General features: G+C 43.9%; 1 protein-coding gene across 1 annotated transcript; it reads left to right on the top strand.

Moving 5' to 3' along the window:
- Positions 1 to 50,707: 50,707 nt before the first annotated feature.
- LOC147961232 (uncharacterized) lies at positions 50,708 to 51,535 on the top strand. Its single transcript, XM_087533724.1, has one exon. The coding sequence runs from the start codon at positions 50,708 to 50,710 to the stop codon at positions 51,533 to 51,535; it is 828 nt and encodes a 275-aa protein (XP_087389850.1).
- The last annotated feature ends 20,554 nt before the right edge of the window (positions 51,536 to 72,089 follow it).

Below are 72,089 nucleotides of genomic sequence, written 5' to 3'. Positions count from 1 at the left end.
GGAGAGATAGAGTTTGAGATAGATAGCATAGAGAGGTTAGGGTCCGATCACATTCACTTAGTTCAAAAGATTCAACAAGAAGACATAGCTATAAGTGAATGCTGTAGAGGACAGAACACTAGTATATATATATAATCAACATAGTGAAGATAATCATGAAGACATGTTGAGATTGAAGCCAAACCAAATGTGAAGACATAGCAAGGTAACGCCATGAGTGAAACACTTCAAAATAGAACATTTGGTGGTGGCGTTACCCACCGTATAGGAAGTATTAGACCCAGACACGGCGCACAATTATCGTGGCGCTCCGAAGTCAAATTCCACATTAATGTATTCACACTTAGAATGTATGTCTTCATTGATTGAAGATATACTTTACTTCATGTGTTGCACATCTAAGTCATCAATATGCATAAGGGTTAGGATGTGTGCCTGATCACAGGACATTTGAGGATTCCAGGATATTTAGCTCACACCGTAACTTGCAAAATCTCTTCTCATCCAAGGGCTTGGTGAAGATATCTGCCAATTGCTCTTCAGTGTTGACGTGTATGATATCAATATCTTCCTTCACAACATGATCTCTGAGAAAGTGATGACGAATTTCAATGTGCTTTGTCTTCAAGTGCTGAACTGGGTTGTTAGCAATCTTGATGGTGCTTTCGTTGTCGCAGTAGAGTGGTACTTGCTTTAGATGAATGCCATAGTCCTTGAGCGTTTGCTTCATCCACAGAAGCTGAGCGCAGCAAGATCCAGCAGCAATGTATTCAGATTCAGCAGTGGAGAGAGATACACAGTTCTGCTTCTTTGAAGACCAACATACAAGTGATCGTCCCAGAAAGTGACATGTGCCTGATGTAGACTTGCGATCAACTTTGTCACCAGCATAATCAGCATCCAAGAATCCAACCAGATCAAACTTTGAGCCCTTTGGATACCATAATCCTAGAGTTGGGGTGTGAGCCAAATATCGAAGAATTCGCTTCACAGCTAAGTGATGCGACTCCTTTGGTGCCGCTTGGAATCGAGCACACATGCAAACACTAAGCATAATATCTGGCCTAGATGCACATAGATAAAGTAAAGAACCAATCATGGAGCGGTATACCTTTTGATCGAACACTTTACCATTTTTGTCAGGACCCAGATGATGCTTGGCTGGCATTGGCATCATGAAGCCTTTGCAGTCTTGCATACCGAACTTCTTCAGGCAATCTTTGAGATACTTCTCTTGAGATATGAAGATGCTGTTGCGTTGCTGTCGTATTTGAAGACCGAGAAAAAACTTCAGCTCTCCCATCATAGACATTTGATATTGCTCTTGCATCATATATCCAAACTCTTCACTGTACTTCTGATTGGTGCAGCCGGAGATAATGTCATCCACATATATTTGGCACACAAACAGTTCACCATCATATGTCTTCATGAAGAGAGTGGGGTCGAGAGAACCAGGTATGAAGCCTTTGCTCTTCAGGAAGTATTTGAGTGTGTCATACCGGGCCCGAGGGGCTTGTTTGAGGCCATACAGTGCCTTGTTGAGCTTGTATACCATGTCAGGAAAGCCAGGAGGTTGTGCAACATACACTTCTTCTTCAATCTTTCCATTGAGGAAGGCGCTCTTCACATCCATTTGATAAAGAAGTATGTTGTGATGATTTGCATAGGCCAGCAGTATGCGTATGGCTTCAAGTCTAGCCACAGGAGCAAATGTTTCATCGAAGTCAATGCCTTCCACTTGAGTATATCCTTGAGCAACGAGACGAGCTTTGTTTCTGACAACTTGACCATGCTCATCTTGCTTGTTGCGGTATATCCATTTGGTGCCTATTATGTTGTGCTTCCGAGGATCGGGACGCTTGACCAGTTCCCATACATTATTCAGCTCAAACTGTTGAAGCTCGTCTTGCATAGCTTGAATCCATTCAGGTTCCATGAAGACTTCTTCAACTTTCTTGGGTTCTGTTATTGAGACGAATGCGAAGTGCCCACAGAAATTTGCTAGCTGAGTTGCCCTTGAACGAGTGAGTGGACCGGGTGCATTGATGCTATCAATTATTCTTTCAATCTGCACTTCATTGGCAACGCGAGCATGTACAGGGCGAAGATTTTGCTCTTGCTGATCATTGTCGTTGTTAGAAGGAATGTCTTCAGGCTGAGCATTGTCTTCATGTTGATCAGGTGCTGAGATGATAAGTTCTTCTTCAGGATGAGCTTCAGAAGGTATAATTTCTCTAGTTCCCATTAGCTTGATTGATTCACTGGATGGAACTTCATCTAGCACATTTGGCAGTTGCTCTCTTTGTGAACCGTTGGTCTCATCGAACCGCACATCCACTGTTTCAACCACTTTGTAATGAAAGAGATTGAATACTCTGTAGGAGTGCGAATCCTTTCCATATCCAAGCATAAAACCCTCATGTGCTTTTGGTGCAAACTTTGAGGTGTGATGTGGGTCCTTGATCCAGCACCTGGCGCCAAAATACTCTGAAGTAACTGACATTTGGCTTCTTGCCAGTAAGGAGCTCATAAGATGTCTTGTTCAGAAGCTTGTGAAGATAAACACGATTGATTGTATGGCATGCAGTATCAATGGCTTCAGGCCAGAATTTTCTTGGAGTCTTGTATTCATCTAGCATCATTCTGGCCATCTCAATGAGTGTTCTGTTCTTGCGTTTGACGACCCCATTCTGCTGTGGCGTGTACGGGGCTGAGAATTCATGTGTGATGCCCAAGGTATCAAGATATGTATCAAGGCCAGTGTTCTTGAATTCAGTGCCATTGTCACTTCTGATATGCTTTATCTTGGCGCCATAGTTGTTCATTGCTCGATTGGCGAAGCGTCTGAAGACATCCTGCACTTCAGTCTTGTAAAGGATTATGTGCACCCAAGTATATCTACAATAATCATCAACAATGACAAAGCCATAGAGACAAGCAGTAGTAGTAAGAGTTGAGTAATGAGTGGGACCGAAAAGATCCATGTGAAGCAGTTCGAAGGGTCGAGTAGTGGTCATGATTGTCTTCGAGGGATGTTTGGCCCTCGTCATCTTTCCTGCCTCACAGGCACCGCATAAGTGATCTTTCTTGAACTTGACGCCCTCGATGCCTATGACATGCTTCTTCTTTGCCAGGGTGTGGAGGTTCCTCATGCCAGCATGCCCAAGCCTCCGATGCCAGAGCCAGCATTCTGAAGCTTTTGCTAGAAGACATATGGCAAGCTATGGTCCTGCTGAGAAATCTACCACGTACAAATCATCTTTTCGATACCCTTCAAATACTAGAGAATTGTCAGATTCCATTAGAACAAGGCAACAATATTTTCCAAATATTACGATCATGTTTAAATCGCAAAGCATTGAGACATACATTAAGTTGAAGCCAAGGGATTCAACAAGCATGACTTTATCCATGTGTTGATCCCTTGAGATTGCAACTCTACCTAGACCCAATACCTTACTTTTACCAGTGTCAGCAAATGTGATGTGGCTCTTGTCGGATGGACGTAAGGTTGAGTCCATAAGAAGGCTTCTTTTGCCAGTCATGTGATTTGTACACCCACTATCAATATTCCATTCTGAAGACGCTGGTGTCGTACCCTACAGTGCAGTTAGGGGGATAGGCTGCACGAAGAGCATTGTGAAGCAAAAACATTTGACGAACCAGTGGGTTATGAAAGCTTAGATCCAGATTAGGACTAATAGGGAGAGTAGCAAGCGATTCAGGAATGAAGTACATAGTAAGACCATTCGGGCATTTGATCTTGCGCCCTACAAGATGTTTAAGGTCCCCAACAATAGCGTCAGACGATTTTGGTTTTCTGCTGGAGACCTTTCCCTGCAAAAGAGAGTTAAGCTTTCTTAGCCACCCACATCTTCAAGGGTGTCTTACAAGCAATAAGTCTAAGTGCAGCATCTGAGAACTTTGGCTTTGGAGCCCTAGCAAACAGTCTTGCAGACGGACAATAGTACTCATAAGAATAAGCAGAATAGTTCTTGGTCTTATGAACATGGCGGTTTGATGAACCGCTCTCATATTCATATGCCTGAGTATGGTTTCCCTGCAAAACATTTGCGTTAGGGCGACCCAGGTGAGTCCTCTGTCTGTATGAAGCCTTTGGACTGTATGAAGCCTTTGGTCTGAGGTTTGTCTTCTTCACGTGAGGTGTCATGATGACATTCACAGGAAGATTCTCCAGACACCTTTTCGGAACCCAGATTTTCTTCATAGGCGGTCCATTCCTGCAGTTAGTACCAATGTACCTGGCAAACACTTGACCATTCTGATTCTTAAACAGTTTATAGTTTGCATCAAAGGATTCATCAATGACAATGGGGTTAACACAAGTGAACCCAGATAGAGTGGATGGATATGCTGAAAATTCCTTTGCAGCAACCCATGTGGTTTTGGGGTACTGCTCAGGTTTCCAGTAAGAGCCATCAGCATTCATTTTCCTTACGAACCCAACACCCTCTTTCCTCGGGTTTCGGTTCAAAATCTGCTTTTTGAGGACATCACATAGTGTCTGATGCCCTTTAAGACTTTTGTACATCCCTGTTTCAAGCAATGTCTTCAACCTAGCATTCTCATCAGCAATAGCAGTGGAATCCTCAGCAGAGGGGTTAGTTCCCACATCAACAGTTGAAGATATTGCAACAGTAGCAGCAGTAGAACATTCAGCAACAGTAGTAGCATTATCACGCTCAATGCATTTAAGACATGGTGGTTCAAATCCTTCCTGAGCGGAGCTGATCTGTTCGGCGCGAAGTGACTCGTTTTCCTTTTGAAGATCTTCATGAGCCGCTCTCAATTTCTCAAGATCTTGCTTCCTTTGAAGGTAATTATAGAAAGCTTTTCATGAGTTGTTGAGAGAGTTTCATGACGACTTTCAAGTTCCTCATACTTAACGTGAAGATTTTTGATGTCTTCAATTAAGGATTCAGATCGAGTCATTTCAGCACCTAACAGATCATCGCTTCTGTCTAATAGTTTTTGAATATGTTCCATAGCTTTCTGTTGTTCAGTTGCAATTTTAGCAAGTGTTTTGTAGCTGGGTTTTGAACCACAATCAGAGTCATCATCACTAGATGTTTGATAGTGAGTAGTGCGTGTGTTTACCTTGGCACTGCGTGCCATGGAGCAGTAGGTAGAAGCGGAGCAGTCCTTGTCATTTGCATCGGTGTCGGTGACGAAGTCATTGTCTTCAGTGTTGAAGATGGACTTGGCAACGTATGCTGTAGCCAGACTTGCGACGCCTGAATCAGACTCCTCGTCAGACTCCACCTCCGCCTCCTTAGAAGCGGACTCCTCCTCTGAATCCATTTCCTTGCCAACAAACGCACGTGCCTTGCCAGATGAGCTCTTCTTGTGTGATGAAGACTTTGAGGAAGACTTGGAAGAAGACTTTGAGTATTTCTTCTTCTTCTTGTCGCCAGAGTCATATTCCTTGCTCTTCTTCTTCTCTTTGTTCTCATTGTCCCACTGTGGACACTCAGAGATGAAGTGGCCAGGTTTCTTGCACTTGTGACATGTTTTCTTCTTGTAGTCATGAGAAGAAGCTTCATCATTCCTTGAGCTTGATCGGGAAGACTTTCTGAAACCTTTCTTCTTGGTGAATTTTTGGAACTTCTTCACAAGCATAGCAAGTTCCCTTCCAATGTCTTCAGGATCATCCGAACTGCTGTCAGATTCTTCTTCAGATGAGGAGACAGCTTTTGCCTTCAAGGCACGAGTTCGCCCATAGTTTGGACCGTAGATATCTCTTTTCTCAAAAAGCTGAAACTCATGTGTGTTGAGCCTCTCAAGTATGTCAGACGGATCGAGTGTCTTGAAATCAGGACGTTCTTGAATCATCAGGGCTAGGGTGTCAAACGAACTATCAAGTGATCTCAGTAGTGTCTTGACGACTTCATGTTTGGTGATCTCAATAGCGCCAAGGGCTTGAAGCTCATTTGTGATGTCAGTGAGTCGGTCAAATGTGAGCTGGACATTCTCATTGTCATTTTGCTTGAAGCGGTTGAAGAGGTTGCGAAGGACACTGATTCTCTGATCTCTCTGGGTTGAGACGCCTTCATTGACCTTGGAGAGCCAGTCCCAGACCAGCTTAGATGTTTCCAAAGCACTCACACGGCCATACTGTCCTTTGGTCAGATGACCACAGATGATATTCTTGGTAGTAGAGTCCAGTTGAACGAACTTCTTGACATCAGCAGCAGTGACACCTTCTCCAGCCTTGGGAACGCCGTTCTTGACGACATACCATAGGTCGATGTCAATGGCTTCAAGATGCATGCGCATCTTATTCTTCCAGTAGGGATATTCAGTTCCATCGAAGACGGGCCATGCAGCGGAGACTTTAATTATCCCTGCAGTCGACATAGCTAAAACTCCAGGTGGTTAAACCGAATCACACAGAACAAGGGAGCACCTTGCTCTGATACCAATTGAAAGTGCGTTATATCGACTAGAGGGGGGGGCTGAATAGGCGATTTTTATGGTAGTCTTCAAAACGTGGAAGTTATGAAGACAAACGATAGAAATAAACCTATTACCCTGCAGCGGAAGGTAGACTACACTAGGCAAGCCATAGTCAAGTATTCAATAGAGTGAAAGCACAATGACTAATAGCAGCAATGTAGTAAGGATCAGGTAGGAAGATATTGTGAAGCCACACAGAACACGCAGTCACTTAGTGAAGACAAAAGATAGTGCGAACATACAATGACTTCACAAGGAGTAACAGTAAGTAAAGGGAAGGGAAGATGAAACCAGTGACTCGCTGAAGACAATGATTTGTTGGACCAGTTCCAGTTGCTGTGACAACTGTACGTCTGGTTAGGGCGGCTAGGTATTTAAACCTTAGGACACACAGTCCCGGACACCCAGTCCTGAACACGCAGCTCAGGACACCCAGTCCTCACTGTATTCCCCTTGAGCTAAGGTCACACAGACCTCGCCCAATCACTCTGGTAAGTCTTCAAGGTAGACTCCCAAACCTTCACAGACTTCGTTCATCGGCAATCCACAATGTCTCTTGGATGCTCAGAACGCAACGCCTAACCGGCTGGAGGATGCACAGTCCTCAAGTGTAATAAGTCTTCAGATCACACAGACAAGAAGACTTAAGTGATGCCTAATTCTCTTTGGCTCTGGGTGGTTAGTGAAGGAAATATGCCCTAGAGGCAATAATAAAGTTATTATTTATTTCCTTATAATCATGATAAATGTTTATTATTCATGCTAGAATTGTATTAACCGGAAACATAATACATGTGTGAATACATAGACAAACAAAGTGTCACTAGTATGCCTCTACTTGACTAGCTCGTTAATCAAAGATGGTTATGTTTCCTGACCATGAACAACGAGTTGTTATTTGATTAACGAGGTCACATCATTAGTTGAATGATCTGATTGACATGACCCATTCCATTAGCTTAGCACCCGATCGTTTAGTATGTTGCTATTGCTTTCTTCATGACTTATACATGTTCCTATGACTATGAGATTATGCAACTCCCGTTTACCGGAGGAACACTTTGGGTGCTACCAAACGTCACAACGTAACTGGGTGATTATAAAGGAGCATTACAGGTGTCTCCAAAGGTAGATGTTGGGTTGGCGTATTTCGAGATTAGGATTTGTCACTCTGATTGTCGGAGAGGTATCTCTGGGCCCTCTCGGTAATACACATCACATAAGCCTTGCAAGCATTACAACTAATATGTTAGTTGTGAGATGATGTATTACGGAACGAGTAAAGAGACTTGCCGGTAACGAGATTGAACTAGGTATTGGATACCGACGATCGAATCTCGGGCAAGTAACATACCGATGACAAAGGGAACAACGTATGTTGTTATGCGGTCTGACCGATAAAGATCTTCGTAGAATATGTGGGAACCAATATGAGCATCCAGGTTCCGCTATTGGTTATTGACCGGAGACGTGTCTCGGTCATGTCTACATTGTTCTCGAACCCGTAGGGTCCGCACGCTTAAGGTTACGATGACAGTTACATTATGAGTTTATGCATTTTGATGTACCGAAGGTTGTTCGGAGTCCCAGATGTGATCACGGACATGACGAGGAGTCTCGAAATGGTCGAGACGTAAAGATTGATATATTGGAAGCCTATGTTTGGACATCGGAAGTGTTCCGGGTGAAATCGGGATTTTACCGGGTTACCGGGAGGTTACCGGAACCCCCCGGGAGCCATATGGGCCTTCATGGGCCTTAGTGGAAAGGAGAAAGGGGCAGCCCAAGGTGGCTGCGCCACTTCCCCCTCCCCTAGTCCTATTAGGACTAGGAGAAGGTGGCCGGCCCCCCTCTCTCTCTTTCCCCCCTTGGGGAATCCTAGTTGGAATAGGATTGGGGGGGAGTCCTACTCCCGGAAGGAGTAGGACTCCTCCTGCGCCCTCTCCCTGGCCGGCGCCCCCCTCCCCCCTTGGCTCCTTTATATACTGAGGTAGAGGCACTCTAGAACACACAAGTTGATCCACGTGATCTATTCCTTAGCCGTGTGCGGTGCCCCCTGCCACCATATTCCTCGATAATACTGTAGCGGAGTTTAGGCGAAGCCCTGCTGCTGTAGTACATCAAGATCGTCACCACGCCGTCGTGCTGACGGAACTCTTCCCCGACACTTTGCTGGATCGGAGTCCGGGGATCGTCATCGAGCTGAACGTGTTCTCGAACTCGGAGGTGCCATAGTTTCGGTGCTTGATCGGTTGGATCGTGAAGACGTTCGACTACTTCCTCTATGTCGTGTCATCGCTTCCGCAGTCGGTCTGCATTGGGTACATAGACAACACTCTCCCCCTCGTTGCTATGCATCACATGATCTTGCGTGTGCGTAGGAAATTTTTTGAAATTACTACGAAACCCAACAGTTAGGGCTTTATCCTCGCAAGGAATTCTCTCTCAAAGGCTTTGAGGTGGGTTGCTCTCAAACGACAAAAGCCGTACTCTGAATCTGAGCAGCCAACCGTTTATGGTTGTAGGGGGTGGGCTATTTATAGCCACTTGGCAACCCGACCTGATTTGTCCGAAATGACCCTGGGTCACTAAGGAACTGGCACGTGTTCCAACGGTCAGATTTCAAACTCACACGGCAACTTTACTTGGGCTTCAAGCAAAGCTGACTTGCCCGACTCTGGACAAGATTCGCTCTCAAAGTCTTCACTCGAAGACATAGGTTTTGTTTAAGCATCACTTCAGTCATTCTGACTGGTTCTCTTGGACCCCACTTAACAGTACGGTGGTTCCTATGACTCAACACAGAAGAAAGAGAACTACGAAAGATCTAAGTCTTCGAGCTTCATAGGCTTCATGTGGTGTCTTCTCTTGTCATAGTCTTCAATGTGAATATCTTCATATACCACCTTTGACTTCAATGTCTTCATACATTTTTAGGGGTCATCTCTGGTAGGAAAACCGAATCAATGAGGGACTTCTACCTGTGTTATCCTGCAATTCTCACAAACACATTAGTCCCTCAACTAGGTTTCTCATCAATACTCCAAAACCAACTAGGGGTGGCACTAGATGCACTTACAAGTGTGGAAGGGGGATTCCTACAGGCAGTCGGCTCTGATACCAACTTGTGACGCCCCCGATTCAATCGTACACTAATCATACACGCAAATGTGTACGATCAAGATCAGGGACTCACGGTAAGATATCACAACACAACTCTACAAATAAAAGTAAGTCATACAAGCATCATATTACAAGCCAGGGGCCTCGAGGGCTCGAATACAAGAGCTCGATCATAGGCGAGTCAGTGAAAGCAACAATATCTGAGTACAGACATAAGTTAAACAAGTCCGCCTTAAGAAGGCTAGCACAAACTGGGATACAGATCGAAAGAGGCGCAGGCCTCCTGCCTGGGATCCTCCTAAACTACTCCTGGTCGTCGTCAGCGGGTTGCATGTAGTAGTGGGCACCTCCTGAGTAGTAGTAGTCGTCGTCGACGGTGGCGTCTGGCTCCTGGGCTCCAACGTCTGGTCGCAACAATCGAGTATAGAAAGGGGGAAAAGGGGGAGCAAAGCAAACGTGATTACTCATCCAAAGTACTCGCAAGCAAGGAGCTACATTACATATGTATGCATTGGTATCAAATGGAATAAGGGTATCATATGTGGACCGAACTGCAGAATGCCGGAATAAGAGGGGGATAGCTAGTCCTTTCAAAGACTACGCTTCTGGTAACCTCCATCTTGCAGCAGGAGAAGAGAATAGATGGTAAGTTCACCAAGTAGCCTCGCATAGCATAAACCTAACCGATGATCCTCCCCTCGTCGCCGTGTGAGAGAGCGATCACCGGTTGTATCTGGCACTTGGAAGGGCGTGTTTTATTAAGTATCCGGTTCTAGTTGTCATAAGGTCAAGGTACAACTCCAAGTCGTCCTGTTACCGAAGATCACGGCTATTCGAATAGATTAACTTCCCTGCAGGGGTGCACCACATAACCCAACACGCTCGATCCCGGAAGGAGTAGGACTCCTCCTGCGCCCTCTCCCTGGCCGGCGCCCCCCTCCCCCCTTGGCTCCTTTATATACTGAGGTAGAGGCACTCTAGAACACACAAGTTGATCCACGTGATCTATTCCTTAGCCGTGTGCGGTGCCCCCTGCCACCATATTCCTCGATAATACTGTAGCGGAGTTTAGGCGAAGCCCTGCTGCTGTAGTACATCAAGATCGTCACCACGCCGTCGTGCTGACGGAACTCTTCCCCGACACTTTGCTGGATCGGAGTCCGGGGATCGTCATCGAGCTGAACGTGTGCTCGAACTCGGAGGTGCCGTAGTTTCGGTGCTTGATCGGTTGGATCGTGAAGACGTTCGACTACTTCCTCTACGTCGTGTCATCGCTTCCGCAGTCGGTCTGCATTGGGTACATAGACAACACTCTCCCCCTCGTTGCTATGCATCACATGATCTTGCGTGTGCGTTGGAAATTTTTTGAAATTACTACGAAACCCAACAGTGGCATCCGAGCCTAGGTTATTTATGTTGATGTTATATGCACGAGTAGAACACAAGTGAGTTGTGGACGATACAAGTCATACTGCCTACCAGCATGTCATAGTTTGGTTCGGCGGTATTGGTGGACGAGACGACCCGGACCAACCTTACGCGTACGCTTACGCGAGACCGGTTCCCTCGACGTGCTTTGCACAGAGATGGCTTGCGGGCGACTGGCTCTCCAACTTTAGTTGATCCAAGTATGGCTACGCCCGGTCCTTGCGAAGGTTAAAACGGAGTCTATTTGACAAACTATCATTGTGGTTTTGATGCGTAGGTGAGATTGGTTCTTACTTAAGCCCGTAGCAGCCACGTAAAACTTGCAACAACAAAGTAGAGGACGTCTAGCTTGTTTTTGCAGGGCATGTTGTGATGTGATATGGTCAAGGCATGATGCTGAATTTTATTGTATGAGATGATCATGTTTTGTAACCGAGTTATCGGCAACTGGCAGGAGCCATATGGTTGTCGCTTTATTGTATGCAATGCAATCGCGATGTAATGCTTTACTTTATTACTAAACGGTAGTGATAGTCATGGAAGCATAAGATTGGCGAGACAACAACGATGCTACGATGGAGATCAAGGTGTCGTGCCGGTGACGATGGTGATCATGACGGTGCTTCGGAGATGGAGATCACAAGCACAAGATGATGATGGCCGTATCATATCACTTATATTGATTGCATGTGATGTTTATCTTTTTATGCATCTTATATTGCTTTGATTGACGGTAGCATTATAAGATGATCTCTCACTAAATTATCAAGAAGTGTTCTCCCTGAGTATGCACCATTGCCAAAGTTCGTCGTGCCCAGACACCACGTGATGATCGGGTGTGATAAGCTCTACGTCCATCTACAACGGGTGCAAGCCAGTTTTGCACACGCAGAATACTCAGGTTAAACTTGACGAGCCTAGCATATGCAGATATGGCCTCGGAACACGGAGACCGAAAGGTCGAGCGTGAATCATATAGTAGATATGATCAACATAAACGATGTTCACCATTGAAAGCTACTCCATCTCACGTGATGATCGGTTATGGTTTAGTTGATTTGGATCACGTAATCACTTAGAAGATTAGAGGGATGTCTATCTAAGTGGGAGTTCCTAAGTAATATGATTAATTGAACTTAAATTTATCATGAACTTAGTACCTGATAGTATCTTGCTTGTTTATGTTGATTGTAGATAGATGGCTCGTGCTGTTGTTCCGTTGAATTTTAATGCGTTCCTTGAGAAAGCAAAGTTGAAAGATGATGGTAGCAATTACACGGACTGGGTCCGTAACTTGAGGATTATCCTCATTGCTGCATAGAAGAATTACGTCCTGGAAGCACCGCTGGGTGCCAGGCCTGCTGCTGGAGCAACACCAGATGTTATGAACGTCTGGCAGAGCAAAGCTGATGACTACTCGATAGTTCAGTGTGCCATGCTTTACGGCTTAGAATCGGGACTTCAACGACGTTTTGAACGTCATGGAGCATATGAGATGTTCCAGGAGTTGAAGTTAATATTTCAAGCAAATGCCCGAATTGAGAGATATGAAGTCTCCAATAAATTCTATAGCTGCAAGATGGAGGAGAACAGTTCTGTTAGTGAGCATATACTCAAAATGTCTGGGTATAATAATCACTTGATTCAATTGGGAGTTAATCTTCCGGACGATTGCGTCATTGACAGAATTCTCCAATCACCGCCACCAAGCTACAAGAGCTTCGTGATGAACTATAATATGCAAGGGATGAACAAGACTATTCCCGAGCTCTTCGCAATGCTGAAAGCTGCGGAGGTAGAAATCAAAAAGGAGCATCAAGTGTTTATGGTTAACAAAACCACTAGTTTCAAGAAAAAGGGCAAAGGGAAGAAGAAGGGGAACTTCAAGAAGAACGGCAAACAAGTTGCTGCTCAGGAGAAGAAACCCAAGTCTGGACCTAAGCCTGAAACTGAGTGCTTCTACTGCAAGCAGACTGGTCACTGGAAGCGGAACTGCCCCAAGTATTTGGCGGATAAGAAGGATGGCAAGGTGAACAAAGGTATATGTGATATACATGTTATTGATGTGTACCTCACTAGAGCTCGCAGTAGCACCTGGGTATTTGATACTGGTTCTGTTGCTAATATTTGCAACTCGAAACAGGGACTACGGAATAAGCGGGCACTGGCAAAGGACGAGGTGACGATGCGCGTGGGAAACGGTTCCAAAGTCGATGTGATCGCGGTCGGCACGCTACCTCTACATCTACCTTCGGGATTAATATTAGACCTAAATAATTGTTATTTGGTGCCAGCGTTGAGCATGAACATTATATCTGGATCTTGTTTAATGCGAGACGGTTATTCATTTAAATCAGAGAATAATGGTTGTTCTATTTATATGAGTAATATCTTTTATGGTCATGCACCCTTTAAGAGTGGTCTATTCTTATTGAATCTCGATAGTAGTAATACACATATTCATAATGTTGAAGCCAAAAGATGCAGAGTTGATAATGAAAGTGCAACTTATTTGTGGCACTGTCGTTTAGGTCATATCGGTATAAAGCGCATGAAGAAACTCCATACTGATGGACTTTTGGAACCACTTGATTATGAATCACTTGGTACTTGCGAACCGTGCCTCATGGGCAAGATGACTAAAACACCGTTCTCCGGTACTATGGAGAGAGCAACAGATTTGTTGGAAATCATACATACCGATGTATGTGGTCCGATGAATATTGAGGCTCGTGGCGGATATCGTTATTTTATCACCTTCACAGATGATTTAAGCAGATATGGGTATATCTACTTAATGAAACATAAGTCTGAAACATTTGAAAAGTTCAATGAATTTCAGAGTGAAGTTGAAAATCATCGTAACAAGAAAATAAAGTTTCTACGATCTGATCGTGGAGGAGAATATTTGAGTTACGAGTTTGGTGTACATTTGAAAAACTGTGGAATAGTTTCGCAACTCACGCCACCCGGAACACCACAGCGTAATGGTGTGTCTGAACATCGTAATCGTACTTTACTAGATATGGTGCGATCTATGATGTCTCTTACTGATTTACCGCTATCATTTTGGGGTTATGCTTTAGAGACGGCCGCATTCACGTTAAATAGGGCACCATCAAAATCCGTTGAGACGACGCCTTATGAACTGTGGTTTGGCAAGAAACCAAAGTTGTCGTTTCTTAAAGTTTGGGGCTGCGATGCTTATGTGAAAAAGCTTCAACCTGATAAGCTCGAACCCAAATCGGTGAAATGTGTCTTCATAGGATACCCAAAGGAAACTGTTGGGTACACCTTCTATCACAGATCCGAAGGCAAAACATTCGTTGCCAAGAATGGATCCTTTCTACAGAAGGAGTTTCTCTCGAAAGAAGTGAGTGGGAGGAAAGTAGAACTTGATGAGGTAACTGTACCTGCTCCCTTACTGGAAAGTAGTACATCACAGAAAACTATTTCAGTGACACCTACACCAGTTAGTGAGGAAGCCAATGATAATGATCATGAAACTTCAGATCAAGATGCTACTGAACCTCGTAGATCAACCAGAGTAAGATCCGCACCAGAGTGGTACGGTAATCCTATTCTGCAAGTCATGCTACTAGATCATGATGAACCTACGAACTATGAAGAAGCGATGGTGAGCCCAGATTCTGCAAAGTGGCTTGAAGCCATGAAATCTGAGATGGGATCCATGTATGATAACAAAGTATGGACTTTGGTTGACTTGCCCGATGATCGGCAAGCAATTGAAAATAAATGGATCTTCAAGAAGAAGACTGACGCTGATGGTAATGTTACTGTCTACAAAGCTCGACTTGTCGCAAAAGGTTTTCGGCAAGTTCAAGGGATTGACTACGATGAGACCTTCTCACCCGTAGCGATGCTTAAGTCCGTCCGAATCATGTTAGTGATTGCCGCATTTTATGATTATGAAATTTGGCAGATGGATGTCAAAACTGCATTCCTGAATAGATTTCTAGAAGAAGAGTTGTATATAATGCAACCGGAGGGTTTTGTCGATCCAAAGGGAGCTAACAAAGTGTGCAAGCTCCAGCGATCCATTTATGGACTGGTGCAAGCCTCTCGGAGTTGGAATAAACATTTTGATAGTGTGATCAAAGCATTTGGTTTTATACAGACTTTCGGAGAAGCCTGTATTTACAAGAAAGTGAGTGGGAGCTCTATAGCATTTCTGATATTATATGTGGATGACATATTGCTGATTGGAAATGATATAGAATTTCTGGATAGCATAAAGGGATACTTGAATAAAAGTTTTTCAATGAAAGACCTCGGTGAAGCTGCTTACATATTAGGCATTAAGATCTATAGAGATAGATCAAGACGCTTAATTGGACTTTCACAAAGCACATACCTTGACATGATTTTGAAGAAATTCAAAATGGATCAAGCAAAGAAAGGATTCTTGCCTGTGTTACAAGGTGTGAAGTTGAGTAAGACTCAATGCCCGACCACTGCAGAAGGTAGAGAGAATATGAAAGATGTTCCCTATGCATCAGCCATAGGATCTATCATGTATGCAATGATGTGTACCCGACCTGATGTGTGCCTTGCTATAAGTTTAGCAGGGAGGTACCAAAGTAATCCAGGAATGGATCACTGGACAGCGGTCAAGAACATCCTGAAATACCTGAAAAGGACTAAGGATATGTTTCTCGTATATGGAGGTGACAAAGAGCTCACCGTAAAAGGTTACGTTGATGCAAGCTTTGACACTGATCCGGACGATTCTAAATCGCAAACCGGATACGTGTTTACATTAAACGGTGGAGCTGTCAGTTGGTGCAGTTCTAAACAAAGCGTCGTAGCGGGATCTACATGTGAAGCGGAGTACATAGCTGCTTCGGAAGCAGCGAACGAAGGAGTCTGGATGAAGGAGTTCATATCCGATCTAGGTGTCATACCTAATGCATCGGGTCCAATGAAAATCTTTTGTGACAATACTAGTGCAATTGCCTTGGCAAAGGAATCCAGATTTCACAAGAGGACCAAACACATCAAGAGACGCTTCAACTCCATCCGGGATCTAGTCCAGGTGGGACACATAGAGATTTGCAAGATACATACGGATCTGAATGTTGCAGACCCGTTGACTAAGCCTCTTCCACGAGCAAAACATGATCAGCACCAAAGCTCCATGGGTGTTAGATTCATTACAGTGTAATCTAGATTATTGACACTAGTGCAAGTGGGAGACTGAAGGAAATATGCCCTAGAGGCAATAATAAAGTTATTATTTATTTCCTTATAATCATGATAAATGTTTATTATTCATGCTAGAATTGTATTAACCGGAAACATAATACATGTGTGAATACATAGACAAACAAAGTGTCACTAGTATGCCTCTACTTGACTAGCTCGTTAATCAAAGATGGTTATGTTTCCTGACCATGAACAACGAGTTGTTATTTGATTAACGAGGTCACATCATTAGTTGAATGATCTGATTGACATGACCCATTCCATTAGCTTAGCACCCGATCGTTTAGTATGTTGCTATTGCTTTCTTCATGACTTATACATGTTCCTATGACTATGAGATTATGCAACTCCCGTTTACCGGAGGAACACTTTGGGTGCTACCAAACGTCACAACGTAACTGGGTGATTATAAAGGAGCATTACAGGTGTCTCCAAAGGTAGATGTTGGGTTGGCGTATTTCGAGATTAGGATTTGTCACTCTGATTGTCGGAGAGGTATCTCTGGGCCCTCTCGGTAATACACATCACATAAGCCTTGCAAGCATTACAACTAATATGTTAGTTGTGAGATGATGTATTACGGAACGAGTAAAGAGACTTGCCGGTAACGAGATTGAACTAGGTATTGGATACCGACGATCGAATCTCGGGCAAGTAACATACCGATGACAAAGGGAACAACGTATGTTGTTATGCGGTCTGACCGATAAAGATCTTCGTAGAATATGTAGGAGCCAATATGGGCATCCAGGTCCTGCTATTGGTTATTGACCGGAGACGTGTCTCGGTCATGTCTACATTGTTCTCGAACCCGTAGGGTCCGCACGCTTAAGGTTACGATGACAGTTACATTATGAGTTTATGCATTTTGATGTACCGAAGGTTGTTCGGAGTCCCAGATGTGATCACGGACATGACGAGGAGTCTCGAAATGGTCGAGACGTAAAGATTGATATATTGGAAGCCTATGTTTGGACATCGGAAGTGTTCCGGGTGAAATTGGGATTTTACCGGGTTACCGGGAGGTTACCGGAACCCCCCGGGAGCCATATGGGCCTTCATGGGCCTTAGTGGAAAGGAGAAAGGGGCAGCCCAAGGTGGCTGCGCCACTTCCCCCTCCCCTAGTCCTATTAGGACTAGGAGAAGGTGGCCGGCCCCCCTCTCTCTCTTTCCCCCCTTGGGGAATCCTAGTTGGAATAGGATTGGGGGGGAGTCCTACTCCCGGAAGGAGTAGGACTCCTCCTGCGCCCTCTCCCTGGCCGGCGCCCCCCTCCCCCCTTGGCTCCTTTATATACTGAGGTAGAGGCACTCTAGAACACACAAGTTGATCCACGTGATCTATTCCTTAGCCGTGTGCGGTGCCCCCTGCCACCATATTCCTCGATAATACTGTAGCGGAGTTTAGGCGAAGCCCTGCTGCTGTAGTACATCAAGATCGTCACCACGCCGTCGTGCTGACGGAACTCTTCCCCGACACTTTGCTGGATCGGAGTCCGGGGATCGTCATCGAGCTGAACGTGTTCTCGAACTCGGAGGTGCCATAGTTTCGGTGCTTGATCGGTTGGATCGTGAAGACGTTCGACTACTTCCTCTATGTCGTGTCATCGCTTCCGCAGTCGGTCTGCATTGGGTACATAGACAACACTCTCCCCCTCGTTGCTATGCATCACATGATCTTGCGTGTGTGTAGGAATTTTTTTGAAATTACTACGAAACCCAACAGTTAGGGCTTTATCCTCGCAAGGAATTCTCTCTCAAAGGCTTTGAGGTGGGTTGCTCTCAAACGACAAAAGCCGTACTCTGAATCTGAGCAGCCAACCGTTTATGGTTGTAGGGGGTGGGCTATTTATAGCCACTTGGCAACCCGACCTGATTTGTCCGAAATGACCCTGGGTCACTAAGGAACTGGCACGTGTTCCAACGGTCAGATTTCAAACTCACACGGCAACTTTACTTGGGCTTCAAGCAAAGCTGACTTGCCCGACTCTGGACAAGATTCGCTCTCAAAGTCTTCACTCGAAGACATAGGTTTTGTTTAAGCATCACTTCAGTCATTCTGACTGGTTCTCTTGGACCCCACTTAACAGTACGGTGGTTCCTATGACTCAACACAGAAGAAAGAGAACTACGAAAGATCTAAGTCTTCGAGCTTCATAGGCTTCATGTGGTGTCTTCTCTTGTCATAGTCTTCAATGTGAATATCTTCATATACCACCTTTGACTTCAATGTCTTCATACATTTTTAGGGGTCATCTCTGGTAGGAAAACCGAATCAATGAGGGACTTCTACCTGTGTTATCCTGCAATTCTCACAAACACATTAGTCCCTCAACTAGGTTTCTCATCAATACTCCAAAACCAACTAGGGGTGGCACTAGATGCACTTACAAGTGTGGAAGGGGGATTCCTACAGGCAGTCGGCTCTGATACCAACTTGTGACGCCCCCGATTCAATCGTACACTAATCATACACGCAAATGTGTACGATCAAGATCAGGGACTCACGGTAAGATATCACAACACAACTCTACAAATAAAAGTAAGTCATACAAGCATCATATTACAAGCCAGGGGCCTCGAGGGCTCGAATACAAGAGCTCGATCATAGGCGAGTCAGTGAAAGCAACAATATCTGAGTACAGACATAAGTTAAACAAGTCCGCCTTAAGAAGGCTAGCACAAACTGGGATACAGATCGAAAGAGGCGCAGGCCTCCTGCCTGGGATCCTCCTAAACTACTCCTGGTCGTCGTCAGCGGGTTGCATGTAGTAGTGGGCACCTCCTGAGTAGTAGTAGTCGTCGTCGACGGTGGCGTCTGGCTCCTGGGCTCCAACGTCTGGTCGCAACAATCGAGTATAGAAAGGGGGAAAAGGGGGAGCAAAGCAAACGTGATTACTCATCCAAAGTACTCGCAAGCAAGGAGCTACATTACATATGTATGCATTGGTATCAAATGGAATAAGGGTATCATATGTGGACCGAACTGCAGAATGCCGGAATAAGAGGGGGATAGCTAGTCCTTTCAAAGACTACGCTTCTGGTAACCTCCATCTTGCAGCAGGAGAAGAGAATAGATGGTAAGTTCACCAAGTAGCCTCGCATAGCATAAACCTAACCGATGATCCTCCCCTCGTCGCCGTGTGAGAGAGCGATCACCGGTTGTATCTGGCACTTGGAAGGGCGTGTTTTATTAAGTATCCGGTTCTAGTTGTCATAAGGTCAAGGTACAACTCCAAGTCGTCCTGTTACCGAAGATCACGGCTATTCGAATAGATTAACTTCCCTGCAGGGGTGCACCACATAACCCAACACGCTCGATCCCCTTTGTCCGGACAAACTTTTCTGGGTCATGCCCGGCCTCGGAAGATCAACACGTCGCAGCCCTACCTAGGCACAATAGAGAGGGCAGCACGCCGGTATAAATGCTATGGCGTAGGGGTCTGGGCCCATCGCCCATTGCACACCTGCATGTTGCGAACGCGCCCGGTGAGCAGATCTAGGCTCCCTTATACAAGAGCAGGCGTTCCAGTCCAACCCGGCGTGCGCCGCTCAATTGCTGACGTCACGAAGGCTTCGGCTGATACCACGACGTCGAGTGCCCATAACTGTCCCCGCGTAGATGGTTAGTGCGTATAGGCCAGTAACCAGACTCAGATCAAATACCAGGATCTCGTTAAACATGTTGTCTTGAAATAACCGCGAACGCAGACCAGGGCCAGGCCCACCTCTCTCCTAGGTCGTCTCAACCTGCCCTGTCGCTTCGCCACAAAGATCCACATAGAGGGCTGTCGGGAAAGTATGTCCTTCCAGCCCCCAATTCATGAATCAACCGCGGGTACTCCTCGAGACGACCCGTCTTTAGTCATCACATGTATCATGTATAAAGTATATAGTATATACCCGTGATCACCTCCCGAGTGATCACGACCCGATAGTATAGCATGGTAGACGGACAAGAATGTAGGGCCATTGATGATAAACTAGCATCCTATACTAAGCATTAGGATTGCAGGTAAAGGTAACAACAGTAGTAGCAAGGACAGGCTATGCATCAGGATAGGATTAACGGAAAGCAGTAACATGCTACACTACTCTAATGCAAGCAGTATAGAGAAGAGTAGGCGATATCTGGTGATCAAGGGGGGGGGGCTTGCCTGGTTGCTCTGGCAAGAGAGAGGGGTCGTCAACACCGTAGTCGTACTAGGTAGCAGCGGCGATGGTCTCGGTGTCTAGTGAGAGAAGAGGGGGAAGAAACAATAAATATTTAAGCAAACAGATGCATAGCGTTGCATGACATGACAAGTATCGGTGCTAGGTGCCCTAACGCGGTATGAGGTGATACCGGCGAAGGGGGAAAACATCCGTGAAAGTATCCTCGGTGTTTCGCGTTTTCGGGCAGAGGAGCTGGAGGGGGAAAGTTGCATGTTCGGTATGCTAGGGATGTGTGGCAGACGAACGGGCTGCGTATCCGGATTCGTCTCGTTGTTCTGAGCAACTTTCATGTTGAAAATAATTTAATTAGAGTTACGGATTAAAAGATACGATTTTCTAAAGATTTTATTAATTTCTGGAATTTTATTAATTATTTAATTTAATTTGAAATTAGATTTATGACATCAGCATTATGTCATGCTGACGTCAGCAGTCAACAGGGTTGACTGGTCAACCTTACCAGTGGGTCCCACTGGTCAGTGACACATTTTAATTAGACATATTAATTATCCTAATTAGTATTAATTAAGGGATGGGCCCCACTGCCATACTAATTAATTAGCTAATTAATAGATCAGGTTAATTAGGTAGCTAATGTGTAATTAGTTTAATTAGTTGTTTATTTTAATTAATCAAAATTAATTAAGTTAATTATTTCTTTAATTAACTAGGACAATGCCTGTGCGTTGCTACGGAAAAAATATATATTATTTTCATATCCTTAGCTCAAAGCAATCATATGTGCATGGATCATATAGTCAAGTGATATTATCAAGATTTTTCGTAACTAAAAAGTTCATTGATCTTAATCCACTTTTTGTTAAAGGATCATACATGCAGCCCTGCTTCCCTACGGAGCCGACATTCTTTATAATATTATTGCCATTCCCGAAAAAGGATGACAGTGCAGGACTGCAGGTCAAGTAAATTTTTATCTAATTTTCATTTGTAAATGCAGGTCAAGTAATTTAACTAATGTTCCATTGGAAGATCAAAACATACGTGACAACAAGCTTATGGAGTACATGATTGAAACATCCTCAACTTTTCATTGCGAGTGTGCATGGGTCTTTGCTTCATACATTGCAGTGTTGTCCGAGAGTGTATGATAAGTAATGACACATATGGTTTATTTAAATATCACAAGGACCCAGGATGGTATAAACATGCACATACCCTTTTTCTCAAACACACCAAAGTGTTGTATTTTGTATTAGAAGAAAAGCAGGTAGATGGAGTGAGCCCCGCTGCCTAAGTCTTTTTTGTGCAGCCAAGCCGGCTTCTTCAAATATACCCTCATACATTTGCATGTGCGCTGCAACGGACGAAAAGAAATCAAAACCCACTTTCACGTGCCATTACGCTTCACTTATATCCAACTCCGATAAACGTCGACATAAGATTGCGCATGTGTTATGGGTTGCATTATCTTTTTTTTGGATCATGCAATGTTGATGTGAAGGGCCACCCAATGTCCTTTATTAGCACATATTCAAGCTGTGCACTATCATCAGATGGAAGAATAGTGATGCATGAAATAGTCTTCTAAGGAGAAACATACAGTGTAATTCATTTAAATATTTTTTATAAAATTATCAAAAGATTTGAATCCTAATGTTTTTTATTAAGTAGGATTTTCATATTTTTATTGAAGGTTGTTTAATTTGTAAGATTTAATATCAGCGTTGGTTGGTTGCTTTGAGCCGACACGTACACCATCCACATCCAGAACTCCACCTCCAAACTTGTCCATTTGTCTCCACCTCCACCGCTCTCTTTGCTGTCAAAAGCAAAAAAAAGAAAAAAAAAGAAAAACAAGCTCCACCGCTCCTCTCTTCTGTACTATCGCTCCATTTATCTCTCGTCCCTATCTGCATCTCTTTCCTCGCCGATATAGAACAGGGCCGAGCGCCCGGCGACACAGGCCGATTCCCCGAGCACGCCGCCACCAAGCACCCCATCTCCACGCACCTCCCCTCGGCGCCGCCTGGTGGCTGATCCGTGGCAGTGGCGGTGGGGCCTCTCCTCGTCTCCCGGCCGGCTCATTGCGTGCGACCCCCCTCGTAGCTGTCAGCTCGGCGCTCCGGCGGTGCATCTCTCGATGGCAGAGTGCCCCCTTGTGGCAGATCTGGAGTGGTTGTTCCACTTGCCTCCTGTGACTTCCCGCAGCGCCTTTCCCCTACTCCCCCTCTGCCGCCACCAACAGTCCCGGTGCAGCGCGTCCTCGATCTGCAGCATCCGGCTCCACCCACCCTTCATCCTCCTCTACCTCTGTACCGACCTCCCGGTTACAGCGGGTTAGCCCGGCCATTCCCGCCTCTTCTTTGACTGGTTGTGATGTTCGGCTTAGCCCGGCCATGTCCGCCTCTTCTTCAACTGGTTGTGATGTTTGATTCAGCCCCGCCATGCCTGCATATTCTTTAGCTGGCTGTGATTTCGTTGTGGCCACAATCGAGTTCTAATCTGTCATTAGAGTATAATGCTTCCCCTTCGTCCCATGCTTTCTCCACCACGGGATGGCGCCGCCGCACATGTGGGCGAGCCAACCTCTGCTGGCCAGCTTCCCCTCCGTCCTCTGCTCTCTACGCCATGGGATGGCACTGCTGGCCGCCGCCGCGGCCGCCATGGCGCCAAGAATGAGTTATTTCTGCAGCTGAAGGACATGGTGATTGATAACCAGATCGTGGGGAATTAGGAAAAGAGGGGAGATGAATGGATTACCTGGTGGTCAAGTCCTCATTCGTACGCCACCCGTGTCCTGGTTGTTGTCGCCCGACCGGCTGGCTTCGGATCCCTTCGTCTCCTGTGCCCGTGCGCCGTCGCCCGGCTCCGGCGAGCTCCTGCCTAGGACGCCGCACCTCCCCTCCTTTCTTCCTTCTCTCCCTCACCTCCATTCTTCTGTCCAGGAGTCGCGGATGCCATGGATCCATCCAGGAAGCCACGCTCCGGCCTTCCTAGCCTCGCCGCCCGCCTCCGAATCGGTGTCCCAAGCCCCTGCTGCGCACGGATCCAGTCATGCAAGCTCCAGCCGCCGGCGTCATTCCGGATTGAGCAGCCGCCGCCCCCAGCCGCTCGTTATGCACGGGTCTTTTTTGCAAAGTTATCTCTCAGAGCCACCTAAAAGAAGATCACGGGTTGAATGCACCAAAATACAGGGTTCTTTTTGTAAAAATGAAACGTTTTTCCAGAGTACCACTTAAACAGAGACCGCGGGTTGATTTCAAAGAAAAAGAGGGACTTTTTCGAAAAAGGCCAACGACGTACGACCAGAAGCAGTAATCGCTTTATTATTAGGGAAAGATTAATTAATTTTTTTAAATGCATTCTGGGGCTGGGCCCCGTTGTCCAGTGGCCCAGGGCCTTAACAGGTTCGGGCGCTCGGGTGCGGGTGTCACTCGAGCGGGCGCCGTTGCGGGCGAGGCGCCCATCGGGCGGATGAGCGCGGGGCGGTGGTGAGCCGCAGCGGCAGAACGGTAGGAGGAGCCGCGGTGGGGCAGAGCGGGCCGGCGGCGTGCGCGTGAGGGGGAAGGCGCGGACGGCGTGGTCAGAGGAGCGGGGCGGAGCAAGGGACGGCCAAGCGCGGCTAGGACGGCAGCGGGGCGAAGGCAGGGCGGCGCGTCGGCGGGGAGAAGCGGCAGGTGGCCGGGCACGGTGGGGCGCCGTTGCGGCCAAGGCTAGCAGCAAGCAGCAGCACACGGCGATGCAGGACGCGGCGCGGGCGCGTAGCAGCACGGGACAGGTGCGATGGGGGGGGGGCTGCGGGCCGCGCGGCCAGGAGCAAGGGCGACTTCAGCCGTGGTGCGGGCGCATGAGCGCGCGCGAGGTCGAACACGAGGGGGAGGCGGGGCGTGGTCCGGGCGCGTGCACGCACGGGCAGGGCGCGGGGCGCGGCCCCGAGCGGCGAGCAGGGAATGAGGGAGAGAGAGAGGAAGGGCGCAGCTCACCGGAGGGGGGATGTAGAGACGGGGCAGTGGGCTTGACGGAGGTCGTGGGGGGGGGGCGAAGGGGACGAGCAGCGGAGAGGATGCAGGCCGGCGGGGAAGTCCGGCGAGGCGGCGCGGTCTCCAGGCGGCGATGGGCGACGGTGTCGGGCACCTCCTCCTTGATCCCGATCCAAATCGGGGGAGATGGGGGATATTTTCGGGGAGTGGGGGGAGGGGGTGTGACGGTTAGGGTTTGGGGAGAGTGGGGATAAGGGGTGGCCGGTTGGACCGGTTCGACCAGGCCGGCGGAAGTGGCCAGCTGGGCCGGTTGGCCCAGTTGGGCCAGGGGCACTTTTCCTTTTTGTTTTTCTTTTCCGTTTTCTGTTTTGCATTTTCTTTTATTTTCTTTTCTGTTTTATTTCATTTAAATCATTTAGGCATTTTATAAAAATGTGTTTGCTTTATTATAATTACCCAGGCATTTAACTGCACATCCCGAACATTTTAGTTTAATATTTTGAAAACTTTGTCGTTTGACATTAATTTGAATTTGAATTTGAAAAGGTTTCGAATCATTGCGAGGTTAGCAACAGTAACCGAGGTGTCATGGCATGATTAACGTGTGATTACTGTAGCATGATTATCTGGGTGTTACATAACGGTAGCAAAAGGTAATGATAGCAAAAGTAATGTTTTTGGTATTTTGTAGTGATGATAGCAATAGCAACGAAAAAGTAAATAAGCGAAGAACAATATATGGAAAGCTCGTAGGCAATGGATCAGTGATGAAGAATTATGCCGGATGTGGTTCATCATGTAACAGTCATAACCTAAGGTGACACAGAACTAGCTCCAATTCATCGATGTAATGTAGGCATGTATTCCGAATATAGTCATACGTGCTTATGGAAAAAAACTTGCATGACATCTTTTGTCCTACCCTCCCGTGGCAGCGGGGTCCTAGCGGAAACTAAGGGATATTAAGGCCTCCTTTTAATAGAGTATCGGACCAAAGCATTAACACTTAGTGAATACATGAACTCCTTAAACTACGATCATCACCGGTAAGTATCCCGATTATTGTCACTTCGGGGTTAACGGATCATAACACATAGTAGGTGACTATAGACTTGCAAGATAGGATCAATAACTCTCATATATTGATGAAAACATATTAGGGTCAGATCTGAAATCATGGCACTCGGGCCCTAGTGACAAGCATTAAGCATAGCAAAGTCATAGCAACATCAATCTCAGAACATAGTGGATACTAGGGATCAAACCCTAACAAAACTAACTCGATTACATGATAGATCTCATCCAACCCATCACCGTCCAGCAAGCCTATGATGGAATTACTCACACACGGCAGTGAGCATCATGAAATTGGTGATGGAGGATGGTTGATGATGACGATGGCGACGGATTCCCCTCTCCGGAGGCCCAAACAAACTCCAGATCAGCCCTCCCGAGAGGTTTTAGGGCTTGGCAGCGGCTCCGTATCGTAAAACGCGATGAATCTTTTTCTTTAATTTTTTTCTCCCCGAAAGAAAATATATAGAGTTGGAGTTGAGGTCGGAGGAGCTCCAGGGGGCCCACGAGGTAGGGGGGCGCGCCCTAGGGGCAGGCGCGCCCCCACCCTCGTGGACATGTGGTGGCCCCCCTGGTCTTCATCTTTTGTAAGGATTTTTTATATATTCCGAATAGATGTTCCGTGAAGTTTCAGGTCATTCCGAGAAGTTTTGTTTCTGCACATAAATAACACCATGGTAATTTTGCTGAAAACAACGTCAGTCCGGGTTAGTTCGATTCAAACCATGCAAGTTAGAGTCCAAAACAAGGGCAAAAGTGTTTGGAAAAGTAGATACGACAGAGACGTATCACTTCTCCTAAAGTGATTTCCATAAAAGTACCTCCCGCGGCTGAGTCTAAAAGATTTCTAGAAGCAAAATTCAATCCGGCATATTTTTTTGTATAATCATCCAAAGATTCAAACCATGAGTAGGGCAATTACGGATCATTAATTTCATCCTTTCCCAAGATTGTGCAACATGCTCATGATCTAGTTGTTTAAAATTTATAATATCATTCCTAAGAGATATGATCTTAGCAGGAGGAAAATACTTAGAGATAAAAGCATCTTTGCACGTATTCCATGAATCAATACTATTTTTAGGAAAAGAAGAAAACCAAGATTTAGCACGATCTGTAAGCAAAAAAAAATAGCTTCAGTTTAATAATATCATTGTCCACATCTTTATTCTTTTGCATATCACATAAATTAACAAAGTTATTAAGATGGGTAGCGGCATCTTCACTAGGAAGGCTGGCAAATTGATCTTTCATGACAAGATTCGGTAAAGCAGCATTAATTTCACAAGATTCTGCATCGGTAAGAGGAGCAATCGGAGTGCCAATAAAATCATTGTTGTTGGTATTGGCAAAGTCACACAATTTAGTATTATCTTGAGCCATCGTGACAAGCAAGCGATCCAACACACAAGCAAACAAGAAATGAGCAAAAAGAGACGAACTAGAAAAATAAGGGGAACGGAGAAAGAGGGCGAATAAAACGACAAGGGTGAAGTGGGGGAGAGGAAAACGAGAGGCAAATGAAAAATAATGTAATGCGAGGGATAAGAGTTTGTGATGCGTACTTGGTATGTCTTGACTTGTGCGTAGACTCCCCGGCAATGGCACCAGAAATCCTTCTTGCTACCTCTTGAGCACTGCGTTGGTTTTCCCTTGAAGAGGAAATGGTGATGCAGCAAAGTAGCGTAAGTATTTCCCTCTGTTTTTGAGAACCAAGGTATCAATCTAGTAGGAGGCCACACGCAAGGCCCTCGTACCTACACAAACAAATAAGAACCTCGCAACCAACGCGATAAAGGGGTTGTCAATCCCTTCACGGTCACTTACGAGAGTGAGATCTGATAGATATGATAATGATAAGATAAACATTTTTGGTATTTTTATGATATAGATTGAAAGTACAAATTGCAAAGTAAAGTAGATTGGAAACTTATATGATGGAGAATAGACCCCGGGGCCATAGGTTTCACTAGTGGCTTCTCTCAAGATAGCATAAGTATTACAGTGGGTGAACGAATTACTGTCGAGAAATTGATAGAATTGAGCATAGTTATGAGAATATCTAGGCATGATCATGAATATAGGCATCACGTCCGTGACAAGTAGACCGACTCCTGCCTGCATCTACTACTATTACTCCACACATCGACCGCTATCCAGCATGCATCTAGAGTATTAAGTTCATAAGAACAGAGTAATGCATTAGGTAAGATGACATGATGTAGAGGGATAAACTCAAGCAATATGATATAAACCCCATCTTTTTATCCTCGATGGCAACGATACAATACGTGTCGTTTCCCTTTTTGTCACTAGGATCGAGCACCGCAAGATTGAACCCAAAGCTAAGCACTTATCCCATTGCAATAAAGATCAATCTAGTAGGCCAACCCAAACTAATAATTCGAAGAGACTTGCAAAGATAACCAATCATTCATAAAAGAATTAAGAGAAGATTCAAATATTGTTCATAGATAGACTTGATCATAAACCCACAATTCAACGGATCTCGACAAACACACCGCAAAAGAGTTACATCGAATAGATCTCAAAGAAGATCGAGGAGAACATTGTATTGAGATCCAAAGAGAGAAGAAGCCATCTAGCTACTACCTATGGTCCCGAAGGTCTTAAGTAAACTACTCATACATCACCGGAGAGGTCATGGAGTTGATGTAGAGGCCCTTAGTGATCGATGCCCCCTCCGGCGGAGCTCCGAAAAAGGCCCCAAGATGGGATCTCTTGGGTACAAAAGGTTGCGGCGGTGGAAATAGGGTTTCGTGGTGCTCCCGGATGTTTTCAGGGTATATGAATATATATAGGAGGACGAAGTAGGTCAGTGGAGCAACGAGGGGCCCACGAGGGTGGAGGGCACGCCTAGGGGGGGTAGGCGCGCCCCTGCCTCGTGGCCTCCTCGATTGTTTCTTGACGTCCACTCCTAATCCCCTGGATCACGTTTGTTCCAAAAATAACTCTCCCGAAGGTTTCATTCCGTTTGGATTCCGTTTGATATTCCTTTTCTGTGAAACACTGAAATAGGCAAAAAAACAACAATTTGCACCGGGCCTTGGGCTAATAGGTTAGTCCCAAAAATAATATAAAAGTGTAAAACAAAGCCCATTAACATCCAAAACAGAATATATAATAGCATGGACCAATCAAAAATTATAGATACGTTGGAGACGTATCAGGCGTGGATGGCCATTAACGACGCACGCCTTACCTGGTTCGACCGGACAAGGTCATGCCCGCGCCCCAATCCCCCCCTCTTCCTCGCTTCCCCGTGACCCAGTTCATCCTCCCCGCCACCGCCGCTGCCATTGCCATCCAGTCGCCGGTGCCCGCCGCAGCCATGGTGTCATGGAATGACGGCGAGACGAGCTCAGATTCGGTGTCCCCGCTGCCACACGAGGTCGATGAGGAACCATATGTGAGTACCGTTACTTCTCTGGCTAGGGTTAGGGTTAGCGATTTTCGATTTATAGATGAGAGATTGCATATGTTTTGATCCCCCCCTTTGTTTTGCTTAGTGCCCAACAACAATAGAGATCGGGATTGGTCTGGCATCGATTCCACTGGGAAGCACCTTTGCAAGCATGGGAATGCTCCTGAGAGGCTTGTCGTCTTTGATGGGCTGAACACAGGCCGTAGATTTTACGGTTGCGCCAAGAAGGTTAGTAGCAAATAAGATATAGATATAAATATAACTCTGTTTTTTGTTGGAATTACTAGACATAGCTCTGTTTTTTGTTGGAATTCTTAGACATGGCTCTGTTTTTAAGAGTAGAACTAATTGACTTAGATCTAAACTTAATAGAACTGAGAGATGCTTTGTTTTATTACATTGAACTTCTCTGTTTATTGTATTTTTAAATGAGCAATCAAAAAATTGTTGCAGGATGGTACCAATTGTGGTGTTATGGAATGGGTGGACAATGAATGGCCGTATTCACTCAAGAATTCGTTGACGAAACTATGGGCTTTGTATAAGGAGGCCAAGGCAGGAAGAATTAGAGATAATTTAGCTAATGAGGAGAAAGTCTTTAAGTTAGAAGCAGAAATGAAGAAGGTACAGGAGAAGCACAACCAACACATTCAGCTTACCAAGGATTTATGTGAATCTGTTCAGAAGTCTGTGCACAAAGAGAATTACAGAAAAATAATGATGGATGTGGATGAGGAGAAGATACCTCTTGATGCAGCTGAAAAGATGATCAAGTTAGAGAAAGAGAACTTTGATCTAAAGAAGGAGGTTGAACAGGCTTAAGTGGTTGCAGCTGAGCTCAAAAAGGAGAAGAAAAAACTTGAATATAACTTACATGACCTTTGGAAGGCTGGGGAAGAGAACGAGAGGAAGATAAAGATGATGAAGGAATCTTGGAGGAGTGAATGTAGTCATGATGTATGTTGGAGACTATGGTGTGATGTTGTCTTGTTGTTTCTACTCCATGGTAGATGTTGAACTATGATGAAGAATCATGTATGAGACTATGTTGGTTTGTTGCTTTGATTTATGTATGAGACTATGTTGGGGACTATAATTTATGTATGAGACTATGTTGGTTTGTTGCTTTGATCCTTTTTTGTCCATGCCACCCAATTTCATTCTTGGGTTCATTTGCTCTTATCATTTTGTCGTGTCATGTTGTCGATGCCACCCATTTCATAGGGTAGGGGTCATATTGCCGTGTCACTTTGTCGATGCCCCACATTTATAGGGTAGGGTTCATCTTGTCGTGTCATTTTGTCAATGCCATCCATTCATAGGGTAGGGGTCACCTTGTCGTGTCACTTTGTCGATGCCACCCATTTATAGGGTAGGGGTCATCTTGTCGTGTCATTTTGTTGATGCCACCCATTCATAGGGTAGGGGTCACCTTGTCGATGCCACCCATTTATAGGGTAGGGGTCATTTTGCCGTGTCATTTTGTCGATGCCACCCATTCATAGGGTAGGGGTCATTTTGTCGTGTCCTTTTTTGTCAATGCCACACATTTATAGGCATTTGATATTTTAACATCATACGACACCATTTACCAACATTTGAAAATGTTATCATGATCAAAGTGCATCATGTAGCCAATATCCAGAAAGTGAAGTTCAAAGTGCAACTTAGCACTAATTCTTAACAACCAAGTTCAACAAGTTAAAACAGCAACACAACACTTATGATCTAGAGTTGATCTCACAACAACACAACACTGGTTCAAGTACCACAACCAAGTTTGCACCATAACATTCAACTGAAAACAGACTGCAACGCAACTGAAATTTTATTAATATCCACTTGTTGTGAAGTAATCATCAAACTTTGTAGGCTTCCTCTTCCTCTTCCCAGTAGAAGGTCCATCTTGAGCATGACTTGTAGCAGCTCTAGGAGCAGAATATGGAGCCCTAGCAGCAGCTCTTGTGCTGGGTGTTGATCTGGTTGTGGCAGCAGCTCTAGTAGCTCTTAGTGCAGGAGGCCTGGTAGCAGCTTTGGGAGCAGCAGTTGTCCTTCCAGCTTTGGGAGCAGCAGGTGTGGGAGAAGTAGATGGTTGAGCAGCAGAAGCAGGTGCAGGAGTCCTAGCAGCAGCTGTAGTAGCAATTCTTGGGGGCTTAGGAGCAGCTGGAGGCTTGGTAGCTCCTGTTGAACCGGAGCTGAGGTTGTTCCTATTGGACTGAAAAGATAGAGAATAGTTAGTACAAATAAATAATGTTCAATGTAAAATGATTTTGCAGAAAAGTAGTGTACCATATGCTTGTTATTTCTCATCAGAAGTGCAGGCTTATGTGCATCTCCACATTTGGTGTACCTATGACCCTCTTTACCACAATTGCTGCATGATATAGTACCAACTCTAGAGGTATCTTTAGGCTTGGGCACCTCAAACTGACCCTTCCTTCTCTTGGTCTGTTTTCTTCCCTTCTTCCTCTTGAAAACTAGGGGGTCAATGTCTCTAGTAGCTGTTTTCTTCCATAGATCAGGGCCAGGAACTGGGTATATAACTGGATTGTATGCTGCCAAGTACATTTCTTTCTTGAAGAATGCAGAGGCAAAATCCTCTGGATGCTGCTTTGATTTGTAGATGGCAGACATAACATGGTGGCAGGGGATTGCTGTCATGTCCCATCTTCTACACCCACAAGTCCTTTTTGCCAAATTTACAGCATTAATATTTTCCCCACTTTGAACTTGGTAAAGGTCTGGACCAACCATTTGTGCCTTGCAGTTCCTAGCATATTTCTTTGACTCCTCCAACTTCTCTGAGTAGGTTGGGGTTATCTCCCACCTAGTATTCTGCCCCCCTATTCTCTTATCATTGTACTTAACCATCAACTTGGTCCTAATACCATCACACATGGTCTGTATTGCTTTGCCCCTTACATCCAAGATCATTCTATTATAGACTTCACTTGAATTGTCGACAACTAGGTCTGTCTTACAAGTAGTGTCCATTGCCCACCTAGCCCATGTGTGCACCTCTATTTTACTTAGCCACTCCCAAGCCTCTTTGCTCTCTTGTTTCAAGTTCTTTATGTTAACATCAAAGCCATGTTTTGTATAAGAATATGCAGCACCATCAATATACTTTTTAAGTTCCTCCCCTCTAAACCCAACACTTTGAAAATTAGCATATATATGTCTTAAACAGTATCTCTGAGGACAATTTGGAAATATTGCATCTATAGCATTTAGAAGTCCCTGGTTCACATGCAAATGCATAGTACATGAGATAAAATTTGAGAGAAGCAAACATGGAAACATATGAAAGCATAGCATTATTAACTACAACTATATACTGGCCTTCTGCCTATCAGAGATTATTGTATAGTACCCAAACTGCCCTTTTTCTCCACCAATAGCTATCTTCAACTGGGTCAAGAACCAACTCTAGCTAGGTGTGTCCTCTACTTCTACCACTCCAAAAGCAATAGGATAGATATTGTTATTACCATCCCTAGCAGTGGCAGCTAGAATTTGTTGTCCTGTGCTCAACTTTACAAAGCACCCATCCAAACATGAAATAATACACTTTTAAGTATTACACAGCTGGATGTGGATGAGCAATAAAAAAAAACTAGGAAAATAAAAACAATGAACATACCAATGAATGGCCTGCATCCTTTCAAGAAACCCTCAATTGATGCTCCAAGACACATGAACAACCTATGAAATCTGGGATTAGTACTTGGGTGCTCTTTGACAACTCTAGTAGTAACTATACATCTAGATCCAGGGTTTGTGTCAAGGACTGTCTGAAGGTAGTCCCTGATCCTTGTGTATTGCCTTTCCTGATCACCGAGGACCACTGCTAAAGCAAGTTTCCTTGCCCTGTAAGCCTTGTTCTTGCCTACCTCCACACCAAACTTTTTCTTAGTGTTCTCTATAACACTATCAACACATGTCCTAGGATCTGTCCTTAAGCTACTCTCAATTGACTTTGCCACATACTTAATGGGCACTTTGCAGTTCTCCCCAATTATAGGACATGTGTGTTGCAGTTGGAGTTTCTTTATGCAGAAGGTTTTTTCTCTCCCAACTTGTGAGGCTGTCATATGAAAGTTGCAACCCTCTTGAAGGCAGTCAACTATTATCCTGTCCTTGTAATTCCTATGATAGTGGAAATTCCTCCTCCGACTTACATGCGAGTTAACCAGAGCCCTTCTGAACTGATACACATCCTCAAAACACATTTGCCAACAAATTTGATCTTCAGGTTGTTGCCTTTCCTCATTATACCACTTCCTCACCACTCTCTTCTTACCTCTTGATCTCTTGCCTGTATCTGGGACATATCTTATTTCCTCCTCATCTGATAATTCACACTTGACATCTTCCATGTCCTCATCAGAGGAGGGCACAAAGTCTAGTTCTGTTGTTGCTGCAGAACTGCAATGAGATCTGTCAGTTGGCCCTCTTCTAACCGGTAGTTTCCTTGGTGGAGCTTGCTCCACAATCACCTCATACTCATCTGAACTGCCCTCTTCACAGAAAAGATCTTCTGGATCTGTGTCACCTTCCATGTGGTAATTAGGACTTTTTCTCTTCCTGTTTAACTCACAAATCTTTTACTTAAGTTCAGGGTCATCAAGATCTTCTCCTTCTGAACTATCTATTTCTGCAAACTCATACTCCTCTTCTCCTTCTATTGGTTCTGCATTGGCTACTTCCTGTTCCATAGGGTGTGCATCATCTTGAGGATCACCATATTGCTCCAAGAATTGATTGAGAGCTTCTATATTGTCATTTACAGTGACAACAATTTCCTTATCTTTCTCATTCTGCAAATTGCAACTCTATTGAGTTATCAGATACTCTGCTTGAGAGTCATCTGGCTCCATTGGTGTACAATCATGCACTAGTGCAGAACCGGGCAATAGCACCGGTTCGTAAGGCCCTTTAGTGCCGGTTTGGTAACCGGCGCTAAAGTGTAGGCACTAAAGGCCCCCCTTTAGTACCGGTTCAGCACGAACCGGTGCTAAAGGGCAACCACGTGGCACGAGCCAACTTCGGGGGAAGGGAGCCCTTTAGTACCGGTTGGTGTCACCAACCGGTATTAAAAGGTTGGGGGGGTTTGGGTTTATGATTTCTTTTTCATTTAATTTTGTGTTTTTCATTTAATTCTTTTTTGTTTGCTGGTATTTTACGATACTACATATTGTACACGTTATGCATATATATAAATAGAATTTCTAGTAGAACCGATCATAATATATATATATATATATATATCATCGAATGTCTCACAACCACCATTAATTAATTCACACATATGTACACACATGTGTGTGTGTACATATATATATACAATTTCTCCTAATTGGTTCCTTTAGAGCCAGTGGCATTAGCCTAATTGGTGCCTTCGGAGCACGATAACAATTGGAAGTGGTTCATGGGGGCGGTAGCGGGTAATAGTATTCTCCTTTGGGATCTATGACCTGGTCGAGCAAAAATCCTGCTATTTCCTCTTGAATTGCTTCTATGCGGTCCTCTGTTAGGAGCTTCTCCCGCACCTCTTTGAACTTTTAAGAAGGAGATCAATATGCATGTGTATTAGTTGTGTGACTAGATATCGATAATGGTGTAAAAATTCTGAATAGTGTTCTGACAAACGTACCCACTCCTGTCTTTGAGATTTGCTCCTTTCGGACGCCATCATGCGAATGTTCTCGCAAACGTAGTATGCACACAGATTATTCCCCGGCGCCTGCTTCAGGGCCTTTACGAGAATGGAATTTGATCAGATAATAATTAATCAAGCATGATAGTTAAAGAGATGGCAGCTAGCTAGTACTACTTAATTACTTACCTGGGATCGATACCATTTCAGATTTTGTTTCCATGGGCCTGGAGTGATGAACTTTGCCCAAGCCCTGCCCGTCGACAAAGAAAATGAATAAATGGGTTATTAAATAGTTGTTATCAGGAAATGACGAACTAATTAAATAGGCCGAGATATAGTTAATAATGATTGAAATTACCTGTTGACTATCCCCTTCATGATGGTGTAGTCACTTTCTTTCTTAAGTAGTGAGTCTAGTACTTCAACTGTTCCTTCATCAACTTTAATGATTAACAAGATCCAGTGAAATCTGCATGCACACACGTTTGCATGTCTTAATTAAGCGGGCATATGTAAGCAAAAACATGCATGTAGCTAGCTAGTAGGCAAAAACAGAATTTGTAGTACAAGACAGTGTGACTCACTCGAAGTTGTAAGGAAGTAGTATATCTTCATTGTATTTGAGGCGCTTGAAGAACTCTAGCATGCTTTACTCTACACTTTTTTCGTAATATGAATCTATTTTCCATGTGTATTCATTAATGGTATTTGGGTCAACGAACCCAATGCCATAGCGTCCACCTTTTTTCATTTCATAAATCTTCATCCTGCATAATACCATAGAAAATAATATAGTGAGGATAATTACAGGTAATGATTGATCAAAATGATCACTACAGCTAGCTTGAGACTTAAATTATAGAAAGAAATCACTTACAGACAATAGCAACTGACGATATATTTGTCGAGTGCGTCTTGATTGTATAGCTGAAATAGTTCTGAATACTCAACGGTCACAGCTTTCTCATGTTAGTAATGATCCTTCTTGACATTCACCATGAGGGACTCTCGATTGGAAATCTTGGTAATGTCCATGTACCATCCCTGTTCAAGAATTCATCCGATTAAACAGTTAACTTGCCGATTAATCCCTACTCATAGGGTCCCCGAGTAGCCGATTACCCGATAAATCATCTGATTAATTGATTAAATGGCCGATTAACTTGCGGATTAGCCTATTAATCCCCTACTCACCTGCTGACCGAGCAGCTACCAGTTAACGATTTCCTCAACAATGTGTACCATTGATGCAATTCATACATTCTCGTTGGGAGCTTATTGACCTCGTCTAGCTTGACCAAAGGTTGGCCTCGGACATATTTCCGTTTTATTTCCTCCTCTCTAGTCGGAGACATGGGCTCGATATCGAGGAGTTGTCCAACAGTGATCCCGATCGTTTCAGCCTGTGCAATATGCTCCTCGGTTATTACCACATCGCCCACCCCGGGAACGTTAATGGTTTGCCCACAATAATATTGGGCGCGCCTACTCTCATGTGTTGTTTGCTCAACAAGCGAGGGGATTGATTGCGCAGCCTGTTCTCCCAGCTGGGGAACGGTTTTACCGCTCCTTTTGCTAGCTGATTTGCTCGAGCTCGAGCTCGCCTCTTTCTGTAGACGTGCTCGATTTAACTTCTTGATGTGGCGCTCATAGTCTGTGTCAACAGGCTTGGGAGCTGGTGCTCTAGCCATACGAATGAAGTGGTCAATCTTTTCCACAGGCACTTTCTCCCTTGGCGGCGGTGGCGGTTTCGGTGCAAAATGGGCTTCCACCTCGGCCTTCGATATGGCTACGTTTTCCTCCTCGGACTTGTCGTAAGGCCTCTGCGGAAGAGGCGCGAGGCTTGGACCATATTGAAATCGCTTGCCTCCGCCTGTACCTCCAGTACTACCTCGACTTGTACCGCTACGCACCATAGCTGAGGCGGCTCTCTTCCATGATTGCTGAGGCAGCAAAGACGGCTGACGTGGCTGAGTTGGAGGAGGAGGAGTGGCCTGAAGCTATGCCGGACTTGGAGGAGGAGTGGCCTGAATCTATGCCGGACTTGGAGGAGGAGTGGCCTGACACTTTGCCAGACTTGGAGGAGGAGGAGTGGCCTGAAGCTGTGTCAGACTTGGAGGAGGAGTGGCCTGACGCGTTGGTGGACTTGGAGGAGCGGGAGTCTGCTGACTCGGTGGCGGACTTCGACGAGGAGTCGGATGACGCGGTGTCAGTGGCCTTCGAAAGATGATGCAATCCTTTCTCCATAGGATGATATGATGGTTGGCCTCTCCCAGTGTGTGCTCATCGTCACCTCTAGGAATGTCAAGCTCTAGCCCCGAATATTGGTCCACCACCTCATCAACCAAGACACGAGCATAGCCCGCTGGAATCGGGTTGCAATGGAAGGTTGCCTCGGGGGGATTTGTAAAAGCAAGGGCGTCCGCCACCTTCATGGATATGTTCTTCATTTTGAAGTGTAGCTCGCAGTTAGTGTTCTCCATGATGTCATCCACTGGGTAGCTATCCAGCAATGCGTCGCCCGGGGCGGAACCCACGCTGCTTCTCGGCATGGATGGGACGGTGCTATCCAATGGTGGATCATCCGCTAGCTGCTGAGACCCCCTTTGCTGGCTAAGTGAGTCGATCTGCTCCTGCTGCCGCTGGAATTTGACTGCCAAGTCCACGTGCACTGATTCTAGGCCTTGAAGGCGTTCATAGTCTAGCTTCCTCTGCTCCTCCTCCATCTTCCTCTTCTTCTCCTCCGCAATCTTCTTTATCGCACGGGTTCTGTAGTCGGCGTTCCAGTCCGAAAACCCCTCATACCACAGAATAGCGCCCATGCCTCGTGTTCTTCCCGGGTGTTCAGGATTTCCTAGGGCACGCGTAAGCTCGTCATTCTCTCTGTTGGGCTCGAACACCCCCGATCGAGCCTCTTCTATTGCAACAAGTAGCTTATCTTCGGCTCCGTCCAGACATGCCTTCTTCGAAACTTTGCCTGTCTTCGGGTCCAACTCCCCCATGCGCATAGAACCAAGTCCTGCACCCGGGGGGCCAGCTCAATGTTTCTGGAGTGACACCTGCATCCAGTATCTCTTTCTCAGACTTATCCCACTTAGGCATACCCACCGCATAGTCACCTGGCCCCAGCTTATGGAACTTATCCTTTTTTGCGGCATTGGCCTTGTTTATTCTCGACCGTTCCTTAGATAATTCCGAATCCTTGAATTTCACGAAATCGTCCCAATGAGCACTTTGCTTCTCTAGTGTTCCCTCGAAACTGGAGTCTTCCTTCCTCCCTTGACGTACTTGGCCCATTCACGAATCTTGTGGTTCTTGAATGCAGCCGCCATCTTCCTAAGTGTAGCGTCCTTGACTTTCTCCACATCTGCATCTGTGAAATGATCTGGTAGGGTGAAATGTTCCATGAGCGTTTCCCAAAGTAGAAGTTTTTGTCTGTCATCGACAAAAGTAACTCCTGGACGTGGCTTTGCTGGCTCTCTCCATTCTTGAAGGGATATCGGGAGTTGGTCCTTCACAAGAACTCCGCACTGACGAATGAACTTGTCCGCAATCTTCTTAGGCACTAATGGTTCGCCATTAGGTTTGATGGCCTCGATATTGTACTTTACGCCCTCCTTCAACTTTTTGTTCGGGCCTCGTTTCCTGTTGCCTGAAGATTTGCTCGATCCGGATGGCTGAAAGAAGAAAGATCGATTCGTTAATATATCTTCAAGTCATTTAAAACATGTGATGATCACCAAATGCCTGCTTATATAAAAATATATACCTCGCCGGTCTTTGTTCTTTCAAGATCAACATTTTCTTCGTCATGTTCATAGTTCATGATTTCATCAATTCGGTCGTCGCGATCGAATATCATATCACCCTCCCCGGTGTTGTTTAGATATTCGGAGCCGTCATAATCTTCTTCATTCTGATCATCATCTGGCCCGCGAGGATTGCGTATGATATTGAACAAGGCCTCTTCTCCCTCTCTGCCGGTATTGTCCGCCATAGGTTTTGTTTAACTAATCCAAAAAAAGTATATTCAAATTACAATGCATGGATGCAATCAATTAATAAGGAAAATCTGAATCAATCATAGTACATAATAAGCATCATCGGATATAATCTCGAATACGTCATCTCGAATAATAGACATAATCTCGAATACATCGTCTCGAATAATATATATATAATCTCGAATACATCATCTCAAATATTATATATCGAATACATCACTAGCTAGCTAGCTAGCTAATAAAGATCGAATACTAGAGAGTAATCTAGGCGGTGGACAACCAAAGTGAAGGAACCATCACTGGATCATAGCTCGGTGATCTCCCCAAAGAACCTGCCAGGTATTGGAGAACCCGACGTCCATAGCAGCCATGTAGTGATGGACGTGCTCGTCCTCCTCCCTGACACGGCGATGTACCACCTCCGGCGGGGCCGGCTCCCTCTGCACCGAAAGTGGCCCACGTGAACGCCACCAAAGGAGATGAGGGTCGACGACGGGACCCGGGGCCGGGTTCCTCACCAAGCGTTGCGCTCCTGAAGGTAGCACCTCCCAGTGCCAGCCCGGCGGAGCCTAGTCCCGGACATGGGTCCTCTGAAGCAGGACGTCATCGCAAACGGGTCGACGGCGAGGATGCGGGCCGGACATCGTCGACAACAAATACTATATGCCGCAAAAGTAAAGTAACGTTTTTTAAATGATGGATTGTGATTTCATATATGCAAATTCTATATTTTATAACTAAAACTAACATTTCTAATATTTCTATAACTAAAACTAACATTTCTAATATTTCTATAACTAAAAAACATTTCTATATAACTAACATTTTAATATAACTAACATTTCTATATAACTAACATTTCTAATATTTCTATATAACTAGCATTTCTATAACTAAAACTAACATTTCTAATAATTCTATAACTAAAAAACAGAAAGATTGCTAACAATTCTATAACAATGTGTGTGTGTGTGTGTGTGGTTGGCGGCCGGGGCAGGAGCTCACCGGCGAGGCGGACGACGGTGGGCGGCGACGGGGACGGGGACGGAGACGGCGACGGGGATGGGGCGGTGACGACGGGGACGGGGCGGCAACGACGGGGATGGGGACGGGCCGGGCGGGGACGACGAGAGGACGGGGCGGGGCGCAGCGACGGGGCGCGGCGCGGCGACGGGGACGACGACGGCGACGGATGGCGACGGGGACGGCGACAGGGGCGGCGACAAGGGGCGGCGGCAACGGGGCAGAGGAGAAAGAAGCAGGGAGAGATGGGAAACTGACAATTTCTTTGAAGTGTTTTCTTATATAGAACCCACCTTTAGTACCGGTTGGAGCCACCAACCGGTACTAAAGGTCTGTTTTGGCCAGGCGAAGCGGCGGGAACCGCACCCCCTTTAGTACCGGGTCGTGGCGCCAACCGGTACTAAAGGCCCCCCCTTTAGTACCGGTTGGAGCCACGACCCGATACTAAAGGGTGTGCGCTGCCAGGCGAGGAGCGCAAAAGTTTAGTCCCACCTCGCTAGCCGAGGGGCACTCGCACCTGCTTATAAGCCCCGCCGTCGCTGCTGTCTCGAGCTCCTCTCTTAAGCAGGCCTTTTGGGCCTACCTCTGCTGCGATGCCCTGTTGGGCCTATTGGGCTAGCGGGCCTGCATCCTGGCCCAACTAGAATTTGGGTTTCTAGTCGTATGCAGGCCGCTGTGGCCCAGTAGGTGGGCTTTTTTTCTTATTTTTTTGCTTTATTTATTTTTGAGTTGTTTTTTTGCTGTATTTAGAGTTTCTTTGTGAATATTTTTGCTTTAGGTACAAAAAATTACAAACTTTCTGTTAGTACCGGTAGTTTACAAATTTGAATAGTTTAAATTTTGAATTATTTGAAATTTGTGTGAATCACTAGTTTGTGAATAACTTAACTTTGAAAATACATTTTTGAGTGATTCTTTTTTCTTATGTTTAATATTAGTGTGTTTTATCATTATATTCAATTTGGTAATGCTTAGGTTATTTAAAAAATGAAATGCCTTTGTAACGGATGAGTTTTCGTTCGAAACCCTGATACTTCGAAAGAGATTGTCCATTTTGTACACGAAGTGCATCCAGTTTTTGCGGTAACCCTCTCTACTTTTTTGCACATGCTATGTGGGTGAAATTATGATACCATGCCAACTTTCAACCTTTTCTGAGTTCATTTGAAATGCTTTTCAATTTCAGGGTCATTTAGCTGAAAAAAAAATCAGTAAATGCATGAAAGAATTTGCTTGCACATAAAATTTCTTCGCGTTTCAAATGCCAAAACACATAACTAGCTACCCTAACTATTACAGAGATTCCCTCGTGGGTGTGAAACACAGAAGAAAGTGATGATAGTGAAGCCGATCACATCCCAGATCTTTGGGTGTGAAACTTTTTCTTCGCGTGTGTCCCTTTGTGCCGTAGCCATGGAAAATCTTCATCATTTAACTGGATGCTCGGGTCAATATTCACCGTGAATGGAGCAATTTCATCAAAATTTTCATAATCTCCTGACATGTCTATCTTGTCATCCACTCCCACGATGTTTCTCTTCCCAGAAAGAACTATGTGCCGCTTTGGCTCATCGTACGATGCATTCGCTTCCTTATCTTTTCTTTTTCTCGGCTTGGTAGACATGTCCTTCACATAGAAAACCTGTGCCACATCATTGGCTAGGACGAATGGTTCGTCTGCATACGCAAGATTGTTGAGATCCACTGTTATCATTCCATACTGTGGGTCTTCCGTTACCCCGCCTCGTGTCATATTGACCCATTTGCACCGAAACAAAGGGACCTTCAAACCACGTCGATAGTCAAGTTCCCATATGTCCTGTATATAACCATAATATGTTTCCTTCCCCGTCTTAGTTTCTGCATCAAAGCGGACACCACTGTTTTGGTTGGTGCTCTTCTTATCTTGGGCGATCGTGTAAAATGTATTACCATTTATCTCGTACCCTTTGAAAGTCATTATATTCGAAGATGGTAACCGGGACAGCAAGTACATGTCATCTTCAATAGAGGCGTCATGCATGGTACGTGTCTGCAACCAGCTGGCAAAACTCCTGGTTTGTTCACGTGTAATCCAGTCATTAGACCGCTCCGGGTGTTTGGAGCGTAGCAAATTCTTGTGTTCATCCATATACGGAGCCACCAAGGCGGAATTCTGTAGAACTATGTAGTGTGCTTCAGTGAGAGAATGTCCGTCCATACATATTATTTGTTCCCCTCCTAGCATGCCTTTTCCATCCAGTCTGCCCTTATGCCGCGATTCAGGAACACCAATCGGCTTAAGGTCAGGAATAAAGTCAATACAAAACTCAATGACCTCCTCATTTTCATGGCCCTTGGAGATGCTTCCTTCTGGCCTAGCACGATTATGAACATATTTCTTTAAGACTCCCATGAACCTCTCAAAGGGGAACATATTGTGTAGAAATACAGGACCCAAAACATTAATCTCTTCACATAGGTGAACTAGGATGTGCGTCATGACGTTGAAGAAGGATGGTGGGAACACCAACTCGAAACTGACAAGACATTGCACCAAATCATTCTCTAACCTTGGTATGATTTCTGGATTGATTACCTTCTGAGAGATTGCATTGAGGAATGCACATAGCTTCACAATGGCTAATCGAATGTTTTCCGGTAGAAGCCCCCTCAATGCAACCGGAAGCAGTTGCGTCATAATCACGTGGCAGTCATGAGACTTTAGGTTTTGGAACTTTTTCTCTGCCATGTTTATTATTCCCTTTATATTCGACGAGAAGCCAGACGGTACCTTAATACTGAGTAGGCATTCAAAGAAGATTTCCTTCTCTTCTTTGGTAAGAGCGTAGCTTGCATGACCCTGATGTATGCCATCTTTTCCGTGCATACGTTGCTGGTCCTCCCGTGCCTCAGGTGTATCTTTTGTCTTCCCATACACGCCCAAGAAGCCAAGCAGGGTCACACAAAGATTCTTCGTCACGTGCATCACGTCGATTGCGGAGCGGACCTCTAGGTCTTTCCAATAGGGCAGGTCCCAAAATATAGATTTCTTCTTCCACATGGGTGCGCGTCTGTCAGCGTCATTCGGAACAGGTTGTCCACCAAGACCCTTTCCAAAGACCACCTTCAAATCCTTGACCATATCATGTACATCAGCAACAGTATAGTGGCGAGGCTTCGTCCGGTGATCCGCCTCACCTTTGAAATGCTTGCCTTTCTTTCTTACGGGATGCCTGCTCGGAAGAAATTGACGATGTCCCAGGTACACATTCTTCTTACAATTAGCCAAATATACACTGTCGGTATCGTCCAAACAGTGCGTGCATGCGCAGTATCCCTTGTTTGTCTGTCCTGAAAGGTTACTGAGAGCAGGTCAATCATTGATGGTCACGAACATCAACGCCTTTAGGTCAAATTCTTTCCCCATGTGCTCATCCCACGCACGTACACCTATTCCATTCCGCGGTTGTAAGAGTTCTTCAACTAATGGCCTTAGGTACACATCAATGTCGTTGCCGGGTTGCTTAGGGCCTTGGATGAGCACTGGCATCATAATGAACTTCCGCTTCATGCACAACCAAGGAGGAAGGTTATACAAACATAGAGTCACAGGCCAGGTGCTATGGTTGCTGCTATGCTCCCCAAAAGGATTAATGCCATCTGCACTTAGACCAAACTATACGTTCCTTGCGTCATCTGCAAACTCCATCCCGTACATTCTTTTGATTTTTCTCCACTGCGACCCGTCAGCGGGTACTCTCAACTTTCCGTCTTTCTTACGGTCTTCTCTGTGCCATCGCATCGCCTTGGCATGCTCTTTGTTTTGGAACAAACGTTTCAACCGTGGTATTATAGGAGCATACCACATCACCTTGGCAGGAATCTTCTTCCTGGGGCGCTCGCCCTCGACATCACCAGGCTCATCGCGGCTGATGTTATGGCGCAATGCACCGCATACTGGGCAAGCGTTCAAATCCTCGTACTCACCGCGGTAGAGGATGCAATCATTAGGGCATGCATGTATCTTCTGCACCTCTAACCCTAGAGGGCAGACAACCTTCTTTGCTTCGTACGTACTCTCGGGCAATTCGTTGTCCTTTGGAAGCATATTCTTTATCATTACCAGCAACTTTCCAAATCCCTTGTCAGATACACCATTCTCTGCCTTCCATTGTAGCAATTCCAGTGTGGTGCCCAACTTTTTCTTGTCACCTACGCAATTCGGGTACAACAATTTTTTGTGATCCTCTAACATGCGCTGCAACTTCTTCTTCTCCAAATCACTTGCGCAGTTTCTCTTTGCATCGGCAATGGCCCGACCTAGATCATCAACGGGCTCATCTGATGCCTCTTCTTCAGCTTCTTCCCGCATTGCCGACTCAGCTTCTTCCCGCATTACCGGCTCAGCTTCTTCCCTCATTGTTGTATCATCGTATTCAGGGAACCCATGGCCAGGATAGCTGTCGTCGTCCTCTTCTTCTTCATTGTCTTCCATCATAACCCCTCTTTCTCCATGCTTGGTCCAAACATTATAGTGGGGCATGAAACCGGACTCAAACAAGTGGACGTGAATGGTTCTTGACATAGAGTAATTGTGACCATTCTTACAGCCAGCACATGGACAAGGCATAAAACCATCCGCCCGCTTGTTTGCCTCAGCCGCAAGCAGAAAAGTACGCACACCATTATTGAACTCGGGAGAGCATCGGTCATCGTACATCCATTGCCGGATCATCTTCAATACACAGCACCGAAAACACCAAATTAATACAATACATAAAGTTCATACAACACTTAAATACAACAAACAAATAACTCTCTAGCTAAAGAATTTAAATGCAACAACAAATGCGATCAAGATCACAACTAAGGTAACAATTGATCCAACAGCATAATGAGACCAAGCCTCACTATGAATGGCATATTTTCTAATCTTTCTAATCTTCAAGCGCATTTTCTCCATCTTAATCTTGTGATCATCGACGACATCGGCAACATGCAACTCCAATTCCATCTTCTCCCCCTCAATTCTTTTCAATTTTTCCTTCAAATCCTCGTTTTCTCTTTCAACTAAATTTAAACTCTCGACAATAGGATCGGTTGGAATTTCCGGTTCAACTACCTCCTACATACAAATATCTATGTCAACTTGATGGACATAATTTGTCATAAACACGAAATGCAATGAATAGTTTTAAAAGAGAATATACCATATCCAAATCATAACCCGGACGAGGGCCGACGGGGACGGATATCAAAACCATGGCACTATGTAACAAACAACGTATGGGTAAGATAATTATACGAGTAACTATATATCCAAATCACACAAACATCAATTTTTTATATAAAACTTCATGAACAAGAGGCTCACCACAAGGTGGTGCCGGCGACGGGACGTTGCGAGCGATCGACGGTGGTTACGACGGAGATTTAGAAGGTACTAAGTAAACCACACCTACATATGCAAACTAAGTGTTATTTTTGACCTCAAATTGCATATAAATCAAATACTAGCACATATATATAATTCCTCCCAAATTACTAAACTCAAAAATCAATCACTATATAAAGCATTGCACGAGCTAATCTAGCAATGAGTGATGAAAGGACAAAGTTGCTAACCTTTGTGATCATTTGAATGGATGGGGGCCTTCAAATCTTGACAAATTTTGGGCAAAATGTGTGATGAGCTTGAGAGGAAGAGGGAAAAGAACAGAGAGGAGAGGGGAAAGGGGAAGAACAGAGCGAGCTCGGGTGGACGAAGGGTCTATGTAGGACGACCTTTAGTACCGGTTCGTGATACGACCCGGTACTAAAGGTGCTGGAGGGGCCCCGGACTGACAACATCCTGCCACCACTCACTTTAGTACCGGTTCGTGGCACGAACCGGTGCTAAAGGTTCGCCACAAACCGGTACTAATGAGAGCGGCTGGCTAGCCGTTGGAACCGGCACTAATGCACACATTAGTGCCGGATCAAATTCAAACCGGCACTAATGTGTTTCACGTTTGACCCTTTTTCTACTAGTGATGTGCATCAGCTTTAGAACTGCCTTGTGATGGAAACAACACCCCATCATCATTTATCTCATATACAATTGGATTCCCAATCTCGGCAATGGGGACTTGAGCTTCACATGCATCTCCTTTGTTAAGGTCTTTTAATAACAACAAGTCATGTTTGTTGGCACTGACCACAATTGTGTTCACTACTTTTTTCTCTGCATACAAATCAAGCATCTCCTCCACATTGTCATCTGACATAATCAGGTGCATCCCTGCATGACCAGCACCTACCACCCTTGGATAGTACATTAAATAAGTTCCATCATAACCTTGTTCCTCCTTAATCGCTAACAAATTACTGAATGTTATGTCAGACTCCCCTATTCGCCTCTCATAATTGTCTTCTCCAATGAAATTAAACCTAACATCCCAAATTTCATCATCCAAGCTACAAAAGCAAAAGAAAATAACAGTGGTTAGGTGCATCTCCTTTTCCAGGTATTATTTACATCACACAAGTACTATATCTTCAACTATCCTCCACCAATTTAAAATATACAGAGAACACATATTTAAACCGACTTCGTCCATATTTAAAAATCTAAACAGAACACAAATTTAAAAGTCACTGCATATTATTTACATCATTTCAGAAGTATTTAATTGACTACAACCGTACACACATCATAGAATAGAATTATTTACAACATTTCAACAGTATTTAAATGACTACAAACCAAGACAGAGCATATAACATAATTATGTACAACATTTCAGAACTAGGATTTTGCGCAACCAAACAATTGCTACATCTTTAACAATAACAATTAGAGATGTGGCAGAAGCTAGCTAACCCTAATTCCACATTTCATAGAGGTGGCAGATGCATAGAGGTAGGAGAGAAGGGGATCTTACTCAACACCGCCTAGACCAGAGGTTAAATGGTGGGCGTGGCTAGGGTTCTTCTTCCAGATCTGAGCCAATGTCATCGCCGACCTGGCTTCCAGGTCGTACGCCGCCGCCGATTGGCTAGATGCGTCAGGAACTTTTGCGCCGCCGCCTGTCTTCTTCACCGCGTCGTCGCCCTCCGGTGATCCTTCTCTCCTTCGCCGTCTCCTTCGCCGCCGCCACCGCCGCCGCCGTCACTACAAGTCGCCATGGAGGGCGTGAGAGAGGAATTAGGTCACGAGGAAGGGGAGGACTGGGGGCGCGGGCACGACTTGGTCCAGTCGAACCAGGTAAGGCGTGCGTCGTTAACGGCCATCCGCGCCACGCCATCTGCCCCTTGCCACGTGGCCTGACGGGTGGGCCCGGCCCGTCAGCTTTCCTATCAAAACGCGTTCAATCGACCAGTTAGTGCTTCCTGCAACAAAATTACTGAAAAACGTTGCTTTTCACAAACTTTTATGAAAAAGGTGGTCTTTCGTACCAAGTGACGCAATTGTGGTGGTTTTTGGCAATTTACTCTCCCTGAAGTGGAGCTGGACGTAGAGCCAATTGCAGCGCATAGGAAAACGAAGGTCGGCAGCGGAGGCAGAGGCGTGACGCCCTAATGATCAACAACCACAAAGGAGGCACGAAGGTGGCAAGTTGAGCAGCAAGAATGAGAACGAAGTGCGCCGCCCCGTATCTACAATAATAAAACAAAGCTAAATACTACATAATGGGAATAAATAATAAGTTCAGTAAATAAATGTAGAGTATGAATAATTAACATAAAATGCATGGTATGTCATCACCCAACATATTACTTATCATATTGTAGGCGAAGAATTTCAAGGTCCTTTCTCTTTCTTTTGCATTTAGTTTCAACTGTAACTCTTCTTTGATTTTTTTCTCAAATTATAGTACAGGAATTGGGACAGACCTAATGGTCTTAGCATTGCAGCTTAGAAAGATAAAATAGGTACTACAAGGGAACAACTCGCCGTGCTTACGCAAACAGCAAGAAACTGTGATGTTCCATCTTTCATGAGAGAAGAAATCTTTCATTGTTCCTGCTGCCAAAATTAAGCAATGAATGTATCAGGACTTCAGTGACTTGAAAACTAACCAAGAATATATCGAAAGAATAATATAGGATTGCAAATGACATGTTTGAACATTTGTTGGATTTCAAATATCATATATGCTTCTAGTTGATTCAATTACACACAAAGGAAAACAATCGAGCAATAATAAACTCACAATTTGAAACAGACCACATGCAAGAGAAATTTATGGGAATCCTGCCTCAACCCTGCCACCGGGAGGACACTGTCGGCAGCTGGAGGACACCATCGGCAATGAGTGTACCCGTCTGTATTAATTTCTGCTAGTGAAAAATATAAGAACATAAGTACATATGGTGGCCTACAACCATGCACCTATGGTGGCCTATAACCTCCACGGTGATGCAATCAGACTACCAACACATATGCAGGTGGGCAGATGTATGTACTGCCATAGCTTGGAGAGTTTCAGCAAGGAAACACATGTGAAGACTGGATAAATATTGTTCAGCTGGTAGAAGATTACCAATTCATCTAACCAGGTCATAGGGGAAGTGGATGGAAAACCAAACTGAAATCGTCTTTAGTAGCACATCCTGCAACACACCATATGCCATGGATCGGTAGAGTAATCCTAGGCACAAAGAATCAATGGATTAGTATGAAAACTAACTGAATGTAGCTTACATATATTATATGTATTCACTATTTTACAGAGGTAATATATTAATACTATAATGCTGAAAATGCATGTAGATCAACAAAACTGCACTGCAACCACACATACACAACACTGATGTTGTATGAGCAGCTAGAACTATCTTAGTCTATCTCTGCTTGTACCATTTTCTCGACCATCATTCCTATAGACCAGACATACACAACACTGAAAACTGCATTACAACATCATCTCTCTCCTGTCGTTGTACAATAAATATAGGGAAAATTTTCTACAGAAAGAAAGGCTGGTCTGCTCAAACATAATCTGCCTTCTCCACTGTACCATCTCTGCCTGGACCACTGTGAAAAGAGACTCTGTCTCAAGCATTGCCCGCTGCTGAACCTACATATGTAAAAGCTAACAAATGTTCTTATTCTTGTTCTGTCTCATGCAACAGAACTGATTAATATTTCGCTAAAGCCTAGTTGAAATTTTATGGAACACCGTGTAGGCATAGAGCAAACAAAGATGGGATATTTGAGGACTAAATAATAAGAGATGAGTGGAACAGAGAGGGGTTAGGGCAAATCAGGTGAGAGAGATAGAGAGAGCAGCAGCGGCAGCAAGCAAAAAGGATGGAGGGAGGGATGAGAATGGAGGAAGGGGATGAGAGGATTACCTCGGCTCCATGACCCATGGTCGTTTCCCGCTGTGGCGTTGTTGATTCATCTTGGTTTGACCTTCTGCTGGAGGATGACAGCGGCGACGACGGCACGGGCACAGACCACCGCTTCATCAGCACCGCCTCCTGCTGCGGCGGCTGCTGCTCGCGTTTGCCAGCACCGCGTCTGCTATGGCTGCTGCTCCTTTCTTCCACGATGCCGCCACCGGAACATGGGAGGTGGTGAGGAGAGGTGGCGGCAGCCTCTATAATCCCACGCCAGCACCGGCGCTTTTGGCTGTATCTGTCTCTCCCGCTCCAGATCAGAACCTAGGGGCAACAAAGAGAGGAGGAACCCGGGCAAACGTCGGGCCGGGATTGTAAAAGCCCGACCTTCATTTCTCAAGACCGAGCCCAGCCGGAAGCCCGAAATACTCCCTATTTTCAAACCCGAGCCCGGCCTGAAATCAAGCCCGAAACCCGAAAGCCTGGCCTGAACACTATTTTTTAGTACGCGCAAGTGCGAGCCCGGCTCAAAGCCCGAAAGCCCGGCCCGAAATACAGAAAAATTGAAGCCCGAGCCTGGCCCGAACTATCTTTCGGGCTGCAAGACAAAGCCTGAGCCTGGCCCGGATGTCAAGCCCGGCCCGGGTTTTTCGGTTCGGGTCATCGGGCCGGGCTGCCCATGCCCGAGTTTAGGAGGAGGGGTGGTGGCCGAGAGGGGATGCTCTGGAATCCATGCGCTGAGGGGATGAAGTGGGCAGCGAATGGGCTTGCTGGAGGAGGTGGAGATGAGTGGTAGGGGAGGCCATGATGGCGGCGGCGAGCGAGAGGGCGGAGAGGAGGAGGCGAGAAAAGAGCGAGGGGAGGGGGAGGTCACGTCGCCCTTTTCTTTTACTGCTCGTTCGGTCTAGGTATTTTTCTTTGCTTACGCAGGTGAGGAGGAAAACCATTATGTTGTATTGACCTCACACATAGCCAGCCCCATTCGTCATCCACTTATGAAGCATCTATGAAACGTGAAAAACAACCGACGGCTGACCTGCTGCCAGCAGCCAAAATAGAGCACAGTAGACAGATCGTTCGGCCAAACAGGCGCAGCGCACGCGGTTGCTCTGAACTGGAGCTTTTGTCCAATGCCTATTGCAATGAAAATTAACGCTGTGTAGGAGCAGAAGGCACAAGGAGTAGATTTTAGTCCTGAATTTAGCCAATCAATCATGGGATATGAATCAGAAGATTTAGACTTAGCATTGTAGTTAACTCAGCTACGTCAAGTGGTTAAAGACTATTAGGCTGGAGCCAAAGATCCATTGTTTAAACATGTCCGAAAGGAAACTTTTATTTTCGTCCTAGATATTTGCGTTGCTGCTCAGCATGTTCGAAAGGAAACTTATTTTGGTTCTGGATTGTGTTCACCGAGTTATCCAATAACGCATGACTTGTTATCAGGAGCCTATTGTGTACATGGTCTTGCAACCTTCGGCCATTACATGGGCCAGCCCATCTGCGAACCACAAGCGCTACAGACTACAAATGCCTGGGAGGAGGCAACGAGCAAAGTATCCGGGCTTGGATCACGAAACGGCAACGACGGCTCCTCTCCGCCCCTACCTCCTATTCTTCTCCTTCCTCCCTCCTCAATTCCCTTGTACTCGAGCTTGATTCCCCGTAATGGAGTGATTCATGAGTTGGATCCTAACATCGTGGCATCAGAGCCTCCCTCCACCCTTCCCTTTCGTCCAAATTTTGCCCAATTTTTCCTCACACCATTATCTCCACCACCATGCATCCTGAGTTGAAAGCTTACCTTGACGAGCTCGAGGCGAAGGCTCAGGCACGCCACGATGCCAGTGCCCGGTTGTTCGATGCGCTGTTCGCCAAGCTCATCACGATAGCTTTGACCCCGCAGTTGGCGCGCTCCACGGTTGTGGCCTCCGATGGCGGCCTTACCCACGACACCCTTGTTACCGCGGTCGTCCCCGACGTCTTCTCCGCCCCCTCTTCCACCAGCAACGCCCAGGAGGTCCTCGAGCTCATCCCCGATGCGTCCCCTGCGTGCATCGCGAGGGCGCCCGTCATCTTTTTGATAGATGGCTCGAACCAAGTCCTTCCGGGTGTCTTGACTGCACAACCGGTGCGTCCTATGGGCACGACAGCCGATGGCGGCCTCACCAACGACGCCGGAGTCCCCACGGTCGTCCGCGACTCCTTCTACTCCACCACCAAGGCCCAGGAGGTCATCGCGACCCCCCATGGTGCGTCCCTGGACTCCATCAACCCGATGCCCATGACCTGTTCGACGACTGGCTCGACCCAGGTCGACGCCGTCGCCAACGTCGATGAGGCCCAAGACGCCGCCACCACCGTCCACACCGAGCATGCAGACATGGTCAACTACACGGAGGTCATACAGCTCATACCAGTGCAAGCAACGCTCTCCATCGACCTTAGCACCTACTCTACCGAGGTCATTTCCTCAATGGCAACCACCACCGACACCATCCCCATGGCAACCAAACTAGCTCCGACCAAGTGCTTGGAAGAAGCTCCTGCCAACGCGAGTGTCTGGGTGCAGCCTCCGGTCGCCACCATCGACAATGTCGACGAGTGATACGTCCATTTTGCATCATGCTTTTATATCGATACTTATTGCATTATGGGCTGTTATTACACATTATGTCACAATACTTATGCCTATTCTCTCTTATTTTACAAGGTTTGCACGAAGAGGGAGAATGCCGGCAGCTGGAATTCTGGGCTGGAAAAGGAGCAAATATTAGAGACCTATTCTACACAACTCCCAAAGTCTTGAAACTCCATGGAAGTCAGTTTTGGAATATATAAAAAATATTGGGCGAAGAAAGCACCAGAGGGGGGCCACCCACCATCCACGAGGGTGGGGGCGCACCCTACCCCCTGGGCGCGCCGCCTGTCTCGTGGGCCCCCTGGCAGGCCTCCGGTGCCCATCTTTTGCTATATGAAATCTTTTTCCCTGGAAAAAAAATCATAAGCAAGCTTTCGGGACGAAGCACCACCGCTACGAGGCGGAACCTTGGCGGAACCAATCTAGGGCTCCGACGGAGCTGTTCTGCCGGGGAAGCATCCCTCCGGGAGGGGGAAATCGTCACCATCGTCATCACCATCGATCCTCTCATCGGGAGGGGGTCAATCTCCATCAACATCTTTACCAGCACCATCTCATCTCAAACCCTAGTTCATCTCTTGTATTCAATCTTTGTCTCAAAACCTCAGATTGGTACCTGCGGGTTGCTAGTAGTGTTGATTACTCCTTGTAGTTGATGCTAGTTAGTTTATTTGGTGGAAGATCATATGTTCAGATCCTTTATGCATATTAAGACCCCTCTGATTATGAACATGAATATGATTTGTGAGTAGTTACGTTTGTTCCTGAGGACATGGGAGAAGTCTTGGTATACGTAGTCATGTGAATTCGGTATTCGTTCAATATTTTGACGAGATGTATGTTGTCTCTCCTCTAGTGGTGTCATGTGAACGTCGACTACATGACACTTCACCATTGTTTGGGCCTAGGGGAAGGCATTGGGAAGTAATAAGTAGATGATCGGTTGCTAGAGTGACAGAAGCTAAAACCCTAGTTTATGCGTTGCTTCGTAAGGAGCTGATTTGGATCCACATGTTTCATGCTATGGTTAGGTTTATCTTAATACTTCTTTTGTAGTTGCGGATGCTTGCAAGAGGGGTTAATCAGAAGTGGGATGCTTGTCCAAGGAAGGGTAGTACCCAAGCACTAGTCCACCCACATATCAAATTATCGAAGTACCGAACGCGAATCATATGAGCGTGATGAAAACTAGCTTGACGATAATTCCCATGTGTCCTCGGGAGCGCTTTCCTTTATATAATAGTTTGTCCAGGCTTGTCCTTTGCTACAAAAAGTATTGGGCCCCCTTGCTGCACCTTTTTTACTTTTATTACTTGTTACTCGTTACAAATTACCTTATCACAAAACTATCTGTTACCGATAATTGCACTGCTTGCAGAGAATACCTTACTGAAAACCGCTTGTCATTTCCTTCTGCTCCTCGTTGGGTTCGACACTCTTACTTATCGAAAAGACTACGATAGATGCCCTATACTTGTGGGTCATCAAGACTCTTTTCTGGCGTCGTTGCCAGGGAGTGAAGCGCCTTTGGTAGGTGGAATTTGGTAAGGAAAAATTTATATAGTGTGCTGAAATTTACTGTCACTTGTTACTATGGAAAGTAATCCTTTGATGGGCTTGTTCGGGGTATCTTCACGCCGACCAGTAGAGCAAAGAGTTTCTCCTCAATCTACTTAAAATGTTTACTTTTAAATTCCTTTGGGTATGATAGAGAAACTGCTAGCTAATCCTTTTACAGGAGATGGAACATTGCATCCCGATTTGCACCTAATCTATGTGGATGCAGTTTGTGGATTATTTAAGCTTGCAGGTATGCCCGAGGATGTTATCAAGAAGACGGTCTTCCCTTTATATTTGAAGGGAAAGGCATTGACATGGTTTAGGCTATGTGATGATATTGGATCATGGAACTACAAACGATTGAAATTGGAATTTCATCAGAAGTTTTATCCTATGCATCTGGTTCATCGTGAGCGTAATTATATATATAATTTTTGGCCTCGCGAAGGAGAAAGCATCGCTCAAGCTTGGGGGAGGCTTAAGTCAATGTTGTATTCATTCCCCAATCATGAGCTCTCAAGAGAAATTATTATTCAAAATTTTTATGTTCGGCTTTCTCTCAATAATCGCTCCATGCTCAATACTTCTTTTACTGGTTATTTTATGATGAAGACTATTGAATTCAGATGGTATTTATTGGAAAGAATTAAACGCAACTCTGAAGATTGGGAACTTGACGAAGGTAAGGAGTCAGGTATACCACATAAGTTTGATTGTGTTAAATCTTTTATGGATACTGATGCTTTTCGTGAATTTACCACTAAATATGGACTTGACTCTGAGATAGTAGCTTCTTTTTGTGAATCCTTTGCTACTCATGTTGATCTCCCTAAGGAGAAGTGGCTTAAATATCATCCTCACATTGAAGAAAAAGTAGTTGAACCTATTAAAGTTGAAGAAAAGACTATCACTTGTAATGTTGATCCTATTGTTCCTACCGCTTATATTGAGAACCCACCTTTCCTCCTAGAATAAAGGATCATGCTAAAGCTTCAACTGTGGTTCGTGATAACCCACAAGTATAGGGGATCGCAACAGTTTTCGAGGGTAGAGTATTCAACCCAAATTTATTGATTCGACACAAGGGGAGCCAAAGAATATTCCCAAGTATTAGCAGCTGAGTTGTCAATTCAACCACACCTGGAAACTTAATATCTGCAGCAAAGTACTTAGTAGCAAAGTAATATGATAGTAGTGGTAGAGGTAGCAAAAGTAATATTTTTGGTTTTATAGTGATTGTAATAGTAGCAACGAGAAAGTAATTAAGCGAAGAACAATATGTGAAAAGCTCGTAGGCAATGGATCAGTGATGGATAATTATGTCGGATGTGATTCCTCATGCAATAGTTATAACATAGGGTGACACATAACTAGCTCCACTTCATCAATGTAATGTAGACATGTATTACGAATATAGTCATACGTGCTTATGGAAAAGAACTTGCATGACATCTTTTGTCCTACCCTCCCGTGCCAGCGGGGTCCTATTGGAAACTAAGGGATATTAAGGCCTCCTTTTAATAGAGGACCGGACCAAAGCATTAACACATAGCGAATACATGAACTCCTCAAACTACAGTCATCACCGGTAAGTATCCCGATTATTGTCACTTCGGGGTCAACTGATCATAACACATAATAGGTGACTATAGACTTGCAAGATAGGATCAAGAACTCACATATATTCATGAAAACATAATAGGTTCAGATCTGAAATCATGGCACTCGGGCCCTAGTGACAAGCATTAAGCATAGCAAAGTCATAGCAACATCAATCTCAGAACATAATGGATACTAGGGATCAAACCCTAACAAAACTAACTCGATTACATGATAAACCTCATCCAACCCATCACCGTCCAGCAAGCCTACGATGGAATTACTCACGCACGGCGGTGAGCATCATGAAATTGGTGATGGAGGAAGGTTGATGATGACGATGGCGAAGGATTCCCCTCTCCGGAGCCCCGAACGGACTCCAGATCAGCCCTCTCGAGAGAGTTTACGGCTCGACGGCGGCTTCATATCATAAAACGCGATGGATCCTTCTCTCTGATTTTTTTCTACTCGAACACGAATATATAGAGTTGGAGTTGAGGTCGGAGGAGCACCAGGGGGCCCACGACGCAGGGGGCGCGCCCTGGGGGGTTGGCGCGCCCCCACCCTCGTGGACATTGTGTGGCCCCTCTGGCCTTGATTCCTTTGCCAGTATTTTTTATATATTCCAAAAATAATCTCCGTTGATTTTCAGGTCATTCCAAGAACTTTTATTTCTGCACAAAAATAACACCATGGCAATTCTGTTGAAAACACCGTCAATCCGTGTTAGTTCCATTCAAATCATGCAAGTTGGAGTCCAAAACAAGGGCAAAGGTGTTTGGAAAAGTAGATACGATGGAGACGTATCAGTTCGTAAGAGTAATACTAGAACACCTACACCCTCTGAGCAAATTAAAGTTGAACCTAGTACTGCCATGGTTAAAGGTCTCTTGTCCGATAATATTGATGGGCATGTTATTTACTTTTGTGATGAAGCTGCTAGAATTGCTAGACCCGATACTAAAAATAAACATAGACCTTTTGTTGGCATGCCTTTTGTTTCTGTTAAAATAGGAGACCATTGCTATCAAGCTTATGTGATATGGGTTCTAGTGCGAGTGTGATACGTCTCCAATGTATCTATAATTTTTGATTGTTCCATGCTATTATATTATCTGTTTTGGATGTTAATGGGCTTATTTATACACTTTTATATTATTTTGGGACTAACCTACTAACCCAAGGCCCAGTGCAAATTGAAGTGTTTTTGCCTATTTTAGTGTTTCGCAGAAAAGGAATATCAAACGGAATCCAAACGGAATAAAACCTTCGGGAGAGTTATTTTTGGAACAAACGTGATCCGGGGGACTTGGAGTGGACGCCAAGAAACAAACGAGGAGGCCACGAGGCAGGGGGCGCGCCTACCCCCCTGGGTGCGCCCTCCACCCTCGTGGGCCCCTCGTGGCTCCACCGACCTACTTCTTCCTCCTATATATATTCATATACCCCGAAAACATCCAGGAGCACCACGAAACCCTATTTCCTCCACCGGAACCTTCTATACCCAAGAGATCCCATCTTGGGGCCTTTTCTGGAGCTCTGCCGGAGGGGGAATCGATCACGGAGGGCTTCTACATCAGCACCATAGCCTCTCCGATGATGTGTGAGTAGTTTACCTCAGACCTTCGGGTCCATAGTTATTAGCTAGATGACTTCTTCTCTCTCTTTGGATCTCAATACAACGTTCTCCTTGATCTTCTTGGAGATCTAGTTGATGTAACTCTTTTCACGGTGTGTTTGTCGAGATCCGATGAATTGTGGGTTTATGATCAAGTTTATCTATGAACAATATTTGATTCTTCTCTGAAATCTTTTATGTATGATTGGTTATCTTTGCAAGTCTCTTCGAATTATCAGTTTGGTTTGGCCTACTAGATTAATCTTTCTTGCAATGGGAGAAGTGCTTAGCTTTGGGTTCAATCTTGCGGTGTCCTTTCCCAGTGACAGCAGGGGCAGCAACACACGTATTGTATTGTTGCCATCGAGTTAAAAATATGGGGTTTATATCATATTCCTTGAGTTTATCCCTCTACATCATGTCATCTTGCCTAATGCATTACTCTGTTCTTATGAACTTAATACTCTAGATGCATGCTGGATAGCGGTCGATGTGTGGAGTAATAGTAGTAGATGCAGAATCGTTTTCGTCTACTTGTCACGGACGTGATGCCTATGTACATGATCATGCCTAGATATTCTCATAATTATGCACTTTTCTATCGATTGCTCGACAGTAATTTGTTCACCCAACGTAATACTTATGCTATCTCCAACATAGAAATCTTTACTTTCAATCTCCTTTATATTAATCTCCCGTCAACAAGCTCTTTCTATTATCGTTTATTTTGCAATCTTTCCTTTCAATCTATATCATAAAGATACCAACAATATTTATCTTATTATTATTATTATTATTCCTATCAGATCTCACTCTCGTAAGTGACCGTGAAGGGATTGACAACCCCTTTATCACGTTGGTTGCGAGGTTCTTATTTGTTTGTGTAGGTACGAGGGACTTGCGTGTAGTCTCCTACTGGATTGATACCTTGGTTCTCAAAAACTGAGGCAAATACTTATGCTACTTTGCTGCATCACCCTTTCCTCTTCAAGGGAAACCAACACAGTGCTCAAGAGGTAGCAAAAAGGATTTTTGGCGTCGTTGCCGGGGAGATCTACACACAAGTCAAGACATACCAAGTACCCCCATCACAAACTCTTATCCCTCGCATTACATTATTTGCCATTTGCCTCTCATTTTCCTCTCCCCCACTTTACCCTTGCCGTTTTATTCGCCCTCTTTTCCGTTCGCCTCTTTTTGTTTGCCTTTTGCTTGCTTGTGTGTTGGATTGTTTGTCATGATGGCTCAAGATAGTACTAAATTGTGTGATTTTTCCAATACCAACAATAATGATTTTATTAGCACTCCGATTGCTCCTCTTACCGATGCTTAATCTTGTGAAATTAATGCCGCTTTGCTGAATCTTGTCATGAAAGATCCGTTTTCCAGCCTTCCTAGTGAAGATGCCGCTACCCATCTAAACAACTTTGTTGATTTGTGTGATATGAAAAAGAAGAAAGATGTGGATAATGATATTGTTAAATTAAAGCTATTCCCATTTTCTCTTAGAGATCGTGCTAAAACTTGGTTTTCGTCTTTGCCTAAAAATAGTATCGATTCATGGAGTACGTGCAAAGATGCTTTTATCTCTAAGTATTTTCCTCCCTCTAAGATCATCTCCCTTACAAATGATATTATGAATTTTAAGCAACTTGATCATGAACATGTTGCACAAGCTTAGGAGAGGATGAAATTAATGATACGTAATTACCCTACTCATGGTTTGAATCTGTGGATGATTATACAATTGTTTTATGCCGGATTGAATTTTGCTTCTCGAAATCTTTTAGATTCGGCCGTGGGAGGCAATTTTATGGAAATCACCTTAGGAGAAGCTACTAAACTCCTAGATAATATTATGGTTAATTATTCTCAATGGCACACTGAAAGTACTAGTAAAAAGGTGCATGCTATAGAAGAAATCAATGTTTTAACTAGAAAGATGGATGAACTTATGAAATTGTTTGCTAATAAGAGTGTTTCTTCTAATCCTAATGATATGCCTTTGTCTACTTTGATTGAGAATAATAATGAATCTATGGATGTCAATTTTGTTGGTAGGAACAATTTTGGTAATAACGCGTATAGAGGTAATTTTAATCCTAGGCCGTTTCCTAGTAATTCCTCTAATAATTATGGTAATTCCTACAACAATTCTTATGGAAATTATAATAATATGCCCTCTGATTTTGAATCTAGTATTAAAGAATTTATTAGTTCACAAAAGAGTTTCAATGCTTTGATTAAAGAAAAAATGTCTAAGATTGATGAGTTGGCTAGGAACGTGGATATAATTTCTCTTGATGTTGATTCTTTGAAACTTAGATCTATTCCACCTAAGCATGATATCAATGAGTCTCTCAAAGCTATGATAATTTCCATTGATGAGTGCAAAGAAAGAACCGCTAGGATGCGTGCTAAAAAAGATTGCTTTGTGAAAGCATGTTCTTCTAGTTTTGATAATAATAAGGATGAAGATCTAAAAGTGATTGATGTGTCCCCTATTAAATCTTTGTTTTGCAATATGAATCTTGATAATTATGGGATTGGAGATGAGTCAACTTTAGTTAAAAGGCGTCCTAATGATTCAGAGTTTTTAGATCTTAATGCTAAAATTGGTAAAAGTGGGATTGGAGAGGTCAAAGCTTTACATAGCAATGAACCCACTATTTTGGATTTCAAGGAATTTAATTATGATTATTGTTCTTTAATATATTGTATTTCCTTGCTGCAATCTGTGCTAAATTCGCCGCATGCTTATAATAAAAAAATATTTTACTAAACATATCATTGATACTTTAATGCAATCTTATGAAGAAAAGCTTGGATTGGAAGTTTCTATCCCTAGAAAACTTTATGATGAGTGGAAACCCGCTATGAAAATTTAAATTAAAGATCATGAATGCTATGCTTTATGTGATTTTGGTGCTAGCGTTTCCACGATTCCAAAAACTTTGTGTGATGTGTTAGGTTTCCGTGAATTTGATGATTGTTCATTAAATTTGCACCTCGCGGATTCCACTATTAAGAAACCTATGGGAAGAATTAATGAAGTTCTTATTGTTGCAAATAGGAATTATGTGCATGTAGATTTCACTCCTCTTGATATAGATTGCAATCCTACATGTCCTATTATTCTTGGTAGGCCTTTCCTTAGAACGATTGGTGCAATTATTGATATGAAGGAAGGGAATATTAGATTCCAATTTCCGTTAAGGAAAGGCATGGAACACTTTCCTAGAAAGAAAATTAAATTACCTTATGAATCTATTACGAGAGCCACTTATGCATTTCATACCAAAGATGATAACACCTAGATCTATTCTTGCTTTTATGCCTAGCTAGGGGCGTTAAACGATAGCGCTTGGGGAGGCAACCCAATTTTATTTTTGTTTCTTGCTGTCTGGTTCTGTTTAGTAATAAATAATTCATCTAGCCTCTGTTTAGATGTGGTTTTATGATTCTAGTTAGTGTTTGTGCCAAGTAGAACCTTTGGGAAGACTTGGGGAAAGTCTTTGCGATCTTGCTCTAAAAAGCAGAAACTTTAGCGCTCACGAGATTTGCTGCCATTTTTTATTGGAGAGTGAGATTTTTGGTTTTATATTGATTGTAACAGTAGCAACGAAAAAGTAATTAAGCAAAGAACAATATGTGAAAAGCTCGTAGGCAATGGATCAGTGATGGATAATTATGTCGGATGTGATTCCTCATGCAACAGTTATAACATAGGGTGACACATAACTAGCTCCACTTCATCAATGTAATGTAGGCATGTATTCCGAATATAGTCATACGTGCTTATGGAAAAGAACTTGCATGACATCTTTTGTCGTACCCTCCCATGGCAGCGGGGTCCTATTGGAAACTAAGGGATATTAAGGCCTCCTTTTAATAGAGGACCGGACCAAAGCATTAACACATAGTGAATACATGAACTCCTCAAACTACGGTCATCACCGGTAAGTATCCCGATTATTGTCACTTCGGGGTCAACGGATCATAACACATAATAGGTGACTATAGACTTGCAAGATAGGATCAAGACCTCACATATATTCCTGAAAACATAATAGGTTCAGATATGAAATCATGGCACTCGGTCCCTAGTGACAAGCATTAAGCATAGCAAAGTCATAGCAACATCAATCTCAGAACATAATGGATACTAGGGATCAAACCCTAACAAAACTAACTCGATTACATGATAAACCTCATCCAACCCATCACCGTCCAGCAAGCCTACGACGGAATTACTCATGCACGACGGTGAGCACCATGAAATTGGTGATGGAGGAAGGTTGATGATGACGATGGCGAAGGATTCCCCTCTCCGGAGCCCCGAACGGACTCCAGATCAGCCCTCTCGAGAGAGTTTAGGGCTCGGTGGCGGCTCCGTATCGTAAAACGCGATGGATCCTTCTCTCTGATTTTTTTTCTACTCGAACACGAATATATAGAGTTGGAGTTGAGGTCGGAGGAGCACCAGGGGGTCCACGAGGCAGGGGGCGCGCCCAGGGGGGTTGGCGCGCCCCCACCCTCGTGGACAGGGTGTGGCCCCCCGGCCTTGATTCCTTCGCCAGTATTTTTTATATATTCCAAAAATAATCTCCGTTTATTTTTAGGTCATTCCAAGAACTTTTATTTCTTCACAAAAATAACACCATGGCAATTCTGTTAAAAACACCGTCAATCCGTGTTAGTTCCATTCAAATCATGCAAGTTAGAGTCCAAAACAAGGGCAATGGTGTTTGGAAAAGTAGATACGATGGAGACGTATCAGTTCGTAAGAGTAATACTAGAACACCTACACCCTCTGAGCAAATTAAAGTTGAACCTAGTATTGCCATGGTTAAAGGTCTCTTGTCCGATAATATTGATGGGCATGTTATTTACTTTTGTGATGAAGCTGCTAGAATTGCTAGACCCGATACTAAAAATAAACATAGACCTGTTGTTGGCATGCCTTTTGTTTCTGTTAAAATAGGAGATCATTGCTATCAAGCTTATGTGATATGGGTGCTAGTGCGAGTGTGATACGTCTCCAACATATCTATAATTTTTGATTGTTCCATGCTATTATATTATCTGTTTTGGATGTTAATCGGCTTATTTATACACTTTTATATTATTTTGGGACTAACCTACTAACCCAAGGCCCAGTGCAAATTGAAGTGTTTTTTCCTATTTCAGTGTTTCGCAGAAAAGGAATATCAACCGGAATCCAAACAGAATAAAACCTTTGGGAGAGTTATTTTTGGAACAAACGTGATCCGGGGTACTTGGGGTGGACATCAAGAAACCAACGAGGAGGCCACGAGGCAGGGGCGCGCCTACCCCCCTGGGCGCGCCCTCCACCCTCGTGGGCCCCTCGTGGCTCCACCGACCTACTTCTTCCTCCTATATATATTCATATACCCCGAAAACATCCAGGAGCACCACGAAACCCTATTTCCACCGCCGGAATCTTCTATAACCAAGAGATCCCATCTTGGGGCCTTTTCCGGAGCTCTGTCGGAGGGGGAATCGATCGCGGAGGGCTTCTACATCAGCACCATAGCCTCTCCGATGATGTGTGAGTAGTTTACCTCAGACCTTCGGGTCCATAGTTATTAGCTAGATGACTTCTTCTCTCTCTTTGGATCTCAATACAATGTTCTCCTTGATCTTCTTGGAGATCTAGTTGATGTAACTCTTTTCGCGGTGTGTTTGTCGAGATCCGATGAATTGTGGGTTTATGATCAAGTTTATCTATGAACAATATTTGATTCTTCTCTGAAATCTTTTATGTATGATTGGTTATCTTTGCAAGTCTCTTTGAATTATCAGTGTGGTTTGGCCTACTAGATTAATCTTTCTTGCAATGGGAGAAGTGCTTAGCTTTGGGTTCAATCTTGCGGTGTCCTTTCCCAGTGACAGCTGGGGCAGCAACACACGTATTGTATTGTTGCCATCGAGTTAAAAAATATGGGGTTTATATCATATTCCTTGAGTTTATCCCTCTACATCATGTCATCTTGCCTAATGCATTACTCTGTTCTTATGAACTTAATACTCTAGATGCATGCTGGATAGCGGTCGATGTGTGGAGTAATAGTAGTAGATGCAGAATCATTTTGGTCTACTTGTCGCGGACGTGATGCCTATGTACATGATCATGCCTAGATATTCTCATAATTATGCACTTTTCTATCAATTGCTCGACAGTAATTTGTTCACCCACCGTAATACTTATGCTATCTCCGTCATACAAATCTTTACTTTCAATCTCCTTTATATTAATCTCCCGTCAACAAGCTATTTCTATTATCGTTTATTTTGCAATCTTCCCTTTCAATCTATATCATAAAGATACCAACAATATTTATCTTATTATTATTATTATTCCTATCAGATCTCACTCTCGTAAGTGACCGTGAAGGGATTGACAACCCCTTTATCGCGTTGGTTGTGAGGTTCTTATTTTTTTGTGTAGGTACGAGGGACTTGAGTGTAGTCTCCTACTGGATTGATATCTTGGTTCTCAAAAACTGAGGGCAATACTTATGCTACTTTGCTGCATCACCCTTTCCTCTTCAAGGGAAACCAACACAGTGCTCAAGAGGTAGCAAGAAGGATTTCTGGCGTCGTTGCCGGGGAGATCTACGCACAAGTCAAGACATACCAAGTACCCCCATCACAAACTCTTATCCCTCGCATTACATTATTTGCCATTTGCCTCTCATTTTCCTCTCCCCCACTTTACCCTTGCCGTTTTATTCGCCCTCTTTTCCGTTCGCCTCTTTTTGTTTGCCTTTTGCTTGCTTGTGTGTTGGATTGTTTGTCATGATGGCTCAAGATAGTACTAAATTGTGTGATTTTTCCAATACCAACAATAATGATTTTATTAGCACTCCAATTGCTCCTCTTACCGATGCTTAATCTTGTGAAATTAATGCCGCTTTGCTGAATCTTGTCATGAAAGATCCGTTTTCCAGCCTTCCTAGTGAAGATGCCGCTACCCATCTAAACAACTTTGTTGATTTGTGTGATATGCAAAAGAAGAAACATGTGGATAATGATATTGTTAAATTGAAGCTATTCCCATTTTCGCTTAGAGATCGTGCTAAAACTTGGTTTTCGTCTTTGCCTAAAAATAGTATCGATTCATGGAGTACGTGCAAAGATGGTTTTATCTCTAAGTATTTTCCTCCCTCTAAGATCATCTCCCTTACAAATGATATTATGAATTTTAAGCAACTTGATCATGAACATGTTGCACAAGCTTGGGAGAGGATGAAATTAATGATACGTAATTGCCTACTCATGGTTTGAATGTGGATGATTATACAATAGTTTTATGCCGGATTGAATTTTGCTTCTTGAAATCTTTTGGATTCGGCCATGGGAGGCACTTTTATGGAAATCACCTTAGGAGAAGCTACTAAACTCCTAGATAATATTATGGTTAATTATTCTCAATGGCACACTGAAAGATTTACTAGTAAAAAGGTGCATGCTATAGAAGAAATCAATGTTTTAACTAGAAAGATGGATGAACTTATGAAATTGTTTGCTAATAAGAGTGTTTCTTCTAATCCTAATGATATGCCTTTGTCTACTTTGATTGAGAATAATAATGAATCTATGGATGTGAATTTTGTTGGTAGGAACAATTTGGGTAATAACGCGTATAGAGGTAATTTTAATCCTAGGCCGTTTCCTAGTAATTCCTCTAATAATTATGGCAATTCCTACAACAATTCTTATGGAAATTATAATAATATGCCCTCTGATTTTGAATCTAGTATTAAAGAATTTATTAGTTCACAAAAGAGTTTCAATGCTTTGATTAAAGAAAAAATGTCTAAGATTGATGAGTTGGCTAGGAACGTGGATATAATTTCTCTTGATGTTGATTCTTTGAAACTTAGATCTATTCCACCTAAGCATGATATCAATGAGTCTCTCAAAGCTATGATAATTTCCATTGATGAGTGCAAAGAAAGAACCGCTAGGATGCGTGCTAAAAAAGATTGCTTTGTGAAAGCATGTTCTTCTAGTTTTGATAATAATAAGGATGAAGATCTAAAAGTGATTGATGTGTCCCCTATTAAATATTTGTTTTGCAATATGAATCTTGATAATGATGGGACTGGAGATGAGTCAACTTTAGTTAAAAGGCGTCCCAATGATTCAGAGTTTTTAGATCTTAATGCTAAAATTGGTAAAAGTGGGATTGGAGAGGTCAAAGCTTTACATAGCAATGAACCCACTATTTTGGATTTCAAGGAATTTAATTATGATTATTGTTCTTTAATATATTGTATTTCCTTGTTGCAATCCGTGCTAAATTCTCCGCATGCTTATAATAAAAAAATCTTTTACTAAACATATCGTTGATACTTTAATGCAATCTTATGAAGAAAAGCTTGGATTGGAAGATTCTATCCCTAGAAAACTTTATGATGAGTGGGAACCCGCTATGAAAATTTAAATTAAAGATCATGAATGCTATGCTTTATGTGATTTTGGTGCTAGCGTTTCCACGATTCCAAAAACTTTGTGTGATGTGTTAGGTTTCCGTGAATTTGATGATTGTTCATTAAATTTGCACCTCACGGATTCCACTATTAAGAAACCTATGGGAAGAATTAATGATGTTCTTATTGTTGCAAATAGGAATTATGTGCATGTAGATTTCACTCCTCTTGATATAGATTGCAATCCTACATGTCCTATTATTCTTGGTAGGCCTTTCCTTAGAACGATTGGTGCAATTATTGATATGAAGGAAGGGAATATTAGATTCCAATTTCCATTAAGGAAAGGCATGGAACACTTTAATAGAAAGAAAATTAAATTACCTTATGAATCTATTATGAGAGCCACTTATGCATTTCATACCAAAGATGATAACACCTAGATCTATTCTTGCTTTTATGTCAAGCTAGGGGCGTTAAACGATAGCGCTTGGGGAGGCAACCCAATTTTATTTTTGTTTCTTGCTTTCTGGTTCTGTTTAGTAATAAATAATTCATATAGCCTCTATTTAGATGTGGTTTTATGATTCTAATTAGTGTTTGTGCCAAGTAGAACCTTTGGGAAGACTTGGGGAAAGTCTTTGCGATCTTGCTGTAAAAAGCAGAAACTTTAGCGCTCACGAGAGTTGAGGTCGGAGGAGCACCAGGCGCACCCTGGGGGGTTGGCACGCCCCCACCCTCGTGGACAGGGTGTGGCCCCCCGGCCTTGATTCCTTCGCCAGTATTTTTTATATATTCCAAAAATAATCTCCGTTGATTTTCAGGTCATTCCAAAAACTTATATTTCTGCACAAAAATAACACCATGGCAATTCTGTTGAAAACACCGTCAATCCGTGTTAGTTCCATTCAAATCATGCAAGTTAGAGTCCAAAACAAGGGCAAAGGTGTTTGGAAAAGTAGATACGATGGAGACGTATCAGTTTGTAAGAGTAATACTAGAACACCTACACCCTCTGAGAAAATTAAAGTTGAACCTAGTATTGCCATGGTTAAAGGTCTGTTGTCCGATAATATTGATGGGCATGTTATTTACTTTTGTGATGAAGCTGCTAGAATTGCTAGACCCGATACTAAAAATAAACATAGATCTGTTGTTGGCATGCCTTTTGTTTATGTTAAAATAGGAGATCATTGCTATCAAGCTGATGTGATATGGGTGCTAGTGCGAGTGTGATAAGTCTCCAACGTATCTATAATTTTTGATTGTTCCATGCTATTATATTATCTGTTTTGGATGTTAATGGGCTTATTTATACACTTTTATATTATTTTGGGACTAATCTACTAACCCAAGGCCCAGTGCAAATTGTAGTGTTTTTGCCTATTTCAGTGTTTCGCAGAAAAGGAATATCAAATGGAATCCAAATGGTATAAAACCTCCGGGAGAGTTATTTTTTGAACAAACATGATCCGGGGGACTTGGAGTGGACGTCAAGAAACCAACGAGGAGGCCACGAGGCAGGGGGCGCGCCTACCCCCTGGGCGCGCACTCCACCCTCGTGGGCCCCTTGTGGCCGTTAAGGAAAGGCATGGAACACTTTCCTAGAAAGAAAATTAAATTACCTTATGAATCTATTACGGGAGCCACTTATGCATTTCATACCAAAGATGATAACACCTAGATCTATTCTTGCTTTTGTGCCTAGCTAGGGGCGTTAAACGATAGCGCTTGGGGAGGCAACCCAATTTTATTTTTGTTTCTTGCTTTCTGGTTCTGTTTAGTAATAAATAATTCATCTAGCCTCTGTTTAGATGTGGTTTTATGATTCTAATTAGTGTTTGTGCCAAGTAGAACCTTTGGGTAGACTTGGGGAAAGTCTTTGCGATCTTGCAGTAAAAAGTAGAAACTTTAGCGCTCACGAGATTTGCTAACATTTTTTTTATTGGAGAGTGATATTAAGTTGATTCTTCTTGAAGATGATTAACAGATAAATTCCTCACGTCCAGCAATTTATTTTAGAATTTTTGGAGTTACAGAAGTTTTCGAAACCTACAGATTATTATAGACTGTTCTATTTTTGACAATTTCTGTTTTTCGTATGTTGTTTGCTTATTTTGATGAATCTATGGCTAGTATCGGAGGTTATGAACCACAGATAAGTTTTAATACAATAGGTTTAACACCCAAATAAATAAAGAATGAGTTCATTACAATACCTTAAGTGGTGGTTTGTTTTCTTATACTAACGGAGCTCATGGGATTTTTTGTTTAAGTTTTGTGTTGTGAAGTTTTCAAGTTTTGGGTAAAGATTTGATGGATTATGGAATAAGGAGAGGCAAGAGCCTAATCATGGGGATTCCCAAGGCACCCCAAGGTAAAATTCAAGGACATCCAAAAGCCTAAGCTTGGGGATGCCCCGGAAGGCATCCCCTCTTTCGTCTTCTTCTATCGGTAACTTTACTCGAGGCTATATTTTTATTCACCACATGATATGTGTATTGCTTGGAGCGTCTTTTATGATTTGAGTCTTTGATTTTTAGTTTACCACAATCATCCTTGCTGTACACACCTTTTGGGAGAGACACACATGAATTGGAATTTATTAGAATAATCTATGTGCTTCACTTATATATTTTGAGCTAAATAATTTTGCTCTAGTGCATCACTTATATTTTTTGGAGCACGGTGGTAGTTTTATTTTATAGAAATTATTGATATCTCATGCTTCACTTATATTATTTGGAGAGTCCTTTAGAACAGCATGGTAATTTGCTTTGGTTATGAAACTAGTCCTAATATGGTAGGCATCCAAGATGGGTATAATAAAAACTATCATAGGAAGTGCATTGAATACTATGAGAAGTTTGATACTTGATAATTGTTTTGAGATATAAAGGTGGTGATATTAGAGTGTGCTAGTTGAGTAATTGTGAATTTGAGAAATACTTGTGTTGAAGATTGCAAGTCCTGTAGCATGCACGTATGGTAACCGTTGTGTAACAAATTTGAAACATGAGGTGTTCTTTGATTGTCTTCCTTATGAGTGGCGGTCGGGGACGAGCGATGGTATTTTACTACAACTATCCCCCTAGGAGCATGCACGTAGTGCTTAGTTTTTGATTACTTGTAGATTTTTGCAATAAGTATGTGAGTTCTTTATGACTAATGTTGAGTCCATGGATAATACGCACTCTCACCCTTCCATCATTGTTAGCCTCTTTGGTACCGTGCATTGCCCTTTCTCACCTTGAGAGTTGGTGTAAACTTCGCCGGTGCATCCAAACCCTGTGATATGATACACTCTATCACACATAAACCTCCTTATATCTTCCTCAAAACAACCACCACTACAAAAAATACACTTTCGTGATCATACGTGTTTGTCACAGTAGGTCGCTTTTTTGTCATGCATGTACATCCATGAAAAATTTATGACAGAACCAAGATATTCATACCTGTGCTGTCGTAGAAGTGTTCCATGACATTACAAAAATTATCATCACGGAAGTGTTCACTTCCATGACGATAAATCGCGCGTCACAGAAGTGCTTTCGTCAAGGGTAACCGACATGTGGCATCCACCATAACGGAACGCCGTTAAGCTATCAGGTCGGGTTTTGGATCTGATAACCCGTTAACAACCCCGACCAATGGGAAATTTCCACGTGTAAAATTCTTATTGGCCGGACGAGACACGTGTCAGTTCGTTAGTTGGTCAGATAGGCGCCTATGATACGTCGACACGTGGCACGGCCCAACAGAGGCCCATTCCTGTGAAAAGGCCGGCCCATTTGACTTGGTCAAAAGCTGGCGGGCCGGCCCATGGAAAGCCTGTTAACGGCCTGTTCGCATATAGCCCATTTATAGCCCGCTAACCCAAGGCCCATTACGCCCTATCCGAATTAGGCCCAGTAGCGTCATCTGGGCCATCCAATATGATTCCAGCCCATTTTCACTTCAGGCCCATGTATGGCCCATGACGCCTTTCGGCCCATATGAGGCCCTATGTAACTCCTGGCCTATTAACGACCCATGGTGAAACTGGCCCGTAATGAACAGTGTATCACTTTACACCCATTAACGGCCCATGGTGAAACTGGCCCATAATGAACAGTGTATCACTTTATACCCATTAACGGCCCGTTATTCCATTGGGCCGTTTCCATCCCATGTTATCTTTCGGCCTTCTCAGAGCCCATTTATTCTTGGGCTCATTTCCAGCATTCGTTTACTTACGGCCCGTTACTGTCATTTTCTGCTTGTGGGCCAAATTCAGCCCGTGGTTACAGTCGGCCCGTTTGTGGTCCGTTAATACGTTGGGTCGTTTTCATAGCGTCATCAAATACGGCCTATTAACGATGGCCCGTTACGGTCGGCCCATGAATGGATGATTCCAACTCTAGACCGTTTACGGCCATAATGCGGCCTGTTATTGGCCCATGTTTGGCCAATCGATCATACGGCGCGTATAAGGCCCATTGATGATACGGCCAGTAGAATGCCCATTGTTTCTACGGCCCGTAGAAGGCCTACTGTTTCTACGGCCCATAAAAGGCCCACTATTTCTACGGCCCGTAGGAGGCCCAGTGTCACTACAGTAAATATTAGCCCATGGTTATTGTGGCCTAGTTTTAAAAAATAGGTTATTGCAGCCACTAGTTAACCGCGGAAAAAGAACTCCAATGACTACAAGCAAACAAATAAACAAGACAACAAGGAAATAAAGAAGCAAGCAACTAACGCTAGGCTATCACGGCTATTACACATATTACATCCACTGGGCATCAAAGTTCGCCACCAGTGCAAATATAGGGAACAAAGCAGCATATCATATACATTGGCCGTCAAAATTGGCCACCAGTGCAAATAAACGTGGCAGCAAAACAAGAGCATAACTGAAACAACTTCAGAAGAGCTCAAGAAACGTTATCCTGGGTATCCCCACCATGCTGGCAATAAGCTTAGCAAGCTGATTAGCTTTGTCCTGTTTGGCGCTAAAATCCTCCAACGCTTGCTGTTGCACCAGAAAGTATGCATCTGAATGCTCTAGGGACTTCCGCAGTCCTTCCGCTTCTTGTCGCAGCACAGCTGATCGATGTCTTTCAGCTTGTAGTTGAGACTCAACAAACCGAACTGATTCAGACAGTGAGTTTGAATAGCTTGTGCAAGCGGTAGTGGCCAGTAACTCCAACACTAAACCAAGACAGGATGTGTCACTATCCTGAACCTTATCTGCATTACTTCCTTTACCATTGCTTAATAAGGCACTCTTCCCCAATATTCTGTCAGCATTCTAAAAGAAGAAACAAGCAGACACATAACAAGTTTAGCATGTACTAGTATATGAAACTCATTTCGGTGAACCAGTTCATTAGTAAGGTGGACAGGATTAAACTACCAAGTCTTCTATTGCCAAGTACTAGTACATAATAAAAGCATCAAACAAACATATATCCATGTCCTATGGTAGCAATGGAATCTTAAATTAGAACAGTTGTTCTTCAGGTTTAGGCACTTGTTCTACATGAACAGAGTACAGTAAGACGCAAGAATATAATACTTAAAAAATAGAAAATGAGCTCATAGACCTTACCACATTCTTGGTTCAGGACCAGTACAGAACAAGGCGTTCCCAGTCATCGTCTAGTAAATGTGTCTCAGGAGAACGTAAGGGAATTTGATGAGTTTCTTTGCCGGTGAAGTACGTTTTCTTCAGGTAATTCCAATACTGCCACCAAGCATTCTTGAAGATAGCAGAGGTATTAGCATAGGTTACCTCATCCTGAGTTTCCAAATCGGTCCTTCTCTATAGAGAAAAATGGGAAAATTTGCTGTATTATAACCATCATGGAGGTAGGATGTATGGGACAAAGCAAAGTAATTGCCATGAATAACATTACTTACACATAACTCCTGGACAAACACCTGCATATGGCATTTTCCTTCATCTTCAGTATAATATTTCCAAGATGGGAAGATACCCACATACGATTTAACAACATCAAATGCGATAGATGCTAAACTACGACTAGCTGGTTGTGCTTCCTCCACAGGAATAGGCGTACTAACTGGTGGAGTTGGGGTTCGCCGTGATAGTACTGGCCCTTTGGGGACTGGAGCTGCCTTACTAACTGCTCTTGTTTGGGAGCTCTGTGGTGGAGATGGTGCTGTGTCAATAGGAACTGGCTTACTATCGGCCGGGGTTGGGGTTAGATTGGGTGAAGCTGGTTCTCTGTCCATCGTAGTAGGGGTACAATCTGCGAGAGTTTGGGTTATGTGTGGTAGGGCTGGTTCTTGTGCATGTACAACCGGGGTGCTATCTCCACCAAGAGGTAGCACTGTTTTGTTTGAAGACCGTGTTTTTAGTCCGCTAGATACTGGCATCACCCGCTCCAATTCAAATGGCTGATAAACAGGAAACATAGCTGAATGTATAGACATTGTATGAGAGACAGATGCAATAGATAGTGTGGAAAAAAGAGGGCATGAAATAGTTGACATGTATATTGTTTAACTAAAACAAATAGCATGACATAATTTCACATATATGATGTCTATCTAAACTGGATAGCATAGCATAACATAATTCAAAGATATGATGAATAACTAAACAGGATCGCCTGACATAATTCACCTACATGTTATCTAAGTAATCAGGATCGCATCATTTAATTCACATATATGATTCATATGCTAAACAGAGGGCATTCGATATGATGTGTGAACTAAGAACATGGCGTTGAATATTGTGTATATGATGTCTAAACTATGCAATGCAAGACATCGTATGCATGATATGAGCAGTATAACCGTGGCAAGTTAGAGCATACACCTCACTGGGGGAATATGACTGGTCATCTGTCTCTGAATCCATCTCCGAGGAGCTATCGGGACCCAACAAGAGATCTGCTTCGACAGGTAGCACTGTCTGCTCTGAAGGCCTTGTTTTCACTCCAGATTTTTCCATCTCCCACCCAAATGGCTGATTCACAGGAAGAGTAGTTTAATGTACAAACATTGTCGACAAATGGAAATGTAATGAAGAAAAGGATGGGCAAGACATCATTCAAATATATGATGCCTGGTTAAACAGGATGGCATTGCACATTTCACATATATTATGGCTGGCTAAAAGACATGAGACTGCATAATTCCCATATATGATATAGAAACTAAACATGTGGCATTACAGAACATGTCTAAACTAAGCAGATGGCATATATGATGTCAAACGTAGGCACTGCAAGGCAACATATGCATGATATGACTAACATCATCATGC

Source organism: Triticum urartu, chromosome 7A (assembly GCF_056163025.1).
Source record: "Triticum urartu cultivar PI428250 chromosome 7A, HENAU_Tu73, whole genome shotgun sequence".
NCBI lineage: Eukaryota > Viridiplantae > Streptophyta > Magnoliopsida > Poales > Poaceae > Triticum > Triticum urartu.
This window is presented reverse-complemented; position numbering and strand designations above follow the sequence as displayed.

Excerpts from the sequence above, each read along its gene's own strand:
- LOC147961232 (XM_087533724.1), top strand. The coding sequence starts at position 50,708 with ATGCATCCTGAGTTGAAAGCTTACCTTGACGAGCTCGAGGCGAAGGCT.